The sequence below is a fragment of the Nycticebus coucang genome, chromosome 6 (assembly GCF_027406575.1).
Source record: "Nycticebus coucang isolate mNycCou1 chromosome 6, mNycCou1.pri, whole genome shotgun sequence".
Classification (NCBI taxonomy): Eukaryota; Metazoa; Chordata; class Mammalia; order Primates; family Lorisidae; genus Nycticebus; species Nycticebus coucang.
Window position 1 is genome coordinate 89,398,771 of NC_069785.1, and position 56,469 is coordinate 89,455,239.

The 56,469-nt window shown below is 49.5% G+C and overlaps 2 protein-coding genes across 2 annotated transcripts; one reads left to right on the forward strand and one right to left on the reverse strand.

Annotated features, from left to right (window-relative positions):
* The first annotated feature begins 5,665 nt into the window (after window positions 1-5,665).
* LOC128588367 (A disintegrin and metalloproteinase with thrombospondin motifs 7-like) lies at window positions 5,666-39,261 on the forward strand. The gene is given in 15 exon segments (XM_053595111.1): window positions 5,666-5,965; window positions 15,780-15,962; window positions 15,965-16,134; window positions 17,870-18,035; window positions 19,028-19,224; window positions 23,955-24,038; window positions 24,388-24,512; window positions 25,350-25,499; window positions 26,882-26,949; window positions 35,395-35,521; window positions 35,978-36,191; window positions 36,499-37,872; window positions 38,549-38,681; window positions 38,684-38,700; window positions 39,063-39,261. Coding segments are annotated over 15 exon segments (3,276 nt in total). The 5' UTR covers window positions 5,666-5,865; the 3' UTR covers window positions 39,231-39,261.
* A 10,379-nt stretch (window positions 39,262-49,640) lies between these two features.
* Window positions 49,641-55,176, reverse strand: LOC128588371 (E3 ubiquitin-protein ligase TRIM48-like). Its single transcript, XM_053595112.1, has 3 exons — window positions 54,983-55,176; window positions 54,249-54,344; window positions 49,641-50,503 (listed from the first exon to the last, which is right to left on the reverse strand). Exons 1-3 carry the CDS (start codon window positions 55,118-55,120, stop codon window positions 50,477-50,479), a joined length of 261 nt encoding a protein of 86 aa, XP_053451087.1. The 5' UTR covers window positions 55,121-55,176; the 3' UTR covers window positions 49,641-50,476.
* Window positions 55,177-56,469: the final 1,293 nt, after the last annotated feature.

Below are 56,469 nucleotides of genomic sequence, written 5' to 3' on the forward strand. Positions count from 1 at the left end.
GAAACAAATGCATGGAAAAGAATAAAAACACAATTTTAAAAAGAAGAAGAAACTAGCCAAGGCAATAACTGAGCTGTAAGGCCAGGGGTAGTAAAGAGACCCAAAGAGAGTTGGGTTTGTGCCAGGATAAGGCTGGGTTAGGTGGGGCACATTGGCTTATACTTCCAGTCCTAATCAGACCCAAACAATAGTCTTCTGAGGTCCTATTAGGTGCCAGCCCTACCTCCTGGGAGTTCATGGGCTAGAGGTGAAGACAAGATTTGACTGCAGAAAATCACATGACAGCCATTACTGAGATTGCCTTTGGGAGTCATCCTGGCTTTCGGCAACTGGCACTTAGTAGGTGTTCGTCAATCAGTCCCTGGTGAAGAGGAAGTGCCCACCTCCCCAGTGGCTAGCTGTCTGGAAGACTTAGAAACAACTCTGAGAGGCAGAACCAGAACAGAGAGACCCTTTGATAACAGAGCTGAAGTTGGTAAATTGCAGAGGCAGTGGTGTGGAGTGGTTAGGCATCCAGGCACTGGAGTTAGGCCAGTCCTGCCTGCCCTTAACATCTTCAAACTCGGGAACTTGGGCAAGTTACTTGACATCTCCACTTCTAAAATGAGAATATGTTGAGAAGAGGTTTACATAGACCCTGCATGTAAGACATAGTGTTGGCACACATGATATAGCACATACTCGCTCTCATCATTCTCATGCCCCAGGTGGCAACTGGAAAGGCAGCAGAGGCCAGTCTTGGCCAGCTGAAAGCTCTGACTCTTTCTGTGGCATTTTCCCTCATGGTGTGGGGGCAGACCGCCCTCTCAAGGTGTGCAGAGGCAGCTGTGGCCATGGCATTGGCAAGTGAAGGCCTTAGTGTTCCAGAGAACGGGGATAGATTGAAGACACTCATGTCTCTAGGGCTTCCAGAACAGTGGCTGAGCAATCATCTTGTACTTTTTCAAGGCCAGCTCTTACTCAGCTCAATCTCCTGGAGTGAAAGGGACCTATGAAAAATAATGCCTTTAATTTGGCAATAACCTGTCTATTGAAGTTATAAATGAACATGCCCTTGATAGCAATCCCAGTTCAAGGACTTTATTCTTCAGATATACTCACATGTATGCATGGTGGACAGTCACAACAAGGGAATGGAAACAACTTACTCATCAGTAGGAGAGGAGATAATAGCACATATTATACAGGAATATCAACTATGCAAAATCTATTTGAATACTGAAAATAGCTATTGAACATGCATTCCACTTTTCTAAGTACTTAGGATACATTAGTGAGCAAAACAAAGACTCCCTACTCTCATGGAGCTCATATTCTGGTATGTCCAGTAGCTGTTGAAGGCCTACAGCAGATTTGAAACCAAGGATATGGAGCCATCGCCAAGCTATGTCATAAATGGGTAAAAACCCATGTAGAGCATATATGTGCTAGCATATATAGTGTATAAAGCGTGTCTTGGTGTTTGCATAAAATTTTTCTGGAAGTTCTCAAGAGAAACTGAAATAGTAATATCCTGGGGAAGGTGAATTAAGGGACTGAGTGTCAGGTTTCAGGGGGAAGAATTTTGGATGTTTGCAAAGTTTGGTTTCGTTTTGTTTTTGAGATGAGGTCTTGCTATATCACCCAGGCTCATCACAAACTCCTAGCCTCAAGCCACCCTTACATCTCAGTCTCCTTAGGAACTAGGACTACAGGAGCAAGCCACCTCCGCTGGCTGAAGTTTGAATTGTTATCCTGTGCTGTCTTACTACAAAACACAAAATGAAATGTAAAGGCTTTTACTCTGCCAAGCGCCTTCAACACCTTTATTACTGTAGACCAGGGTTTGTTAACCTTGCCACCAATGACTTTGGGGCTGGGTAATTCTTTGTTGCATGTGGCCATCATTTAACAGCATCCCTGGCCTCTATCCACTAGATGCCACTAGCACCCTCTTCCTTGTTGTGACAATCAAAAGTGTTTCCAGATAATTGCAAAATTTCAGAGAGGCAAAATCCCCTCTGGTTGAGGGGATGCTCTAGACAACTTATGAGATAGGGGAGTGGGAATCACCATCTCCATTAGACAAATAACAAAATTGAGGCCCAGAGTGGTTTTATTTATTTTTTAAAATTGTGTGCCTCGTTTTTCATTGTTATCTATTAATTTATAATTTTAAATACAGAGCATTCAGCTGTAAGCAATCTATCAATATAAAAATGATATTTAGAAACAATATAGTTTCCTTTTAAATTTTGATCTGCTTTCGATAATATTTTAGCTACATTAACTTTTACTGGAGATGTTGGGTCATATAACATAACAATTATTTAAGAAGCAAATGAAAAAGGCTCACACCTGTAATCCTAGCACTCTGGGAGGCCGAGGTGGATGGATTGCTTGAGCTCACAAGTTTGAGACCAGCTTGAGCAAAAGTGATACTCTATCTCTACTAAAAATAGAAAAACTGAGGCAAGAGGATTGCTTGGGCCTGAGTTGGAAGTTGCTGTGAGCTATGACACCACAGCACTCTACCCAGCTTGAGACTCTGTCTCAAAAACAAAAGAAAGAAATGAAAGAATTTCTATCAATATATGAGGGAAAAACTCAACTAATTGGATATTTGACATTCTGAACAATGACATCAAACACAGTAAAATATCAAATCTCTTGCTTTGCTCAAAAAGTAAACTTTGCCCCCCAGTGTTTGGAGTTGGCTGGTCTCATTTTTCCAGTTCGAGTATTATTTGCCTCACGAGGGCAGGACTGAGCCTTATCATTCTTTTGTACCCCATGGTGTCTAGTGTGGCTTTGGAGGAGCTTATGAAGGCACCCAGCAAAGTGTGGACAAAGCAAAGACCAGGACACTGGAGGAAGCAAGTAGGAATTGTTGTCAGCTGTGATGTTTGAAAACACAAATTCCAAGGCTGCATTTCAGAAAAGCCTAGATATTGCTTGTTTGGGTTTGGCAGTTTTCCAAAGAAACAAGGGATCACAAAGAGCAGTAAGACATGACTTCAGCATCTCACAGTATATTAGAGTTGAGAGACCCATAAACAGACATAGCAGTTTGGTGGCGGTGGCAAAGTGCACTCAGGGTACCCTGAGAAAGAGGTCAGGGAAGGCTTTCTGGAAGGAATAACATATAAGCTAGCCCTGAAAGGACAAGTCTCGGGGACACCAAGTTTGTGCTCATCTTCCCTTTCACCTTCACATGGCTCCTTCTTGTCACTCTGGTCCCACAGCTCAAATGTCACCTCTTCAGTAAGACATTCCCTAACCACCCCATGGAAAGTAGACTCTTTGTCATTCCTAACTTAATTTCCTTCAAAGCCCCTCTCAGTAGCTGGCCTTGTTTATACACCTATCTATTTGCTTGTTGCCTGTGACCTCCTCCACAGTGGGAGCTTGAGAGAACAGAGTCCTTGTCCATCTGTTCACAGCTGCGTCCCCAGACCCCTGGGTCTATGTGGATACTCAGTATTTGTGAAGTGAAAAAATTGGCCAGTGATGAGGGCAGAGCTGAGGTGTGTAGATGGGGAGGGAATCTCTAGAACACACTGGGCCATCTAGGTGGAGAAGGACTATGACTCTTGACACCAAGACGGGGATGGAGGAGAGTCCAGCCTGAGGTACAAATGGGAAAAAGAGGAATCTAGACATCCCTCTGGGCCAGTTTGACTGAGAAAGGGAGAAGATATGAGGGGTTAGAAGTAGAGTCGATTCCAGTCTGTGAAGGGTATTATCAAGTATCTTTTTGAAATTTTTTTTCCTTTTTAAAGAGGCAGGCTCTATGTTGCTCAGGCTAGTTTTGAATTCCTGGCCTCAATTAATCCTCCCACCTTGGCCTCCCAAAGTGCTAGGATTAGAGAATTTTTTTTTTTTTTTTTTTTTTTGTAGAGACAGAGTCTCACTTTATGGCCCTCGGTAGAGTGCTGTGGCATCACACACCTCACAGCAACCTTCAACTTCTGGGCTTCAGCTGTTCTGTCGCCTCAGCCTCCCGAGTAGCTGTGACTACAGGCACCCACCACAACGCCCGGCTATTTTTGGTTGCAGTTCAGCCAGGGCCGGGTTTGAACCCGCCACCCTCAGTATATGGGGCTGGTGCCTCACCAACTTAGATACAGGAGGATTAAACCTTCCTGTGGAAACTAAGGAAAGTGGAGGACACTCGGAGCAAGTCAGGAGGGGAGAGAACCACAGAACTTCGGGTGGGAGCATTTGTTTCCAACTGGGGCAGTGCCTGTTCCATTGTGTCCAGAGTGAGGGAAAAGTGAGTGGATGCTAGTTTACAGACACCTGCTCATGGTGGGGTGGGGGTAGGATGTAGCACTTTGAATTGTCCCTGTCACTGGGCAACAAGACCAGCTGCTGTGAGGGGCACAGGAAAAATGGCAGGTGGTTGGGTGGGGCAGGGATCAAGCAGTGCAAGTAGCTAGGGAGGGAAGTAGGTGAAGCTGGGGGGAGCTGGCGGGTGGGGAGAAGAGGAAGGTGATGAGGGACTGGGGAAGAGCAATGAAGTGTGGTTGTGAGGCTAGGGCCTCTGATCTTCAGATTGTCCAGGTGTGTCAGCTCTGATGAGGGATGACACAGTCTAGGCTGTGGCCAAGAGACCTGGCGGCTGAGGTGAAGTAGAAGATCACTGGAGATGAGATGAAGGCAGTGGGCGGCCACGTGCAGCGCAGGTCCCCAGGAGGATAGCAGGGTTTGGGGTGGAGAGGGAGCCTGAAAAAGTGAGCTTCCTGAGGTGAGGGAGAGTGCACAGAAGTCTGGACCATGAGGAAGTGTGGCCTGGGCCTCAGAGGAAGCTAACCAAAGTGGTCCTGAAGGACAAGGTGGACGTCCTCAGGAACAGGTTTACTGAAGGCAGGAGGTAGGGAGTGGGAGTACTCCTCAGAGGGGGAGCATAAGGGGAAGGGGAGCAGGAAGCCAGAGCCAGGGCTGGGAACAGAGGATCCGTGTGTGAGGCAGAGGCTGGCCTAGAGTGTGAGACTGGGCTTGGCCAGCCTCCAGGCTCTCCGGGCCCCTGCTGAAAGCCTGTGGGCTCTGGCCTGGGTGAGGCTGCAATCCCCAGCTGTGAGCTGAACTCTGCTCCGCTCCAAGCAGACAGCCACTAGGAAAGGAGTCCAGAGACTCTGCCTTGCGTGGGAAATGACTGTCCACTCGAGGAAGACTCTAGCCTCTCTCTGGAGCTTCGAGGCAGAATCTACCTCTGGATCCAGGGGAGGCTGGCCCAGCTGCCCTGTTATGTGACCCTAGGCCCTCAGGAGGCTCCGTATCTCTTTCTTTGAGGGGCAGACCTGCCTAGCCAAGGAGCAAACCGAAGGGCGCCTCTTGGAGATTGGCTTAGGGACAAGGCAGAAATTATGGAAATCCCAGTTTCTTTGAGGAGTTTTGAGGTACCCGGGTCAGGAGGGCTGGGGCAGCCTCGGCCGCCAGGGGGCGCTCTCGGCCCGATGGGCGTCGGACGTCCGTCGTGGGGGGGCGCTGCGGGCGCCAGGCCTGGGCCCTGCCCTTCCAACTGCGGACCGCGGCAGTGCAGGGGAGGCCGCCCGCGAGGGAGGGCCGGCCCGGGGGCGGGACCACGAGCCCGAGGGGCGGGGCGGCCGCGCTCCTCCCTCCCTCTGTTGCCCCTTTCTTTCTTTCTGTCTTGGCTGTCTCCACTTTTCTTTGCCTAGCCGCCCCGCCGAGGGGGCGGGCCCTGCAGCCTTTGTTGCCCGCGGACAGAGCGCAGCCGTCCACCAGGCCGGAGTCGGAGCTGGGACGCCGGGAGCCGCACGCGGCCCTGGCATGTCCTGAGCCGGACCCGGGACCGGGCAGCGACTGGACCGGACAGATAAGAGTGTGGGCGCGGGGTCGCCCAGCGGCCCCCCAGCCCCGGCCATGCCCCGCGGCCCGCGTCCCGGCAGCCCGGCGCCGCTGCGGCACCCCCTCCTCGTGCTCCTCTGCACTCTGGCGCTTGGCGCCTCGGGACCCGCATCAGGTGGGTGGCTGCCCCTGCCCGGCCGGCCCTGCCCTGCCTCCCCACCCTTCGCCCAGCCGAGGTTTAGCCGCGTCTCACTTTTGAGGACTCCGCTCTGGCTTCTGAAGCTGGTTGCGTTCCCCACTCCCCTAATGTTAGGGACTCGGGTGGGCTCGGTCCGACTGGGGGGCGAAACTGCGCCTGTAGGAGTTTTTCCCATCTCGAGACTCAGCTATGGATCCCCTGCCTGTCGCTTGGAATAAGCCTCTTCCTCTCATTGGGCCCCAGTTTCCCCACATCGGGTGCAGTAGTGCGCGCATTGCTTTCTGAACTCTGGTCCGAGGGGCTGCACGGAGCGCGGTGTGCCAGCCGAAGACCTGGCTCCTGAGTGTGTGTGGCTTGCCTGGGAAGCAGGCTGGCTGGGAAGATGCGGGCTCCCGCGCCAGGTCGCAGGACTACTTGGTTCCCTCGCCGCGCCCCCGGCCCCCAGTCCCGGGCCAGCGCATTTGTGCTCCCGGTGCGGCCCTCGGTGGTTTAGGGGCCGGGTCTTGCGAGGCCATTGCACTTCCTGCCTTTCCCTCCCCCAAGTGTGAAGGCGCCGGGAGCGGAGCGGGGAACAGAAGCTTCTTTCCCCCGCCCGGGATAACTCGCCGCCCGGCTCGGGCGGCCTTCGACGAGCCTCTGGCCCGCGTCCAGACTCTTGTTCCGTCGCGAACTGCTGGGCATCCGCACGCTCCTGGCGCGTTCGGAGCAGCGGAAGGTGTAGGAGACCCCTGGCCGGGTGTTCAGGAAGCTTAGGGTCTGCCGAGGCTGGTGGGACAGAGAGGAGAGCCCCTGCAGGCCGGGCCAAAGGAAGGCTTGGAGCGGGGAGGGGCCTGCGGCTGGACTGAAGGATAATGAATTCTGGATGGGCTAGAAGAGCCTGCAGGGTGTGAGGGCGCCCCAGGGGAAGCTCAGTCCAAGACCGGGTTAGACCCTGCTTACTGTGATGGGGTCGACCCGCGTCCCCAGTGGAGGGATTGTGGAGGAAAAGCCTCCGGGCCGGAATGTCGGGGGCATTTAAACGTTGAGAGGAGCAGCTCATGAAGGAGGTTTGGTCTAGCAGCCATGGGCAGGGAGTAGAAAGTGAACATTTAGGAGCACCTACCATGCGCCAGCCTCGCCTGTTCTAATTTCTCATCATTTCAACATCAGCCCCTGCAAGGCAGATGATAGGAAGTCCTTTCACAGATGAGGAAACAGTCTCAAGAGAGTAGAGTGACTCACTAGGACCAGATTCCTGGGTTGCCTGCATGAAACCAGTGTTTTCCCACTGCTCAGTGCTGGGGTTCAAAGAGGATGAGCCAGGTGATAGGATTCAGGCAGCAGGAAAATTGTTCCCCCAGGAACTGCTGGGAGCCTCAACTTTGGTCCAGTCCTCCTGGCAATTCTGGCAAGAGGATTCTTTTTAAGATTAAGTGAGATACTGAATGCCATTTGCTTAGTACAGGGCAGAGTGACTACCATGTAGTGGCCATTATTTTAATTAGTCTGTCAGGTAGACCCAGTGGGTTTAGCGAGTCCCTGGTGAATCCTACAACTTAGACCTGCTGTTTAGTAATAGAGGCAGGCCAGGCATCATTTCCCATCTAATATGGGCATGACCTGCCAGGGTGGAGTGTCTGTCTCTAGTGTAGGGCCCTCTCCATTCTGCACTCACTGAGGATTCCTGACCTGGAGGCCTCTGACCTTTTGGTCATTTTCATGGGAGCCCCAGGATTCCAATCTGGGGCTCTTCCCACTGAATGTCCCCTTCTTTGAGACCATGGCACAATGTGAGCTAACTTTTAGGAAATACATCCTGACTTTTTCTCCACCTGTGACAAACCCAAGGACTTGCTGGGAGTGGGGCCTAGTTGTGTCTCCCTGCAGCCCCCATGGTCTACTGGGCACCCCAGCCCTATGTCCATGCACTGCTGTGCACACCAGGACACATGGAGGACCCGCAGAGGAGTATGTGTGCAAATCCCACACCACCATCCCTTGGCATGAGCTGCAGGTCGTCTGAAGGGCTGGATTGTAACTCATGTTCTTAATAAGGAGGTGAGGGTAAACACAATGTTGGCATTTCTTTGGCAGAAGCTCCAAAGTGATAGTTCTGTCTTGCGGGGGTGATGTGCAAAGTATTTAGCACCCAGGGTTGCAAGAGCTCAGTCCAATCAAAACAGACCTCCTGACTTAGCAGAACAGACTCAGCCAAGAACTGCTGGCACTCCTGCAGACAGGCACCTGCTGCCATCCCACTGTGGGTTTAGCTTGGCAGCTTCCACTCTGATGCAAGTACCTACCTATCAAGACACTAGAACCTGCAATTATGCCTTGCTGGCACTGAGAGGCGCTAGGTTCAGCCACTAACATCTCTTACCAGTGTCAACTATAGGTGACAGTGAAAGAAAGTTTTTAATTCACCCCTTCTGCCCTTAAACATTTTCATTTTTATTTTTTTAGAGGCAGGATCTTGCTCTGTCACCCAGATTGGAATGCAGTGGTGAGATCATAGCTCACTGTAGCCTCGAACTCCTGAGATCAAGCAATTCTTCCCCCTCAGGATGCCAAGTTGCTGGGGCTATAGGCATGCATGCCTGGCTAATTTTTTTATTTTTTATTTTTTTTTGAGACAGAGTCTCACTCTAGTACCCTGAGTAGAGTGCTGTGGCTCACAGCAACCTCAAACTCTTGGGCTTAAGCAATCCTCTTGCCTCAGTTTTTCTATTTTTAGTAGAGATGGGGTCTTGCTCTTGTTCAGGCTGGTCTCAAACTCCTGAGCTCAAGCATCCGCCTGCCTCGGCCTCCCAGATGCTAGGATTACAGGTGTGAGCCACTGTGCCCAGCCATGCCTGGCTAATTTTTTAATTTTTTTTGAGAAATGGGGTTCTCACTGTGTTGCCCAGGCTGGTCTCAAACTCCTGGCCTCCTCTCATTTCTCAAAGTGCTGGACTTATAGGTGTGAGCCACCACACCTGGATAAAAATACTTTAGTGGCAGAACAATACAAGTTCATTATAAAAAAATTAATGCTAAACAGAGCAAGAAAATAAAAATTATTGCAATAAAAGTGGCAACATCCTATAAATCTTTATTTTTATTATTATTATTACTTTTTTTTTTGTAGACAGTCTCACTGTGTTGCCCTTAGTAGAGTGTCGTGGCATCACAGCTCACAGCAACAGCAACCTCAAACTCTTAATCTCAAATGCTTAAGTGATTCTCTTACCCCACAGCCTCCCAAGTAGCTGGGACTACAGGTACCTAGCACAATACTGGGCTATTTTTTGGTTGTAGTTGTCATTATTGTTTGGCAGGCCTGTGCTAGGTTTGAACCCAACTCCAGTGTATGTGGCTGGCGCCCTAGCTGCTGAGCTACAGGCACCAAGCCTATTTTTTCTTTTTGATTAAAAATATTTTGTTAAGCCATTAGGCAAAGCGATAAAATGAGTTTTTAAAGAAATAACTAAGAATACTTTAGAACTTTTCTTGCTAATTTTCTATTAACTCACATTTGCCATGTGACAACTATTGTTGTTTTAAGCACTTATGTACTAACTCATTTACTTCTCACAGTGAAAGAGAAGTTATAATTACTGTCATTGCTGTTTTACAGATGGAGGAGCTGAGATTCTGAGTGGTTGCATAATTCACCCATGGTCTCACAGCTTTGGGTAGCAGAGTTGGGATTTAAATTCAGGCAGTCAGCTCTAGAGAACACTAATCTGAATACTTTTTACGTGCAGGAGAGCTCTGCTTAACCCTGTTCACATTTTTGAACTTCATAGGATGCTTTTTTGTAAGTCACCTTGAATTTCTGTCTTGCAGTATTTGCCCAAGGTCTAGAGCAGGGATTCTTAATCAGAATGCACATCCCTAGACATATGGGTCCCTCCCCAGGGACACTTTTTCAAGCTCTTAGTCACATAGGTGATCTCTTCCCCAACGACATGCATTTGAGGACGACATCGTTGCCTAGAAACATGCTGCATAGCTCCTGCAGTTAGGAACTTCAGGGCTGGTTGGCATCAGTTCCCCCTGTGCTTCAGCTTATCGTTAGGTGATGGGCTATGATTCTCCATGACCGGGAACCAGTGTCAATACTCAATTAAACAAAGCCTTGGAGTTGTAGCTGTTGTCTTTCTATCTCTTTGTCATTTTCACCACCTCAAACTGGGCTTCATTACTCGCGTTTTCTGGCCTGGATTCTCTGAGCAGAAGAGGAAATTGGAACTCAGACGTATGACCCAGGTCATACAAATATTAAGTGGCCCAGTTGGGACCCTGGTCTTTCAAATGCCTCTTGACAGTACTTTTTTTTTCTTTTTGAGACAGAGTCTCACTTTGTTACCCAGGGTGGAGTGGCGTTGGATCATAGCTCACAGCAACCTCAATTCTTGGGCTCAAGCCATCCTCTTGCCTCAGCCTCCCAAGTAACTGCGACTATAGGAGTCCACAACAAAACCTGGTTAGTTTTTAGAGTTGGGGGTCTTCCTGTTGCTCAGGCTGGTCTCCAACTCCTGAGCTCAGGCTATTTACTTGCCATGGCCTCCAAAATGCTAGGATTATAGGGGTTAGCCACCGTACCTGGCTGACAGTGCATTGTTTTGTCACTCCCTTGTGTGTCACTTCACAAAACATATGCCTGGCTGAGATTCACTTCAAGATGCTGGTTCTCACTTCTAGCTTTTCCCCACATCTCTGAGGGGCTACCACATGGTGCCTGCTACCCCGATATCCTCCTTATCTCCACAGTTGAGTTCGTACCCACACATCAAGTGACATCTCAAGTGCATCCTGCTTGATGAAGCTTTTCTTCATCCTAGTCTTTCCATGGGAAGTCCCCTCCCCTTGCTTCACTTCCTCAGGACTGTGCCGGGGCTGGGTGCCCTGTCACCCATGCTGCTGTTTCAAATGCAAGGATGATGTCTCGTACATTTTCCTGGACTTTGGAGCAATTAATGCTCCCTCACGATTAGTAACCCAGAGTGACATACTAAATGCCAAGCACCAGGCAGGTAACATAAATGAGCAAAAAAGGCTGGTAGGGAGACAAATTTTTCTTAAAATCTCTTGTTTTTCCATTTTTGTTAGTCAATTCTTTACTGAGTGAGAAAAAACACAGGATGCCAGTGGGCTGTCCATCCACACTCATCCTCAGTGTTGGGAAATGATAGGGAGGATTGGTGATGTCTCAGGGAGCATAGCCCTCTGCGGGGGGGTTTACTGCTTGATTCTAGCTCCTTCTGCCAGGTAGGAATTTAGGCCTGATGTGTATCGATGATAGATTTTTCAAGGAAAGCTGAAAATTGAGATTTTTTTACAAGATCATGTGATTCTAAAACACTGGTGATTGATTAAAATGTTTCTTCAGTATTTGTGCCAGCTGAAACAACCCCACCCAATCAATAAACTGACAAACAAAAGCAAGTCTGCAGGCTGTAGTAATGGCATTGTAGTCCCAAATTCCCTTATTAGGTTGTCAGAGCAAGAAATCGCCTTAAATCTTCCAGCCCAGTGGCTTCCAAAGGCAAGCCCCTGAAATGGCTACATCAGAATCCCTGGGAAAGTCTAGAAAAATAAAGAAAATTCAGATTCTGGGAACCCTGTTCTGGAAACAGAATCTTGGCTGGGTCCTGGGCACCTGCGTTTTTCAGAGCTCCCCAGCACTGTTCATGAGCAGCCAGGTTCACTTCTAGAGGAGGCTTCCTAAAACTTCCAATGATCACAGCTCCCTGCAGCTTCTGGTAGAAACACAGCTTCCTAGTCTCTAGTCCTGGCTTCCTGGAGATGCTGATGTAGTTAGTCTGAGATGAGACCTGGGTATTTGTTTTTAAGAAATTCTTTTTTTTTTTTTTTAACAACTTTACAAAAATATAATTGTCATGCAATAAAAAATACAGAATATGGTGATTTTAGACTCATGTTACACACTGTGAAACCATCCCCACAAGCATGATCATGGACATAACCATCCACTGCAGAAGTTTCCTCGTGCCTCTTTGAAGGCATAAGAAGACTTTCTTCCTGCCCTTTTTGCCCCTCTTTGCTAGACAACCACTGTTGTATTTTCTGTCAATGTAGATTAGTTTCAAGTTCGTAGAATTGTATAGAAATGGAATTAGGCACTATGTACTATTTCTGGTCTGGCTTCTTCCACTCAGCGTGATTATTTTGAGACTTATCCAGGTATCGATAGTTCATTTTTTTTTCTTACCACTGAGTAGTATTCCATTGTGTAGGTGAGACACAGTTTGTTTATTCATTCATCTATTGAAGGACATTTGAGTTATTTCCAGTTTTGGGCTATTGCAATTAAGGGGCTATGAGTATTTATGTACAGGTCTTCACGTAGGCATACACTTTCATGTTCTCGTGAGTAAAATTTCCAGAGTGGAATGGCCTGGTCAACTGTGTATATGTTTATTTTTCTAAGACATTGCCAAGTTGACTTCCGGACTGGCTATGGCACTTTACCTTTCCATCAGCAGTGTATGAGAATTCCAATCTTTGAGCATTCTAATAGCTATGTAGAGGAATCTCTTTGGGATTTTCAGTTGCATTTCTTTAATGACTAACAGTGTCGATCTGTGTTTATTTGCCATGTATATATCATCTTTGCTGAGAAGTATCTTGTTAAAAGATATTTTGTTAAAAGACGTTTTTCTCATTTTAAAAGTTAAGTTGTTTTTGATTTCTGAGCTTTGCCGAGTTCTTTCTCTATTCTTTATAAGTCCTTCGTCAAATACCTGATCTATAAATATTTCCACCCAGACTATTACTAGTCTTTTCATTCTCCCAACAGTGTCTCTTGAAGAGTAGAAAAATTTAATTTTGATGAAGTTGAAATATTTTGTAGAGGACACGGAGGAGAGCAAGATGGTGGCCGAGCAACAGCCTCCTTGCGTCTGGGCACCGTGAGTCTGGGGAGATAGGACTCCAGGCATCTCTGGCTGGTGGGATCTGCCTATCATCACCCCTGTGAACTGTTTTGGTGTCATTGGACTGGGCACTCAGTTGAGCTGCCTTGGGGAGAGCCTGGGCGGGAATGCGGAGAACTTTGGCCATTGTCTGGGGCCCCAGTCTGAGCCGCTGAGCCAGACTGAGCTAATAGTGCTTGGCTGTGGGCCACAGGGAGCCATTGTGAGCGATCTGTTTTTAAGAAATTCTTATCCATGAAGTCTGGAAACTCCTTGCACTTGGGCTCCCTGATAACCAATGATGGGGAAGACTTGCTCAGTGCCAGACAGTTACCCAGCCAACACAGCCTCATAACCCTTGGAAAAGGATCTTTGAGTCCTGAACCTCAAGTTGTGGTAAGAGGAAGATGTCCTCAGCAGGGGGCACACCACTGGTGTGTGCAGGGCACTCATCATGTGGCTTGGCAGAAGACAGCCTGGAGGAATGGTCTGGTTTCTTAGCCTGGCTAGGATGGATCTTTGGGGTAGGGCTCAGCTGCCTTCTAACTGACAGGCAGCAGCAGAAAGAGCCCTGGTAGTATGTCTGCAGGTTAGCCAGGCATTCGTTTGGGCCAAAGGGATCACTGTCATGAACAGCCAGAATTTCAGGAATTGGGTATAAATCCAGTCACCCTGGGTAAGACCTGGAGTTGCTAGAAACTCCAGATCAGTGAGTTTCCTAACTGTGCTCCCCAGAGGCTAGGAACTGCAGAAAGGGAAAAGGGGCACAAAGGCGTGGGCCTTAGGTTTCCTACACCATCCCCCTCTTCAGTAGCACTTCTCTGATCTGTGTGTGTGTCCACTTGAGATTTCTTTTGAAGACTGATGGCCAAAGAAATTTGAAAAACTTGATCTAATCTAACTTCTTCACATTAACAATGAGGAAACAGGCTTAGCAAGGAATGGACTGCTAAGAATATACAGTCATATGACTGAAGAGCTTGGGAGACTTGGGTCCTTGTCTCAGCTCACTCTGCCACCCTTGCTGTGTGGCTTTAGGTCATTCTGTCACCCTTTCTGAGCCTCCCTTTGCTTTCTTACCTACAAAGCAGTCTGGAGAGCTTACTGCTGGTGCAGGCATCCTAACCTGGGGTCCACAACCTAAGGGACAATGAATCCAGGGGATTCATTAACTTAGATGGGAAAATATTACATATTTAATTTTTCTAACCTCTAAGTGAAATTTACATTTCCATGTATTGTGACTATTATCAACAATTCTCAGTAGTATTAATAGCACCTGTGATTTGCTACCAATAGAAAAGAAAAAAGATTTTTCTATTTCATTACAGTTGTTGCAGTGTCTTGAAATAAGGTTTATACCCAGTCATCAGTACTTCAAAATTACCATAGTTAAATTTGCTACTAGACCTTGTTTAAAGCAGTAATAAAGGACCATATAATTCCACACACCACTTTTTTTTTTTTTTTTTTTGAGACAGAGTTTCATCATGGCCCCCTCGCTAGAGTGCCATAGCATCACAGCTCACAGCAACCTCAAACTCTTGGGCTTAAGCGATTCTCTTGCCTCAGCCTCCCAAGTAGCTGGAGCTACAGGTGCCTGCCACAACACCCAGCTATTTTTTGGTTGTAGTTGTCATTGTTTGGCATGCCCAGGCTGGATTTGAACTTGCCAGCTCCAGTGTATGTGGCCACTGAGCTACAGGTGCCAAGCCACTGAGCTACAGGTGCCAAGCCACACACCCCACTTTTAAAATAATTTTGATAGCTATTTCCTTGATACTCCAATATATTTTATTTCATGCATTTAGAAAATTATTTTGAGAAGGGAGTGTATAGCAAAAAAACGATTAAGAATCCAATCCTTACTGGGAAATCCAAGAGGACAGAGCAACAGGGAGAGGGTTTTTAAACTGTAAGGGCCTGAATAGAGGTCTGCAAATTCTTTCCATCCCTGGAAGCTTTCTTCAAATGAACTGTTGCATGCAAGAGATAGATCCTAGAGCTACTCCACTGAAATGATGGTGGTAAGGGCCAGGGAGCCCTGCCTGGGTGGTCTCTCTCCATCTCTCCATCCCAGGAAGCCTGGAAACACGGAACTGCAGGCACCTGAGGACACACGTTTAAGCTCACCAGGCTAATGATAACACTGACAGTCGCAATCATGTTCAATCAGCAGGAGGCCCTGCTGTATATGGAGCAGCTAGTGCTAGTTCCTTTTGTCCTCCCCACAATCTCGATTATGCCCATTCTACAGGTTCACTCAGCAAAGGCTGAGAAATGCCTACATTCCAGACACCACTTCTGGCACTTAAATCTTCAACAGATTTAAGATTAAAGATTCTTGCCCTCCTAGAATTTACATTGGGAGGAGGTGAAGAAAACAGACAAATAGAAAAGGTAGGCTGGCCACTGTGATTTACACCTTTAATCCTAGCATTGTGGGAGGCCAAGGCAGGAGGATCATTTGAACTCAGCTGTTGGGAACCAGCCTGAACAGGATGGAGACCCATCCCTACTAAAAATAGAAAAATTAGCCAGGGTCCTGGCAGGTGCCTGTAGTCCCAGCTACTTGAGAGACTGAGGCAGGAGGGTGGCTTGAGCCCAGCAGTTTGAGGTTGCTGTGAGCTAGGCTGTTACCATGTCACTGTAGCCTGGGCAATAGAGTGCAACTCTTATGTCCCCCCAAAAAAGTTACTGCAATAATCCAAATGGAGAAACTGAGGCTCCGAAAGATTAAACTAGCAGAGCTAGCAGGTAGCACAGTTAAAATCTGAATCCAGGTGCTCTGACTGACTCAAGCTGCGCACTTGGCAGTGACCCCTCTGGTGTCTGGGGACCTGCAAGGCCCTGCCCTGGACCTAGGTGCTATTGTGCTTGTCTCCTCGCAGGGCACCCAACCCAGGGCCGGGCGACTTTGGATATCGTGCACCCAGTGCGGGTGGACGCTGGGGGCTCCTTCCTGTCCTACCAGCTGTGGCCCCGCGCGCTGCGAAAGCGGGACGTGTCCACGCACCACGACGTTCCCGCCTTGTATGAGCTGCAGTACCGCGGATGCGAGCTGCACTTCAACCTGCCGCCAACCCTCACCTGCTGGCGCCTGGCTTTGTGAGTGAGAATTGGCAGTGAGGTGGCCTGGGACAAGCGCACATCCGGGCCCGCACCCCCGCCTGTCACCTGCTTGGCGAGGTGCAGGATCCCGAGCTTGAGGGCAGCCTGGCGGCCATCAGCGCCTGTGATGGCATGGTGAGTGCGCCCGGAGGGTGCGCAGGCAGGTGGGGGTGGCAGGATGGGGGGCGGCCACCAGCCTTGCCTGTGTGCGTGTCCTCTGCCTATCTGGGTATTATCTACTATAAGATGGGAGTGATCCCGTAGGCCTTGGCGGATCGCAGTTTTTGACTGTATTCCTGGGATGGTGCCCAAACACTTGGATTTCTGAAAAATTTCCAGGTAACACTAAAGCTGCAGATCCAGAGATCCCACTTTGAGAACTGCTGTTTGGATTATGTAATTGGAGAGTAGTTGAGCTCCTTCCTTTAGGGTGTCAGGACCATTCCTTCACAGACCCCTCTCCAGGACAGTCACCCCTTTCCCTTTAACCATTCTGCAGGGGGTGGTGAGAAGCCCCTCCCAGTGCCTCTGCCCACATTAGAGCTTCCTTTGGCTTCTGCACGAAGCCCTAATTGCCACCCCTGATCATGTGCAGGTTAGAGCAGCTCCTACCCCAGCAGGGTGGGGCCTTTTCTGTGCCTATTGAGGTGACCATTGCTGCCCTCCCACCTCTGAAGGGTGTGGGAGGAGTGGGGGACATGTGCACACTCAGCCAGTCATTGTTCCTGTTCCTGGAGGGCCCTCGGCTTAAAGCCTTTAGACCAGGCATCCTCAAACTTTTTAAACAGGGGGCCAATTCACTGTCCCTCAGACCACTGGAGGGCTGGACTATAGTTAAAAAAAGAAAAGTATGAACAAATTCCTATGAACACTGCACATATCTTATTTTGAAGTAAAAAAACAAAACAAGAACAAATACAATCACACTGCCTCATGTGGCCCGTGGGTCGCAGTTTGAGGACCCCTGCTTTAGACAAAAGCCATGGGCTGTGGCGGTGCATGGCCTGATGGCAGGACAGCCCAAACTGCAGGCTGTGGAACGTCTGGGCCTTTAAAGGCCTGTCTGCTCAGCAAAGTATTCTCATTTATGGACGGTCATTCCCATGTTAAGAGAATGTGCCCAAGGTCATCTAGTTAGTTACCCAGTGGGGGAGTCTGCATTCAGATCCTGGAGCAATCCAGGCTCCTTGGCCCTGTACGATCCAAGGGGCAGAATTCTGCCAATGAGGGGAGGTCTGAGGAAGGTAAAACCTTCTTCCCTGTTGGTGTCCTGAGTTTCCTCAGGAGGTGGCCGGCTGCCCAAAGATACTTCCCAAGCCCCTCTCTTCCTTAGACTCTCTGAATGCCAGTGGATATGCCCAAGACATCCTTGCCAGTTTCCCTTTTCTAGCTGGCCTTAGACCCAGGGAACAGGATGTCCTGATGGCCATGGGCATCTCTATGGCCTGGGTGTGGACTGAGCAGCCTTTGGAGTGATTCATCACACAGGGAGACTGAGGGCAGGTCAGAAGCTGGTCACCTGGGAAGGGGCACAGTGGCTAGAGATGGCTGGCATGCAAAGGAGATGCAAAATAGCCTGGACTTAGGATGGCTGCCTGGAACTCTACAGATAAGGCCATTTTGTCAGATCTTACCCCTGATGGGGTGGGTGTGTGGAACAGCATCTGGGGGCAGTGGCTTCTGAGCTCCACTTTGAAGCCTTTGGGTGAAATGGCACGGTAGGATGCTCCAGACAGAGGGTGCAGTGTAAGCAAAGGCTTGAGATCAGGGGTGGTGGGCACAGTGTGAGCTCAGAGGCAGGTGGGCCTTGTGAAGGGTGGGCAGAGCACCTGAGAGCCAGCCCTCTCTGGCCCTGGTGCTTTTTCTCCAGAAAGGTGTATTCCAGCTCTCCAGCGAGGACTACTTCATTGAGCCCCTGGAAGGTGTTCCGGCCCAGCCTGGCCACGCCCAGCCCCACGTGGTGTATAAGCACCAAGCACCAGAGAGGCCGGCACAGAGCGGGAATTTCAGCACTCCAGGCACCTGTGGGGTGCAAAGTATGCTCCTCTGCTGCCAGTTCCAGTGCAGGGAACGGGCTTAGGATATCCAGAGCCCTTTCTAGAAGCCCCTTTCAACATGTTCAGTTTTCTTTGTACCAGAGGAAAACAGATGGATAAACAGACAGACACATCATCGTAGCCTGTGCCCTTAAATGTGCCACGAGCTATGTCCTCTGCCAGTCAGGTGTGCCCCAGCCAATGCCTGGGCTTCCCTCCCTCACTCCCACCTCACCGGCCTCCCCACTTCAGGGTTTCATCCCCCACTGCTCCTCCCCACCTTTGCCTGTAGCACCTCTGACTCTAGTAACCATTCTTCCTGCAGTGTGCATTAGCGAGGATCCCACTTCCTCCCACCCTGCTCCCATGCAGAATAATTGACCTCTGTGGTTGAGAGCTGTAGCGTGGTACCCAGCACATCCTCTGGAGATGGCAGTAGTGGTGGCGGTTACCATGAGGAGCTGTGCACTAAGGGTTGCTGGTGTTTGGGGACTGCTCAGCTGGTACTCCACCCTCAGGCTGCCCACAGCTCTGTTTGCTGAGCAGATGCCCACGGAGGCATGCTTTTTGGCCTCAGTTTCCTCAGCTTCACAGATGTACTTCCTCTTCTGGGGGCAGGCCTGGATCAGAGGGCAGCCTAGCAGTTGGACTATGGGGTCTGCATTTGCTGGGATTCACTAACTCCCAGTGGGGGAGGGAATGATGCAGGGCCTGCTACAGGAGCTATCAGGCCCAGAAGCTCTCCTCACACAGACTCGGTCCTTTACTGTGTTTATACCCAGCATCTCATTTGCCCCTGGAGGTCACTCTGTGAGGAAGATCAGCAAAGAAAAGTGACCAGGCCAAGGCCACACACCTAGGTCTGGAGCATCCATGCTCCTCACCTCTGGTTCCAGGGAGGTTCCTATTGCTCCAGAGGGGGCTCAGTGAGGAGATGACATATGCCCAGGGCCAGTCCACTGGTGGCTAACCCTCTTGTCTGGGGCCCACAGCATCCCTGGACCTGGAGTCTCGACGGGAGCGTTGGGAGCAGCGGCAGCAATGGCAGCAGCAGCGGTCAAGGCGTCTACACCAGCGCTCGGTCAGCAAGGAGAAGTGGGTAGAGACCCTGGTGGTTGCCGATGCCAAAATGGTAGAGTACCACGGGCAGCCACAAATCGAGAGCTATGTGCTGACCATCATGAACATGGCGAGGCTGCTGTAGGCAGGAGGCAACAGGTGTGGTAGGGACCTCGGGGGCTGGTGTTGGGGGGTGGGTTACCAGGGCTGGGTACAGAGCAGGAAGGCTGTTAGGCTGAACCTCACACCCAGGTCTGGACGTCAGATAGGAAGGAGAGTCTTGAAGCTCCTGAGTCTAGGAGGGATTGCTGGTTGGGTGTCTCTAGGAGAGAACCTGGGCAGAGTGTGTCATGTCACCATACTAGCTCAGCTGGCATTTGGGAGAGGGAGAGGGAGACAGAGGGGGAGGCTGAGGCAGCCGTGGCCCTGTGCCTGCCCGGGGAGTTCACAGGTTAGTTGGTTCATTCATTCATTTGTGGCAGAACCTGGACTAGATGCTGAAGACACAGAAATGCCAATCTGACCAGCCCCTGCCCGAGACAGCCGTACATGTTAGAGTCAGAAGGATCTGTATAGCTCTATTGCCCATTGGCCCGTGGCCTTAGGCAAGTCACTTTCCTTGTCTGAGCCTCACCTTGCTCATTTGTGAACTAGGCATGATGATGGTACCTTGTGGGGTTGGCAAACTGTTCTTGACCCCATGTGACTGTTGAGACGACAGAGGCTTGAGAGGGTAAGTGACCTGCTTAGGTCATACAAGGTAGAGCAGAGCCGGATGAGAGGCCAGGTCTCCTCAACCCACTCAGAGTTCTGTGCCTGATTGGATCTGACAACAGAGCCCTGGGTGTGCAGGTGGGAGGTCTCAAGCTGCCAAGCTGCTGCCCACAGCCCCCTGGGAGAAATGTGTTTGTTGTTGGCATTCTTGGCAGGCTTCCTGGTCAGCAGGCCACTGCCCAACCCTGTCTCTCTTCTGGGTTGGGTCGCTGGGGCAAGGTAAGGGCATGTGTTCTATGGCAGGATGACATCTAAGGGAGTCCTATGTGCTGCTTGTCCCCAAGCCAGCAGCTCATCTCCTGCAACCCTGGAGGAAAGACCCTGTGAGTTCATCTAGTATCTTGCTCCCTAGTTGACGCCCTAAAGCCCAGGGTCAGAGAGAAGAGAAGGCCCTGTCCATCTCTTCTGGTATCACACCCCCACTATTAAGTCCTCCTTAACAAGCACAGCTCTGGGCCAGGTCTCCATGACTTCATTCCCCTCTTGGTTCCCTGCTCCATGTGGAATAAAAATTGTAGCCTTCTGCCAGGCCTTGAAGTTCCAGCTCAAGCCTCTCTGTTTAGCCCTATCTGCCCAGGGAGGGCAACCACTTAAGGCCAGGCTTTAGGAGGGATGATTGCAGGATAGCAGGGTCTGGCCCTGGGCTAGGGGGTGGGGTAAGCCAGGTGTCTAGGCCCTGAGGGCCTCTCATTCCCATTCTCAGCCTGAAAGACTCAAGAACATGGCTGGAGCCATGTTGAGTAAGTTTGTTGAGTAAATTTGGCCTCCCAGGGTTAAAAAAAGTAAAAGAGACTTTTTTTGCTGCAGAACTTCTCAGAGCCTTCAAAGCTGATATGCACTGAGAATCCCTGAGCGAATAGGCAGCATTTTCCAAATTTAAGAAGAGCAAGGACTATAAAGCCGTGAAATCTGGATTCTGATCCCAGCATTACCCTTCCTTTGAGTCTCAGTTGCTTCATTTGTAATGAAGATAATTTTGCCCACCTTTAAGGAGATAATGCATATCACATTCCCAGCCCAGGGACTGTACATATTAGCTTGGATCAATGTTCGCAGCTGTAGTATCTGACCTTCAGCCCCACAGCCACCTACAGGACAGCCTCACTTCTCTCACCAGTGCTTCCCAGGCCCCAGATAACAGTGTTTTCTCCTTGGCAGACCCAGATCAGAGTCGTGGAGCTCAAGTGGGTTTATCTCAAGCATAGCAAGACAGGTCCCACTCTACCCCAATTTTTACTCCCCGTTCTGTTCTTTCTCTCTGAGGTCACAGGCCATTTTTGAGGAGCACTTGTCACTGTGTCACCTGTAACCTCCAGATCTTGCCTTCACATAACACTGCCTAGCCCTGGCTTGCTCTCCAAGCCTGCAAGAGGGCTCAACTTCCCTGGGTGTCATCTATCTAGTTAAAATACTCTGTATTTGGCTTGGCACCTGTAGCATAGTGGTTATGGCACCAGCCACATACACCGAGGTTGGCAGGTTTGAAACTGGCCTCGGGCCAGCTAAACAACAATGACAACTGCAACAAAAAATAGCTGGGCCTTGTGGCGGGTGCCTGTAGTCCCAGCTACTTGGGAGGCTGAGGCAAGAGAATCACTTAAGCCCAAGAGTTGGAGGTTGCTGTGAGCTGTGACACCATGGCACTTTACTGAGGGTGACATAGTGAGACTCTGTCTCCAAAAAAAAAAAAAAAATAGTTGGTACTGACCTGATGCCATTAACAAGCATCTCTTCATTGAGTCAAGACTCTACCTACCTCCAGTGTCTCCTGGTGCCAATTTTGCCCCATCTTTCTTGGGAGACAGCAAGAAAGTTATTTATGCACGCTGATGGAGGGGCTTCATGATGGCACTAAGCTCTGACTCAGGATATAGCATGGCCCAGTTGTTGGGCAGGTCTTAGCAGACCCTCAAGGGCCTGGAGTCCTCAGAAGCCTTTGCTGGGGACTGATGCCAAGTTTATGTGTCTGTAGTCCAGCAAAGACTTGTTCTTTTGATCTGACTTTCTCTAAGATACTTTTCTTATTTTCCACTGGTTTTTTTTAAAATTAGATAATACTAAGCTAGTGCCCAAGATTCGTTCATTCAAAAAATATCTCTTGAATGCCCATCCTGTGCCAGATTGTAAGAGGGAGTCCACACAGACACAGTCCTCACTGAGCTTGTGGTCCAGCCAGGGAGACAGACATTTATAAAACTGTCACCTTGATGACTATGAATATACAATAGAGGAAAGTGCAAGGAAGGACAAGTTCATGGTGCGTTAGGAATGTGGGGTAGAACAAAGGTTCCCAGAGGACACAGTGAAGGACTGAGAGCTGGAGAGAGGGGAGAAGACAACTTGGGGAAGATGCCTGAAAAGCTGATCTGGCCTAGGAGCACAGCTCCTGCACAGGCCCTGCATTAAGAAGAATCACAGGATGCAAAAAGACTGAAAGGTTGGAGCCAGGGAGCCAGGAGGTCTGGAGGGATAGGGGTGGCCAGAGAAGTGGGCAGGAGCCAGACCATAGAGGCCTGCTGGCTGGGCAGGGGACTTTTGTCCCTTCCCTGTGGACAGTGAATAACCACCTATGGCTTTAAGCAAAGGCATGGTGTCCTTGGGTGTGCATTTCAAAGACAGATGACTGAACTAACAGGCTGCAGGTGGCCATGCAAAATTATGGGATTTTTCAGAGAAGACCATAACTGCTAACTAGACAAGAGGCAATACAGATTTGGACTGGGCAGTGGTGTTGGGGATGAAGGGGAGAGAGAGATTCAAGTGAAACTCGGAGGCAAAATTGATTGGCTGTGGGGGGGGAAGTCATGAAGGAGCTCTGAGGCTTCTAGCACTGAGCTCTGATACATCACTGTTTAGCTTCACCATTTCTGAACTCCTGTCTGAAAGTGCAGGTCATCCCCATTACCAGGGACATTCATGCCTCTTAACAGTGTTTATTTTATCGATTCCTATTTAACTATTATTTTTCTAGGCCAGGTGCAGTGGTTCACACCTGTAATCCTAGCACTCTAGAAGGCTGAGGCGGGTCGATTGCCTGAGCTCAGGATTTCAAGACCAGCCTGAGCAAGAGCGAGACCCTGTCTCTACTAAAAATAGAAAAGCTGAGGCAAGGGGATCATTTGAGACCAAAACTTTGAGGGTGCTGTGAGCTATGACTCTACTCAGGGCGACAGAATGAGATTGTCTCCCAAAAAAAAATCCCCCAAAAACCCAAACATATATATATATATATATACATATATATATTTTTATATATGTACATATAAACAAATATATATGTATACATATATGTATATAAAAATATATATACATATATATAAAATTGTGCTTTATGCACTTCTAGAAGTCAACTCATAACTGATCTGTCCTGCTATCTCTGCCCACTGATAACTGTCCCTCATTTTTGTTCTGAGGGAGTTTTAAAAGGGAAGCTATCTCTCCCCACCCATTTCCCTGTGTCTTGGTATACCTTCCATCCCTCGGGGTGGCCCTCTTTCCTGGAGCTCTGTAGAGAGCCCCCATGTAGCCAGATGTGCACACCTGCCCCGTTGGCCACATGGCTGTCAGCCCCAGGGAGGATGGGACAGCAAATCAGTGGGCAGCCTCAAGTGGCATGTGCCTGCCCCACCTTACCTCCTTTTAGGCTCTACCCTGGTCTTATGCCTCAGGGAGGGATCACCTCGAGGTTGCTGGTCCTGACATTTCCAGGGTAAGAAGGACTGCCAGGCTGACTGCCTGGGCAGTTAGCAGGACTCGCACCCTGAGATGGGCCAAGAAGCCAGCACTGGGTAGTCGGAGCTGAGAGGAGGTGACACTTGCAAATAGACTCCACACTAGTGCTCAGGAAGGCCTCACTTGGTCCTAAGAGGGGCCTGAGAGGCTTTGTTCCCCCCCAGGTTTTGCCCTTGCTGGATTGAAGCACCACATGTGCAGATGTGGGGACATGCTTCGCTGCATGGGCACCGTGTTGGTGTGTAGCCTGTGTGCACCTTGTGAGCACCCTGTGTGAGCATGGGTGTGCATTCCCCGGGTGGGCTGCCCATATCCTATATCCTCTTTACAGTCTGACCCCCATCTCTTGGACAGGTGGCCGGCCTGTTTCATGACCCAAGCATTGGGAACCCCATCCACATCACCATTGTGCGCCTGGTCCTGCTGGAGGATGAGGAGGTGAGAGGCCTGTGGCCCCATCCGTCCCTGCAGTGGGCATCAGCTGCCAGAGCTCTCCTGCCATTGCCTGAGCTGCTCTGTATGGAAAGGCATAGGGATAGCCTCCTTGGCCTGAGCAGTGTCTTCTGTCACCCCCCGCTCTCCAGCTGGGTGTCTCTCAGGTCTCAGGTCCTTCCTAGGAGGTGCCTGCGGGAGGGGTGGTGAGACGGGAGGATGGACTGCAGCCACTGGCCTGCTGCTTGTCCAGCACTGCCGCTGTAGGCCTTGGTTTCCTGCCTTCCTGTGGAGAAGAATTGGGTCTGACTCTCTTGAGCCCAGGGGAGGCATGAGCAGCTCTATCTGCCTGCAGGAGGACCTAAAGATCACACACCATGCTGACAACACCCTGCGGAGCTTCTGCAAGTGGCAGAAAAGCATCAACATGAAGGGAGACGCCCACCCCCTGCACCACGACACTGCCATCCTGCTCACCAGGTGCCCAGTCGGGAGAGGCAGGCTCAGGGACAGGAGAGCCGTGCCTAGGGCAGTGCTCCCTGACCCTGAGGGAGAAGTGCTGGTTGGGGGACACAACCCGTTCTAGGGGAGCCCCATGTGAAGAGAGTTTGCACAGCTTCGTTACAAGGCTGGATTCCACCACCCTTTGGGGGAGGGGGACCTGTTTATTTTGAAATAATGAAATAGTTGTGCATTCTCATGTGGAACTAGCACAGAGGCCCCATGTGCCCTTGCTCTGTTTGTCCTGGTGATGACATCTCACAGTATCCCAACCAGGAACTTGGTTTTGATTTGGTCCGCGGACTTGCTTAGCCCTCACTAGTTCTCTGCGTGCATGCATGTATGTGTCCTGGATGCACGTGTGCACACATTAAGTTCTGCGCAGTTTTATCCCTTGTGTAGTCAAACATTTACCCTCGCAGTCTGGATACGGAGCAGGTCTGTAAGAAGGACACCTGCCTGAGAGTCACAGCCACCTCACCACCACCCTCTCTCCTCATCCCCTGTTCACAGGCAGAGTTTGTGAACTCCAGGCAGAGTTACTGGCCCTCTGCTGGGCACCCTCGTCAGAACAGTGACCAGCATTGTTCTGTGCACAAGGCTGCTTCCCAGGCCCAAATGGAACCCAGTGTGCTGTGTGTCAATGAGGGCACCCACTTCCCCAGATGGCCACTGTGCCAGCCTGACATCACAGAGTGTAGGAGGTGATGTCCTTCTTTCTCTGGGTCAGTGGAGGCCCTTCCCTGGTCTCCTCAGTTCCAGTAGGCCTGGCACTAGTCTGGGTAGCCTGAAGGCCACTTCTCTCTACCTGTGCAGGAAGGACCTGTGTGCAGCTATGAACCAGCCTTGCGAGACCCTGGGCCTGTCCCACGGGGCGGGCATGTGCCAGCCACACCACAGCTGCAACATCAACGAGGACACAGGCCTGCCGCTGGCCTTCACTGTGGCCCACGAGCTTGGGCACAGGTACTATGCCTGCCCTCATTGCCATGCCAAGAGCCTGGCTTCACCCTCCCCACCTGGGGGCACTGGGCAGCTAGCCCATGGGTCAGAAAATCGCAAAAAAGAAAATTGTTTGGGGAAGGAATTCCATCTTGATCTGGACACACACTGCCCCTGCACTGTCCCCACCCACAGCCAGGCTGCTTCACTGTCAATCAGGCCTGCAGGGTACCTCTGGGACTGGTGTGGAGTGAGCCCTGTGTGAAGGGGGTTGAGATGGGACAGGAAGTCCCAAGTCATTGTAGGTCCTTGGCTGTCTCACCCCAGCGCCCTTAGTGCTTATCTGTTTCACTCCTGATTCCTATTCCATCCTGGTCCCTATTCCATCCCTCTCCTGTTTGCTCTGTGACCCTAGGCCAGTGCACTGCCCTCTCTGGGCCTCTGAGCGCCTCCTATAGATTGAGGGGGTTGGATTCAGTCATGCCCAAAGCTCTCTGACTGATACTGCTGCCTGGGGCCCTCACATCTGAGTGTGGCCCCAGCCGCAGCCACCTGTGCCCACCCTGTTTATCTGGTGAATATGGCAGCATCTTAGGTTGTCCAGCAAGCTGATGAAGGCAGGTTCTCAGAGAGCTCTGCTGGTCAGAGGTGTTGGGGTAATCCATTCAGATGTGTGGGTTCCCCGGGTGATGGCCGTTCCTGCGGGTCCCTGAAGTTGCTCATGGCAATAGAAGGATTCACTTTGCCATGTTCTGCCATATCCTGGCTGTGTTCTCGGGGTTAGTTCCTTGGCCTCTCTGGGGATAATCATGAAGAGTGAGTTAGACAGCGTTTCCGAATGTGTTCAGCATGGTGCCTGGCACCACTGTTCTCTTCTGTCCTTCCTGGGGATGATCTCTTGGGCCTTTTCTGTGATGCAGCAGCTTATCTCCCTTCACTCCAGCACACAGGCTTGGGATAGGAGCTGGGTGTCGGGGAGGTGGGGGCTGGGGGGTCCTGTTGGACTGCTTTTAAGTCAGCGAGGTTGCAGGGGTCGTGTCAGGCCAACCCCTGGGCAAGAGAGGGCTGCTCTGGGTCCTGGCCCTCACTTTTGGCTCAGGCAGGTACACCTAAAAGTGGAACCCCTCGGGACACTAGCTGTCATACCTTCATTTTGCATTGAGGAAACTGAGGCTCGGAGAGGGCATGTGACCTTCTCAAGACCGTAGCCATTGGGTAGCAGAGTTGGCCCTGGGAATTAACACTGTATACCTCGTAGGTCTCTGGGGGAGGGGCAGGCTGATAGCCTCCCTCCGGCTCACCTGCCCCTGGGGCCTGTGCTCTCACACAGTTTTGGCATTCAGCATGACGGAAGCGGCAATGACTGTGAGCCTGTTGGGAAACGGCCTTTCATCATGTCTCCACAGCTCCTGTACGACGCTGCTTCCCTCACCTGGTCCCGCTGCAGCCGAGAGTACGTCACCAGGTTCCTCGAGTAAGTCCCTCACCCAGCCTGGGGCACCCACACTTTATGTAAGGTCACAGTCCAAGAGGGAGATGCAGTGTCACTGCAGTGTTGGGTATGGGAGGGGAGCTTAGAGGGGTACCTGATAAAGATGTGGGGCTGGGGTCCCAGTCATCCTCCTGGAAGGGACAGTTGAGCTAAAGCTTGATGTCTGATCAAGTTCACAATTGTCCAGAAGGGAGATAAATTCCTTCTGCTAGAGGAAGCCTGTGCAGAGACCTGCAGGCATGTAGAAACAGAGTAGTTTTCAGGGAAAGGCGAGGTAGGCCAAGGAGATGAAGCCAGAGGAGGCGCAGCCCAGCCCGTGGGCCAGTGAAATGCAGGGAGAAAGTGCTTCTCAAGGGCTGAACTCTAAAGCTTTGACCTTTCTTTTGCGTTCTCTTAATTTGTTGTGGTGTATTTTATTTGCCATTTAATGTTCTATGTAAGAAACTTATATTTTACCTCTCATTTCTATTTGTGCAGTTCCAGTTTTAGGTGCAAATATGAGAGCGTTTAACTTATATATAGAACCACCGAAATTGTACCGTTTATCTCCCATAGCTCATATATACTACCACAGTGGAAATGCTACACAAAACTAATACAGCTGGCTGGGCATGGTGACTCATGCTGGTAATCCCAACACTTTGGGAGGCTAAGGTGGGATGATCACCTGAGCCCAGGAGATGGAGCCTGCAGTGAGCTGTGATGATGCCACTGCACTCAGCCTTGGCAAGAGAGTGAAACTATCTAAAAAAAATAACCCCCCAAACAAGAAAGCCAATTAACTGGATGGGCTTCATCTCACTCCTTGACACATGCACACTCTACCAACACTGTCTACCTTCAGCTTACTGATGAGGAAGGAAAGACTGAAAGGGAATAACGGGGTACCCTCTCTTTCCCTCTCCTCCTGTAGTCATCATTTTCAGTGTAGTCATTGGCTAATATAGAGAAGAACATGATAAAAAGGATGACAGAACTCCTTGGTCATCACCTTCTTTCTGCATTTCTGATTCAAATGGCAAGTGTGGCCTCTCAGCATCCCTCTCCCCCTTTTGTGGCTTAGACACAACATGCTTGTCTTCTTGCTGTGATTCTCCCTGAACCCTGCACACTGTAGATTCTGCGCTTTTGGGGCAAATTGGATGCTAGATACAAGTGAGGTGGCAAGGAATGGTGGATACGGACCTGGCGGTGTCTGCTCACACACATGCCCCTTTGTCCCATCAGAGGAAAGACTTTACCTGCAAAGCACAAAGTCAAAGATACTAAGCGAGGTGCCAGTGGCAGAGCATTAAATTACCTACCTGCCTTGCCCCTCCCTACTCTCCATTGCTTTTCTCTAGGCACTCGCTTTTAAGCTTAACTCTTTTAAGCTTTTTCTAAATACTTACTTTCCTTTTCCAGAAAGCGTTCCTCGCTTGCTATTTTTTGATTCTTGAGATATCACCTAGAAGGTTGGCATTTAGCACTCCACATTATTTCCTGCACAAATGTTTGTCCCCTCCCATCTCAGTATAGTGTTAACCTAAGTACTTTAGGTCCATAGTCATTGTTTTCATTATTATGATTGTGTAAGTCTTCATCCATGAACCAAATGTTGACATTTCATTTTAAGAACAAGTCTTTTTATTTACTTGATTTTCTTTGCCTCTCTAAGTCTTCCATGTCTTTTAACAGTTCTATAATGTCTCTTAATCCAATTTTCTAGAAAGCAATCTCTACCAGATAATCCAGCTCCCTTTTTTTCCTGGGGTTTAACCCCAACTTCACTGTGTCCTCCGGGTTGGACTGGTTGCTTTCTAGGCCTACCCTAAGATTGTCATGGAGGGGCTTCCTGTTTCCTAGATACCTGCCACTATTTTTTTTTTTTTTTTGAGACAGAATCTCACTATGTCACCCTCAGTAGAGTGCCATGGTGTCACAGTTCACAGCAACCTCTAACTCTTGGGCTTAAGGGATGGTCTTGCCTCAGCCTCCCAAGCAGCTGGGACTATAGGTGCCCAGCACAATGCCTGGCTCTTTTTTGTTGTAGTTGTCACTGTTGTTTAGCTGACCCGGGCTGGGTTTGAAACCACTAGCCTCAGTGTATATGGTCAGCACTCTAACCACTGTCTATAGGCGCACAGCCAGATCCCTGGAACTACTTTTGGGAGGGTACCTTTTTGATTTTTTATTTGTTTGGGTGGAGCACATCCTGAAGCAAGTTTGTGAGAAAGCGTGCAGAGGGGCAATTTGCCTCTCTGAAAGTATCTTTATTCTTTTCTTATATCTGATTGATAGTTTGATTTGAGATCAAATTCCAGGTTAGAATTTACTTCCCTCAGATGTCAAAGGTATTTTTCCAATGTCTCCTGGTTTCCATCATTGCTATGGAGCAGTCCTATGCCACTCTGATTCCCAAGCTTTTGAATATTACCTTTTAACTATGGAGAAACTTTTAGGATTCTCTCACTCTTTCACTTGTTCTCTCTTTTCCTTTCCTTCCTCCCTCACCCCCTCCCTCCCTTCCTTCCTTCTGATTTTAAATTTCACAATTATGTGCTTTGGTCTATTTTAATTTGGGGGGCTGCTCATTGGGCCCTTTGAATCTAGAAACTCATGTCTTTCAGTTCTCGGAAATGTTCTTGTATTATTTATTTGATCATTTTCTATCTTCTGTTTTCTTTTTCTGGAACTCTTTTTTTTTTTTTTTTGGCCAGGGTTGGGTTTGAACCCGCCACCTCCGGCATATGGGGCCAGCACCCTACTCCTTCGAGCTACAGGCGCTGCCCTTTTTCTGGAACTCTTAATATTCATCTGTTTTCTCACTTTCTTATTTTACTCTTTCTTATCTTTCAATTTTCTGGGAGACATCCACTTTATTTTCATCTTACAACCCTTCTATTAATTTTTTTTATGTTTTACTTTAAAAATTTTAAACTTTCTTATTCACTGAATTCAAGTTGAGTATCTTTATCCATAATGTGAAAATGCTTAGGACCAAAGGTGTTTTAGGTTTAGGATTTTTTTTGGATTTTGGAGCGTTTGCATTATAGGTTCAGGATACCAAATCTGAAAATACAAAATCTCTAATGCTTTGGTGAGCATTTCCTGTGAGCATCATGTTGGCACTGAGGACGTTTTGGTTTTGGAGCATTTCAGATCTTACATTGTCAGATTTGAGATGGCAGACCTATATTCCTTTTTTTAAATCCTGTTCCTCTTTCACTGGTACAATCTTTTATCTTTCTGAAGTGATTACTTAAATGGATTTTATTTTTTTCTTCTCTCTGAAATATTTTTGTTTCCTTTGGATTATTATTATTTTAAGAGACAGAGTTTCACTTTGTTGCCCTGAGTAGAGTGCTGTGGCATCACAGTTCACAGCAACCTCCAGCTCTTGGGCTTAGGCAATTTTCCTGCCTCAGCCTCCTGAGTAGCTGGCAGTGCAGGCACCCGCCATAATACCTGGTTATTTTTTGTTGCAGTTTGGCTGGGGCCGGGTTCGAACCCACCACCCTCAGTATATGGGGCTGGTGCCCTACTCACTGAGCCACAGGTGCCGCCCCATGGATTGTTTTTTACAAAAGCATTCAGGGCCAGGCATGGTGGCTCATGCCTATAATCCTAGCACTCTGGGAGGCCAAGGCAGGAGGATCCTTTGAGCTCAGTAGTTCCAGACCAGTCTGAGCAAGAGTGAGACCCCATCTATACTAAAATTAAAAAATCAAAACTAGCAGGGCATTGTGGCAGTTGCCCGTAGTCCCAACTTCTCAGGAGGCTGAGGCAGGAGGATCACTTGACCCCAAAATTTGGGGTTGCTATGAGCAAGGCTGATGCCATGGTACTCTGCCCAGGGTAATAGAGTGAGGCTCTGTCCCCCAAAATAATAAAATGAGTTGAAATTAAATTTCTTTCATGTTAAAGTTTTTCTTAAAGCGTCTTGGCCATTTTTTTCCTGTGAGAAGGAGACACAGATATGCCGGTGGGAGGCCTATGGACTCGGGCAGGACACATAGGGCTGTTTTTTAGGAGATCCTAAAATGTCTCTGGGGTCATTGTTCTCAGTGAGTTAGTTTTCCTGGGGTGGGGGTGGGAGGCAACTCCTCTAGTCTTTTTGTTTTTATTAAATCCTAGCTGTGTACATTAGTATGATCATGGGGCACCATACACTTGGTTCATAGACCGTTTGACACATTTTCATCACACTAGTTAACATAGCTTTTGTGGCACTTTCTTAGTTATTTTGCTAAGACCTTTACATTCCACTTTTACTAAGATTCACATATACCCTTGTAAGATGCCCCACAGGTGTAATCCCATCAATCCCCGTCCCTCCCCCCTCCCTCCCCTCCCTTTCCCTCTTCTCCCTATTCTTAGGTTGTAACTGGGTTATAGCTTGAAACTCCTCTAGTCTTTTCCTGGGAGAGTGTAGGTGTGGCCTCAGCATTTAGGCATCCAAATAGGGAAGAGGCAGGTGTCCTGACGTTTCACTTTTCTCTGTAAAATCCCTCTGCCTTGGGCTGTCATCTGTGTCTGGTGTTCCTAGGCCAGATCCTTTTGGTTCAGCTTTCCAGAGAGTGACCCTTGGCCTTCACTGGGCAGGGAGGTGGCAGTTTCCTGGCCACTCAGGGTTATGGAGGGCACCCTGAGTCTGGCTGGTTCTCACAGACTTTCAACCAGCCTTCTGTTTCTTGTCCTACTGGCCCCCAGGCCCCTGGGTTTCCTGGGACTCTAATTTCTGAATCTTTCCTGCTTTGCTGTGGGTGGCTTCTCCCTGCAGGTACTCCACCAAGTTTGCTACTGCTCCCCCCACCCCTCCTGCTTTCTAGCCTCCAGAACTTTGTTGAAATCTCTCACTTGCCATAATCACTTCTCCCTTACCCTTTGCCCTTGTGGGTTTGCGCCTAGTTTATTCCTCCATGTTCACTGTAGTGGGGTTTTGGAAGGGAGCAGAGATAAATCTGCTCATTGTGCTACATTTTTCTTAAAGTTCACTCACTGTGGGGTTTAAGCAGGGATGGACCAGATCCATTAGAGGCAGAAGAGCGAGCAAGGATGCTGGCCCCCTGGTAGGAGGGGGATTCCTGGAGTGGGGAGTGGGTTTGGGAGCAGAGAAAGAAGTTTAGTTTGATGGTTAAGAGCTAGACTCTGGCTCACTCATGTTGGCGAGCAAGTTGCTTTATCCTTTAAGCCTCCAAAGACAGGGGTGTCATGTACCCTACACAAGCATTAAATGAGCAAGCTTGTGAAATGTTTAGCACAGTGCCAACCATGTGCTAAGTATTCAATACATAGTATCTATTATGTATTGAACTAATATGCTGGACTTGAACCAGGGAAGCGGTCCTGCAAAGATGGGGAGAAGAGTGTGTTTCCTCCCCCAGAGAGGGGTGGAGAATGAGAGAAAGTTTGGAAAATCAGAATCAGAGCCACCCCCTCACAGCCCCAGAGGTTGTTCCCAGCTGTCCCCTCTCAGGGTGCCACCCAGCACCCTGGCTCCAGAACAGACAGACAGATGAGTCTCTGTCTTCATTCAGCTGCTGGAATGTGTGAGGGACTTGGCACAGGGCCCGGAGTGAGGGTGGGGGACAGGGTGAGAGCCAGGGCACTGGGGCCTCCCAGAGCCTTGGCACTAGGAAGAAAGATGTGTGCCCCACAAGTGGAGCTGTGCTTGGGAGGGAGAATCTCTGCCCCAGGTCATTTTATGTCTTCCCCTCTGCATCCTGGGAATCAAGGAGCAGCATGTTCCCTGGGCCCAGAAGAAGGTGGAAGGCAAGGGGGTGCCCAAGTGGGCAGAGTGGTACCAGTCTCTCTCATAGCAGAGGGTGGGACAAGAAAGAGGACAGGCCCCATCTCAGCGGGCTGGGGGACAGAATGAGTGGGATTTATACAAAGTGCCAAATGTGGGGGTTGGGCATTGGTTCTGGGGCTCAGGGGAATCTCAGAGGCAGCCATAGACCCTACCCCACTGGACCGTACACCCCCCGGCTTCCTGCAAATAGACGTTTATCGGACTGCGTAGACCCAGACAAGGCTGAATGCAAACTCTTGGTCTTGCTGTGTCCACAGACACCCATGCACGGCAGGCCCTGTGTAGGTACAGTGGTAAGGGTGACAGATGTGGTGCCTCAAGGCCCTCACCAGCTGGGGGGGAAAGACAGATGACAGTTCGGGATAACTAGCAGATAACTAACTATGGCAGATAGCTCTTGTGGGTGGGATGTGGGATCAGGGGAACGCCTCTTGGCGAAGGAGCCCTAGAGCTGCCCTCCACAGGCCTGTGGGAACACCTGCGGAAGAAGGGTGCTGCGGTGGAGGCAGGGCCTGCCAGGGACCAGGAATGTGGGTAGAGTAAAGCATCTTCAGCAGGCAGTAGAGGCCTGGACAAAGTGCACAGTCACTTGTGGCACAGGTGAGAAGAGGGGCAGGCATAGCTGCTGCCAGCAAGGGCTTTGTCTTCGGGCAGGGACGCTGCTTATCTGTCAGGCCATCATGGGTTTGGAACTTTGCTTCCCTGAGCCTCAGTTTCCCATCTGTAAAATGGGGCTAGCGATGGTCCCAGCTCATAGGTCCACAGGGAGGGTAGATAGGAAGAGGTACAGTGTGGGCATGTGGTGAGGGCTCAGCTGCTGGTATCCTCCCCCTCTGCGCTCCCCACTCACTGGTGACTGGTCTCATGCCTGTACTTCTGCTCCACATCGGACACTTGACCCATCCCCCCAAGCCATAGTTGAGGCTGTCCCTGCCCTCCGGAGGCCTAGAACCTGAGGCACCTCCCGTTGCCCCGGGGAGGCTTGCAGGGAGCAAGAGGAAGTACAGTGGCAAGGCTGTCCCCACCCAACTACAGATTCACCCCCGTGACCCTCCCACACTGACTTAGTCCTTGACCATTTGAGAAAAGTATACCAACGGTCCTACTCCCTCCCCATAGTGCCCTCAGTCTCCCCAGACCCTTGGTCTTCCCCCATCTGACAATATTCCCTCATGACCCCAGTCTCCCACTGCCCCTGATCTCTTCCCCTGACACACACAGGTCGCTGTGTACCTGTGTCTCCTGCTCTGTCCTTGGGTCTCCGCTCATTCCTGGTCTCTCCCCCTCTTTGTGGTCTTCCTCTCTGTCTTTAAATTTACAAAGGTCAAAACCAACAACTACCTTTGATGAACCAGAAGTTAGAGGGCTTCTCTTTCAGCAAATTGGTAGCTTTGAATGTAGACCAATTAGGAATGTGTTTAGAGGTAAGTTCTAAAACCTGCCCAGTGCTGGAGCAGATGAGGGCTGTTTGTCTCAGGAAGTGCATGCCAGCGTGTTCAGTCCACACTGGCGGGACTGGTGGTGCCTTTAGGGACCTATCCCTCACACTCAGCTCATCACCACATCATCCTTCCCTGCTGCTGGGCTGTCCTCCCCCTGCCTCTTGTGATGCTCCAGACAGGAGCAAGAAGAAGAGAAGGGGTCCCCGGAAAGGGACTCAGGCCTTTCTCTCCCGCGCTGGGACTGTGTCCCAGACCCTGTAGTTGCAAAGGAGCTGCAGTGGGGCATGGCATCAGTAGGTCCCCTTACTGCCCAGGGCAAAGTCAGAGTCCTCCTGCTGGTGAGGAAGGAGGGGCGTGGATATGGGGCTGGGAGCTCAGGGAGGGCTCCCTGAGCAGGAGGAAGGAGGGACGTGGATGTGGGGCTGGGAGCTCAGGGAGCCCTCCCTGAGCAGGAGGAAGGAGGGACGTGGATGTGGGGCTGGGAGCTCAGGGAGGGCTCCCTGAGCAGGGGGCAGAGTGAAGACAGATCCTGCTAGTGGTGGTCCTGCCACTGGGCTTCAATGGGCAATATGGAAGTGATTATCCCAGGTGAAGGGTCTGCAAAGACCTAGGGCGGGCCCTGGAAAAGGCTGTGAAGGCCAGGAACAGTCACAAAACTGGGGGGCTGCAGGGCTTCAGGGCTGCAGAGGAATGGCCAGCTGGGTGTTGAGGTTTTTCTCCAGACTTTTTCTGAGTGCATCGGGAGGGGTGTAGACAATAGAGCGGCCTTGATGCCATGGGTGGGTTTGCATGCTCCTGTAACCTGAGCTTGTAGGATGTGCCAGGCATAGGCTGAGCCTGCATGGGCATGATCACACCACAGTTTTGAGGCAGGTGTTATTGTTGCTCCCATTTCACAGATGAGTATACTAAGGTTCAGAGAGGCCATGCTTACTGCCCAAGGCCTCTCAGCTAGGAAGAGGTGGGGCTGGGCACCCACCCCATTAAACCTTCACACCCTGTCACCTGCCAGGGGTGGGTTAGGGGTGAGCCCTGGGAGGGAAGTAAGGAGGAGGAAGGGCCCTGCTTTCATCCTGGCATATGCAGTGAGGCCCTGTTCTGGGAGGGTTCTGGGCAGAGGGTGTCTTTGGATACAGTGCAGCTTGGACAGTGGGTGCCCGGGTCCCAGCTCTGCACGCCTATGTCTCCCAGGTGTGCAGAGGCAGAGTGTGTATTGCACAGAGCGGCAGGTGGGGCCCGTGGATGAGGAGTACTGTGACCCCCTGGGCCGGCCAGATGACCACCAGCGGAAGTGCAGTGAGGAACCCTGCCCTGCCAGGTGACACCCCCAAGCACAGGCCCCACCAGGCCCCTGACTCCCAGGCATCCTGAGCTTGCCATGGGCACCTGTGGCAGCCAGGCTTCTGGCCTCTTCTCCAGGCTAAACCCCCAGGGCTGGCTGCCCCCTGCCCCATCTAGGACCTGGAATGCCCCTGTATAGCCAGCACCAGACTGGATACCTCTGGTCACTACTCTTTGGGTACCTGGATGTGGACATTGGTCTCAGGTCTTGACCACCTCCCCTGGGGTAAGGGTAGTAGAATGGAGGAGGCTGTGTGCCATTTCACCAGGCTTCGGGGGCAGGCCATTGACCTGGGCCTGGGGCTCTGAAGAGCCATACGCCAGACCGAGTCCAGGCTCTGCCTACACCCTGAGTACCTGTGGTCCTGGCCTGGCCCTTGCTGTGGGCCTATCAGTGTCACCTGTCTGATGTCACCCGTGTGCCCCTTGCCAGGTGGTGGGCAGGTGAGTGGCAGCTATGCTCCAGCTCCTGTGGGCCTAAGGGCCTCTCCCACCGGACTGTGCTCTGCATCCGCAGCGTGGGGCTGGATGAACAGAGCGCCCTGGAGCCACTGGCCTGTGAACACCTTTCCCGGCCCCCCGCTGAAACCCCTTGCAACCGCCATGTGCCCTGTCCAGCCACCTGGGCCATAGGGAACTGGTGTCAGGTTAGTGCTAGGGTGGGAGGGTCCAGCACCTGGCTCTGACCTGGTCTTGGGCTACAGGCAGGCAGACAGCTTTTGTGCCGTCATTACTGCCTGGTTCCTTAGGACCCAGCCCCTGACCCTGAAGCCTCCAGGATCAGGAAGCTCTAGGCAAGTCATGGCCACAAGCCATGGTCTTGAGCTGGGAAGGGCCAGAGAGAGCTGGCTGAAGCCTCTGCCACGGGGCAGTGGACAGACTACCCTGCCTTGCCCTAGTGTCCCCTAGCAGGCCCCTGCTGGCCTAAGCCCCTCACCCTGGCCTCCTTTGTAGTGCTCAGTGACATGCGGGGTGGGCACTCAGCACCAAAGTGTCCTCTGCACCAATGACACCGGCGTCCCCTGTGATGAGGCTCAGCCAGCAAGCGAAGCCACCTGCCCTCTGCCACCCTGCCCTCAGCCTCCGGACATGCTGGGCTCTGAAGGCTCAGGCAGCGGCTCTTCCAGCCATGAGCTCTTCAGTGAGGTCGACTTCATCCCACGCCACCCGGCCCCACGCCCTGTGCCTCGCTCATCCTCTGAGCCAGCCAGCATGGGCAATGCCATCAAGGAAGACGACCTGGACCTGCCAGGGCCTGTGTTTGTCGATTACTTCTACTATGATTACAATTTCATTAACTTCCATGAGGATCTGTCCTATGATCCCTCCGAGGAGCCCCATATAGTCCCAGTGGGAACAGGGCATAGGACATCAGGGCCCCTTGTGGGCACCCCCATGCCTGCTACAGAGCCTCCTGTGGCTGGGGAGGAAGGAGTGCTGGGATCTCAGTCCCCTAGCCCTTGGCCCAGGCAAGCCAGCCCCACTCTGCCCCCACCCTTGGAGCAGACCCCTGAGATCCCCTTGGCCAATTTCTTGCCTGAGGAAGGCACCCCTATGGGGGCCCCGGGCCTTGGGCTCCCCAGCTTGCCCTGGCCTCCTGCTTCAGTCCTTGGCATGCCTACACCTGCTGCCCCTGGGGGCCAAGATGAGCTCCTACTAGAGAAGGACAGCCAGAGCCAGCTGCCCCCTCCATGGCAGGACAGGACCAATGAGGTTTCCAAGGATGATGAGGAACCTGTGGGCCATAGAGTACCCCTCCTGCCCCCGAGACCCAGCCCCATGCTGCCCCCTTTGCCTACCATTGGACCCACGCCCTCCTCTCCTAGACCTGATGTGCCAGAGCTGTGGACAGGGGGCACTGTGGCCTGGAAGCCAGCTCTGGAGGGTGTTCCGGAGCCTGTGGACAATGAGCTGTGGACCACTGTGGCTCTTCACCTCCTTCCTTCCACAGCTGGTCTACCAGATATTAAGAGTGGGGACAGCCCCCTGGGGCTGGGGACTCCCACTTCTTCACCCTCAGGACTGGGCTTATGGAACCTACAGACTCTGGCAAGACCGGGGACCTTCCTTGGGACAACCCTGACTGGCACAGGGCACATGCCCTGGTTGACTGCCCTGAGCCCAGGACCTTTGTGCTAGGCTGAGTCCCCCAGCCCTGAGGCAACCCTGAGCTCTGGGCTACTGTCCACACTAGATCAGAACAGTATCACCGACAGCAGCAGAGCCCCTGAGGCCCAGCCCCTGGACCCCAGCCTGGCCGAGGAGGGGTCTCCCATGGACCTGCTAGCTGCCAGGAATGCCAGATGGCAAGTAGGAAACTGGAGCCAGGCAAGTGGCATAGGTCAGGAGGGCTGTGTGTTTGTGCTAGACTTCCAACAGTCCAACCTCCTCATCTGAAAATGAGCAGAGCAAGACACAGGCCCTGGCCATTCTGTCTCCTGGGGGGCAGGGAACTGGCCGCCCGTGGTGGGTGGAGGCCCGGTGAGGTGGGAAGAACACTGTCCAGCTCACTATTCTGCCCTCCAGAGGCCTCTGGGGCCAATCTGCCCATCAGGCCTCAGTTACCCTTCTGAGTAGTGGGGAGGGGCGATACAGGGGCTTTTGGGAAGGTAGTGGCAGGCACACATGAGGGTCAGACAGGGAGTCCCCAGATTGTCTCTGTGGGAAAACTCAGCCCCTTCTGTTTGGAGCTGGGTGGGGCAGGCTGAGGCCACTAGGGCTGGTTGTGCCTCTGGGTTACCCAGCAGTTTGGTGTCTGGGACTACAACCCAGACTTCCTTGCCTACCACATGTGGGGAGCAATCAGGATAGCTGGTGCTACAGTGTCCCTAGGGACACTTAGTTGCTGGGAGGATTTTGTTTTTTATTCTCACGGTGTCCTTGGGAGGTGGGTGGAAGAGTCTAATTCACAGATAAGGAACAAAGGCCCTAAAAAAGGGCCCTGGCTTGGCTGGTGAGGAAGGCCTGGAGGGGACATGGCCCTCACAGCCTTTGCACCCTGCAGTGCTCTACCACCTGCGTCCTGGGCGCTGCCTGGAGGCCTGTGCGCTGTAGCTCAGGCCGGGAGGAGGACTGCATTCCCGCTGGCCGGCCCCAGCCTGCCCGCCGTTGCCACCTGCGGCCCTGTGCCGCCTGGCACCAGGCAACTGGAGTAAGGTGCGTGTGTGAGGACGGAGCTAGGCGGGCAGCCCTGGGCAGGGTGGAGCCCTACGTCCCTGTGGCCTGTGTTCTCCGTGGCAGGGGACGACTTTGCACCAGATCGTATTTGATTCCTAATCTCTTGGGAACTGTTTCATCTTTGTTTGGCCTGGTGTGTTTCTCTGCATTTTTTGGCCTCCTCTAGACTTCTTTCACCAGCTGTCCTTTGCTTGTCTTTTCCTTTTGTCCTTTCCTACCTGTTGCCTGAGCCAGCCTCTCCCTGGGGCTTTTCAGGGATTCGCCTGGGTGGGGGAGGGGGATTGGCTGTGGTGTGTGTGGCATGCACACAGGGTGTGTCACATGTGTCCCTTGGTCTACAGTGCTCCCGCAGCTGTGGTGGAGGATCCTCAGTGCGGGATGTACAGTGTGTGGACACACGGGACCTCCGGCCACTGTGGCCCTTCCACTGCCAGCCAGGGCCTGCCAAGCCACCTGCCCACCGGCGCTGTCGGGCCCAGCCCTGCCTCAGCTGGTACATCTCTTCCTGAGGCAGGAATGGTGAACTGGCAAAGGGGCTTCAGGTGGGCAGGACCTTCCTGCCAGGCCTGTTTATTGCTGAGCGGATCAAGAATCACAGGTCTGGCCCTGACCTAGGCCCAAGAGTGACCCTGGGCAGGTTGCTTCGCCTTGCCAGGCCACTGTTTTCTCATCTGTAGAATGGGATGGGAGGGTTGCAAGGATTAATAAAGTAACACAGTGAAGTAAAGGCTTGGCAAAACACTGGCAGATTAAACTTACTTTTAAGGCTTTTTAAAAATATCAGACCCTAGTTGAAAAGAATAAAAACTTTCTACCACCTCCCCTGTGTCCCTTGGGCACAAGGGGTCCCACCCAAGTCTCTGCCCACTGGTGCATCCAGGTTCCATCTAGGGCCCCTGCCCAGACTCATCAGGCATGTCCCGTGTGAGGAGCTTGACCCTGAGGGCTGCCCTTGTCCCTATGTCTACCCCTCTGCAGGAGCAGACTATGCAGTAAAGGGGGTGGCAGTGACCAGTGGGCCCTGGGAGCAGGACTGGGCCTTCCATGGAGGCAGAGAGCTGGGGCTGGGAGGCCAGTCAGGAACAGGGCTCAAGGACAGCTTCTTAGAGGAGTGGCACTGCCCCTGAGGATGCCTGATTCCCCATGGTGGGGGACATGTGGGACACTCACTCCTTTGCCCACTCTGTGCAGTGCTCAGCCCTCTGTGGCGGTGGCATCCAGCAGCACCTGGTCAAGTGTGTCAACACCCAGACAGGGCTGCCTGAGGAAGACAGTGACCAGTGTGGCCAGGAGGTCTGGCCTGAGAGCTCCCAGCCATGTGGCACCGAGGACTGTGAGCTGGTTGAGCCTCCACGTGAGTGCCCCCTCCCAGGGTTATGGTGGGTTGGGAAGGACACGGGGAAGTGGGGAGACACCATCACCCCAATGGCACTTGCTGGCCCATGTTGCAATATAAGGCATAGGACACCATGCAGAAGCTGGGGCTGTGCCAGGAGTCAGCAGAGGGAAATGCAGCTACCTGGGTGTCCTGCAGGCAGCTGTTTTTAGCCTTTTTTGGAGCATAAGGACAGGTCTTGGCCCCTGGTGGTTGTGTGACCTTGTGTAAGCTTTCTTTCCCTCTGGGTCTTAGTGTCCCCATAGTGAAACTAGAGATGGCCCCAAGGCTGTGTGAGGGCTGGGCCTGGCTAAGACCCCATCCCCAGCTCTGACCTGTCCATTCCTGGCCAGAGGAGGATGGTTGGAGGTGAACAGTGGAGCTGCAGGAAGGGGCCCCTCCCAGGGTCTTGCTAGCTCCCAGCTGCCGGTGGCTTCCGGGCCAGCTGGGACCTCCTGGCAGAAAGGCCTGAGCTGGAGGTGTCTCTGGACACCCCTATACATACACACTTCGTCTGGCCCGGCCACCCCAGCAGTGCTGTTTGCAGGAAAATGCATGGCCCTGGATCACACCTGGGCTGGCCTTGGGTCACACAACTGCTGTGGCCTTGGGCTCCGTTTCCTTTTGCGCCCTCACTGCCTCCTGTAACCCCCATCACTGCAGAATCAAGGTCTGTCTATGTAGAACCCAGTATTGCATGGGTACCCCCCTCACAGTCACCACTGTCCCCCATCGCACTATTGGCATCTTCCAGTCTAGGGCACCCAGAGGCTCAGCACTGTTTGTGAAGAGCCTGTCTCTAGGGGCTATCCGTCCCCTGCCACCTGCCTGCCCATCCCCTGGCCCTTGCAAGTGTTCTCTCCTGCAGCACTGGCTCAGGCCCAGAGTGGCCACTGCTGCACCTTGTACCCCTGCCTCCCATCCCGTTACCTCAAGGCCTGGTGGAAATGCCCCCACCGTGCCCTAGTGCTGGGCCTACTGTTCTTGCCTTCAAGGCTAGGGCTTAGGTAGTTATAGATCCAAAGTGGTTGACACAGGCGGTGAGGCTCAGCACAGGAACTGAGGGCCCCAAGGCCTAGAACAAAGGACGGGCCTGGCCAAGAGGTCCTGGGCTGAGCTACAGGGAGGGCATGTAAGGAGTTTGGGCAGCACTATGAACTGTCCACGGTGACAGGATTTCTGCCACTGGTGAATGGTGGAGGGGCATCCGGAGAGGGGTCCTGGACCCTGAGACCCTAGAATTCCCAGAGTGTTTAGATGGTCTGTGGCAGGACATGCGCAAAGCCTGGAAACTCCAGGATGTATGGTCACCATGGCAGGGCAGCTGACACAGCATCTGTCTGCCCTGGGAGATGAGATTATCAACAGGAGGGAGCTGAGGCCTAAGAGGTGAAATGGCTTGTCCCAGGTGGCCCGTGCCACTGGGAGGCAGGTTTGCAGCTATGTATTTGGGAGCTGCCGCCAGGCGGGGCGGGAGGAGCCTGCTGCTCCCTCGTGCCCTCTGCAGGGCCCAGGGGATGTGTAGGCTCAGGGCTGGTTATTGCCCTCCTGTTCCCTGCCCCAGGAGGTCTGCTGGAGTGAGCACGGCCTGGGCAGCAGCTGGGGGCTGTCAGCAGCAGCAGCAGCATCATTGGGAACAAAGCCAGGAGGCTGGCAGCAAGCCTTTTCCCCAAATAGACATGGGGCAGGAGGGCCCAGCCAGGCCTCTATCCCTGCCAAGTGGCCTGCAGCCTCCCTCCATCCCAGCAGACCTGGCTCAGTCCCAGTCCCTGCTGATGGCTTAGATGGCCAGGGTTGAGACCTACTCTGCACTGTCTGGGCTGGCTTCTTCTCTTCTCATGGGCATGTGAGGTGGCTGGGGTGGTGGTGGTGGGTTATCTCAGGGCCTTTTCTCCAGAAACATGAGCCCAGAGGCCTAAGAGAGGTGGGACAGGTTTGCAATTCCTGGTTTAGAAGAGCCCCTCCAGGAACGGAGGGCCCTCTGCCCTTGAGGGGCTGTTGAGGCCTCTGTGAGGTTGTGGGGAGCCAGATTCCAGGGCCGTGCATCCCTGTCCCACCTGCTCCTGCCTCCCTCGCAGGTTGTGAGTGTGACCGTCTGTCCTTCGGGTTCTGTGAGACCCTGCGCCTCCTGGGCCGCTGCCAGCTGCCCACCGTCCGCACCCAGTGCTGTCACACGTGCCCCCTGCCCGGACACAGTGCCCCCTCCCGGGGCCAGCAGCGGGTTGCCCGCCGCTGACCTGAACCCCAGCCTGAACTAGCACCAGGACCCACAGACCAACTGTTTGACGCACAGACCTCAGTGCCCACCATGGGCCCCTGTGCCCTAATGGTGCTAATCTCCTCCTGTCCCCCTCAGAAAAGGTATTTTTTTATTCTGACAGTTGTGTAACATTTATTATTATTTTACATAAATGAGCATCTACCATTCCAAAGGACAGCTTGGCTCCATCGTGGGTTTGGGGAATCTCAAGTTAGAAGCTGCATCCCCCACCCCCCACCCCCAAAAGGCTGCTGCCCTCAGGGTAGGTTAGCAGGGGACCTGACCCGTGAGGGGACGGAGGGTGCCTAATGTGGACATGCAAGGGCTCAGAAGCCAGGGTGGGTGGCTTTCCAAGGGAAGGCCTGTCTGCAGAGGGCTGGACCATGGAGACAGGGTGTACAGCTTGGCCAGTGCTCCTACCACACCCCTGATTTGCTTGGTGCCTCTCGCCTAGGCCCCCCAGTCCTGCCCAGGGCCTCCCACTCTGAGGTCCTCGGAAGCCTGTATTTTCCAGAAACTGAACCACATGTATCCGCCAAGTACCAAGGCCCATCATGTAACCCATGGGAACTGCTCCCCAGAGTGATGGGGCCTGAGGCCTCGTGGGCACCTGCCTGCCCTGTGCTGTGTTAATGCCTCTGCACGAGGGTGGAGAGTAAGAAGCAGGCTGGCCAGTGCCCTTCTGGGGCCCCATGTATCCTTTTCCTCATCTCCATGCTCAGCTGGGGCTGGTCACAGCTGACTCAGGGTGGTCCTTACCACACTGTCAATCCCTAGTACCAGGCTCTTGCCACACTGACCTGTGGTCCAGCCATTTGGTACCTGCCCACCCAAAGCCCTATGCTGCCCATAAAAGCTAGTCCCATGAGGCCAGACTCCGAAGGCACAGAGGTGCACTGCCTTCTCCAGGCCCAGCCTGCATTGTCCCCTCCCATTGGCTGAGCCCTGGACTCAGCCCCTTCCTAACTTTTCCTGACCCGTCTGCCTGGAAGGTGTTCTGTTTATGCCCCTTCTCAAAGTGGGAGGTACTGAGGTTCTGAGAGGCCCCTGCATACTTCGCATTCTGTTCTCTAGTGTATGACATCCCCGACTGAAACGTGATGGGGTCCTGGAGGCATACATGTGGCAGTGCGTGGCCACACATGGGGCTGGGGTAATTGCTGGGGGTGAGGGAGGCACTGAAACCCACTCCCTTGAGACTGAGGCCAAAAAACAGTACAGAGGTAGGACCCATCAAAATGTGTGTCTGTCCAGGATCTAGAGGAGATAGAGGGACTATGGGCGCTGTACTAATGGGGTGCTGATGGGACCACTGCTCTCCAGTTCACACACCCCTCAGTGAAGCATCAACACACTCCACTTTCAAGTCCAGAGCCTCGACTAATTCGACTCTTACAGACCCAGTCTGATTGGTTAGAAATCTGATGAAGAAGTGGAACCAATAGGCTCCAGACCAGGTGTCAGCAGTGTCCCCGGGCCTCCGGCCCAGTGTAACTCTGTGCGGTGGTAGCTCTGTTCCGTTAAACAGACATGACCAGGTGTCAGCAGTGCCCCCGGGCCTCCGGCCCAGTGTAACTCTGTGCGGTGGTAGCTCTGTTCCGTTAAACAGACGTGACCAGGTATCAGCAGTGCCCCCGGGCCTCCGGCCCAGTGTAACTCTGTGCAGTGGTAGCTCTGTTCCGTTAAACAGACATGACCAGGTGTCAGCAGTGCCCCCGGGCCTCCGGCCCAGTGTAACTCTGTGCGGTGGTAGCTCTGTTCCGTTAAACAGACATGACCAGGTGTCAGCAGTGCCCCCGGGCCTCCAGCCCAGTGTAACTCTGTGCGGTGGTAGCTCTGATCCGTTAAACAGACATGACCAGGTGTCAGCAGTGCCCCCGGGCCTCCAGCTCAGTGTAACTCTGTGCGGTGGTAGCTCCGTTCCGTTAAACAGACATGACCAGGTGTCAGCAGTGTCCCCGGGCCTCCGGCCCAGTGTAACTCTGTGCGGTGGTAGCTCTGTTCCGTTAAACAGACATGACCAGGTGTCAGCAGTGCTGCAGGGCCTCCGGCCCAGTGTAACTCTGTGCGGTGGTAGCTCTGTTCCGTTAAACAGACATGACCAGGTGTCAGCAGTGCCCAGGGCCTCCGGCCCAGTGTAACTCTGTGCGGTGGTAGCTCTGTTCCGTTAAACAGACATGACCAGGTGTCAGCAGTGCCCCCGGGCCTCCGGCCCAGTGTAACTCTGTGCGGTGGTAGCTCTGTTCCGTTAAACAGACATGACCAGGTGTCAGCAGTGCCCCCGGGCCTCCGGCCCAGTGTAACTCTGTGCGGTGGTAGCTCTGTTCCGTTAAACAGACATGACCAGGTGTCAGCAGTGCCCCCGGGCCTCCGGCCCAGTGTAACTCTGTGTGGTGGTAGCTCTGTTCCCTTAAACAGACATGACCAGGTGTCAGCAGTGCCCCAGGGCCTCCGGCCCAGTGTAACTCTGTGCCGTGGTAGCTCTGTTCCATTAAACAGACATTATGATTATGCCAGACGCCCTGCGCTTCTTTCGCGAGTGTAACGGTCACTTATTTATCCTAGGCACTTAGTTTTCAGTGGGCCAGTCAATGCACTGAACATTGTGTGGTCTGTAAATTCTGATCCTGTTTTTAGCTATTATCTGTCGGATGTACTTAGAACATCATTCCCCCCACCTTTCTGGCAGTTTTAGGTTCCACACAGGCGAGTTCCCTGTTGTTTGTGTTTATAGAGGGGTGACCATGAAGCACAGTCAGAAGAGGCAGTTTCTCCAGATGTGTTGGTTTTCAGATGCTATTTTCTGAAACAGTATTTTTTTCCTGTTGAAATATCATTATTCTTATAATTTAGAAATTTGGTTTCATATTTATAAAGAACTCTGTGCAGTTAAGCCGATTTTCTCTTAGTGGTTTCTTATCAATGACACACTGATATTAAACAGTGTGCGAGGTGGTGGTGATGGGAGCCGACTGCCATCCTGTGAGAAGCAGGAAACGAGCAGTTTGGGTCGGCCGCGCCCACGGCACTTCACACCTGAGGCTGGTCATAAACTGGAGGTGGGTGGCAGGTAAGTGCGGCTCTGCACCCACACTGCAAGGTGTGTGCTCCCCTGGGCGGCAGAGATGGGCTCCTCCAGCTCACCTGCTGGGGGGCTGTGTGTGCTCCAGGCCAAATAAGCTCTGCTGAGACCCCCGTGTTCACTGCTTTCCCTACACTGTCTTTCTGTTTCCAGTGAGATTCTTTGCACTTCATTCAATCTTTTTGGCACTGTCTAGTGTGAATGCAGTGCACGTTTTTGCCCATGTGATTATAATAATGGCTCTAATGCTTATGGGCTGTCACACTTTTGTTTCTACTTTTTAAGAAGGTTGCAGTGGAAACAGATAGAAAAGAAATCGGCCCTTTTTTTCTTTAGTTTCTCCTTTTAAGTGACTGTATTTCTTTCTACGATTCCCTAGTTAATATGAATTGCTTCTTTCCTGTCTCCCTTGCTTCTCCAGAGTCCGAAGTGACAGTGAGAGGGAGGGTGGTGTGGGAGAGGTCACAGGTCGGCACTGAGAGCCGTCCTCTGTCATTGCTTGGGTGTCTTCAGTTAAACTGAGAAGCAAACACATAAAACATCGTGAGGATATGTTTTGTGCTGAAGGGACTGTAGGAAAATTAATGAAGATTGAAGCATATTTTTTCATGTTTGTTTATAATTTTTCACCTTTGCTCTTCTAACACAAGAAGTATATGGTCCAGTCATGACCCTCCTTGCCTGGCAATTCCCAGGAGTAGAGAGTCTTTTAATAACTCAAAAAAAAAAAATCTTGTTTGTAGCATTAGCAGAACCAGGAGCAGAGAGGGAACACCAGTGTGCCAGGACCATACTTTGGTTTATGTGGTTTATTGTGGTTATATTCATTGAATATAGGGTTGCTAATTTTGATTTCATATTTAATAAATACAAAATAATTATGAAATATGTAAATTTTATTTATAAATAACAGGTTGTCAGACACTGTGGTTCTTATCTCTCAGGTCTAGCGTGTCAGACACATGTATTCTCCACACATTCAAAAATAAAATATCCTTATCTCTCAGGTCCAGAGTGTGCCTCTTCCCTGGCCCATGGCCCTCCTGCCCAGGGCATCAGCTCTCAGGCGGCTTGTCCTGTACCACACATTTGCTTACCTTCGTCACTCACCATCTGCACTGCTAACCCTCAATGTTAGACTGTACAGTTGTGCAGTTTTGCATGTTTTAAAATTATTGAAACATCATACTCCATTTATTCTACTGTTTCTGTTTTTGTTAAATCAAGATTTTTGTTTTTCGATTTATGCAATTTGTAGCAGGTAGCTGTAGTTTGGTAACTGTCACTACACACTGTTTTCTTTAATAGGATTGTACTATGGTTTGTTCATCAATTTCAGCACTGGGGAAATTGATATGGATCTCTGGTTTTCGTTTTTAGACTTGTTATTCCTCCCATGACTGTTAATTTTGTTAGAATAAATTTGTACCTGGCACACATAATCTAGTTTAGAGGATTAATTGGGAGTCTAATTGCATACAATGAGCATTACTAGAGATTAGACCAGGCGTCCTCAAACTGCGGCCCATGGGCCACATGAAGCAGTGTGAATTGTATTTGTTCCCATTTTGTTTTTTACTTCAAAAAAAGATATGTGCAGTGTGCATAGGAATTTGTTCATAGTTGTTTTTTTTTTTTTAAACTATAGTCCGGCCCTCCAACGGTCTGAGGGACAGAGAATTGGCCCCCTGTTTAAAAAGTTTGAGGACGCTTGGATTAGGCTCTAAGAGATTTCTACAAAACGTAACTCCCATATCGTGACATATTCTGGGTTTCTCCACGTGTCACCAAACCTTTCTATTTTTTCAATATTTATCTAAAGGAAGTAATTTTTTATTTCATGGTTTTTATTTATCTGATTGCAGGTGGGTTGGAGCATCTTTTTACATGTATTTCAGACATTTTTCCTGTGAACTCATTACTGTAGACTGTTATACCTAGGAGAGGAGACTGTATATCTTTATACTGTCAGTCTGCAGGCTATATGTTCTGGATATTTATACTTTGTTACACATTTTTTGTGTTATAATATTTTCCCCAGCATTTCTCTTCAATTTTTGTGTCTTAAAGACTTTCTTATTTTTCCAAGTCATGTTAAATTAATCACCATTTGCATTATTTATTATGTAAGTTTTGTTTATTTAGAAATGTCTTTCTAACATAAGGCTAAAATGATAGACACCTATTCACGTTTTTAAAACTCTAAACTTGCCCTTCACTTTGAACTAAGTTGATTCATCTAAGGTGATTTTTGAGGCTATCAGGTCAGTATCTCAGCATATTTGCTGTGATCCACTTGCAGTACCTGACAGGTCAGTCATAAGCCAGCACTCACGCATCAGGTGAGCCTGAGCCTTTCTCTGTGGTTTCTGGGGTCTTCATTCTCCATCCCCACACCAAGGGACCATGGCTTAATTGGTACAGCACTTGGAGACTATAGCATCTGCCACTGATATTTCAGAATACATATTTGATATTTTCACTCGTAAAAGAACACTGCTCTAGTATTGCTGCTACTCACATCATGCACAACGTTTATATGCATAAAGAAAGCCATTGGAGTCTGTTCATCATTCAATGGTATTTTTCAGAGAGGTAAGAAAATGCAACTAACTGCCTAAGGATGGAGGCTCACACCTGTAATCCCTCCCTGTGGGAGGCCAAGGCAGGAGAATTGCTTGAGTCCAGAAATTCTAGACAAGCCTAGGCAAACATAGTTAGACCATCATCTCTACTAGAAGTATGAAAGAAGGAAGGAAAGAAGGAAGGAAGAATTCTAAGTATGACAGAAATGAATATTTGATTGCAATGTCTTGTCCAACTAATATTTAAGAAAATAGATGGAACTCACGAATTCATTGTTCTGCTTATACCAGGACTGTTTTGGATACTGTGTTTTTCCTGTATTTTCTAAACTAAAGAAAGGAGATTTTCCCTTTATTATATGAAGTGAATGACTCAAAATATAAAAGACCATGTGGATGTTCCATGAACATGTGTTTGTTCCATGAACATAATCTTTCACTGAAAATGATGGACTTATTTTCTGATTCCCACAAAATTCTCCCTCAGAAAACTTCATCTCGCCTATTATATATATATATATATATTTTTTTTTTTTTTGAGACAGAGTTTACTCCGTTGCCCTCTGTAGAGTGCTTGGCGTCACAGATCACAGCAAACTCTGGCTCCTGGGCTGAGGTGATTCTCTTGCCTCAGCCTCCCAGTAGCTGGGACTACTGGCGCCTGCCACAATGCCCGGCTATTTTTGTTGCAGTTTGGCTGGGCCAGGTTTGAACCCGCCACCCTCAGCTATATGGGGCTGGTGCCCTACTCACTGAGCCACAGGTGCCACCCCTCCTATTATATTCTTTTCACTGAGAAATACACGATCACTTATATAGAATCAAATCGACTCGATGGATACCTAGGTCCTCAGGTGGAAGAAACGTGCTGAGATTTGCCTCTGTACATCAGCCAAATCAGTGTTTCTCAAATCATTGTTGTTCATTACAATCCTCTGGAAGATTTGCTAAACCATGGATGGCTGTCCTCACCCATTGAGTGTCTCATTCAAGTGGTCTTGGGAGGAGCCCCGAATTTCCATTTCCAACAAGTTCCAGGTGATACCGATTCTGCTGGAGCTGGCAGCAAACCACTAGCCACAAACATTTATTCAATCCAGGTTGTCCTTAGCATTTTCTAACTGACTGGTTACACTGTATTTTAGCACTGCATGTGCTTTATAGCAATTTTTAATTTACTTTTGGTTTTGATTAATATTCTTGATCAGTATCTACAAACTTTGGGAACCACGTTTTGTCTGAAATAACCTTTTTCTTGTAATGATGTAATTCCCTGAGGAATTGTACTCTATGTGACCACTAGCAGAGATGATGGAACAGCACACTGTGAACTCACACTGTTGGAGGCAGCTTGCTTATACCTTTATTCACCTACACCTATTCACTCATCAAATATTTGTAAGTACTCACTATGTCCTGCACAGTATGTTACCTGCTGAGAATGGGGTCTGAATAGGAGATACAACCTGTATGTCTTCTAATTTACACTATTGAAAAACGACCAACTCTTCTGTGTTTATATACAGAAAGACTGTCCTCCCTCTGAGGGTCAGTTGAAGTTTCACTGTGAAATAATTTTTTCTCCTAAGGTGGTCTGATGTATAGAATTTGTTAGACTGACAGGAGTTAATATCAGGCTGATAGGACCAGTGTGGCTAACCAGGTCTGTCCAGAATTTAGAAACTGTGTTCATTAAGGTGGAATCACACACCCAAAGATTTTCAGAACCACAGGGAGCTCACAAAGCACGTGAGCAAGCTGAGTGCAGTGCACGTTTAGATAGCAGACCACAAGAGATGATTTTCTTGAAAGAAAATGGGACAACAGAATTTTGCGTTTTATACTGTTTTACCGAATAACAATAAAATGAGATTCCATGACAGTACAAAACCTTCAAGACAATAAAGTAGGGTTGATTTTCTTCAGCTGAGAAGGGCTCCCCAGCACATGGAGGTCCCAGACCTACAGTCAAGTTCCTGCCTCATCCCTGCTCATTTGTGTCCAGTGATAATGAAAGGCCTGACAGGGAAACACAAGGAGCCAGCGCGGCACTTCCATATGAGGGAACTCTTGGCAACGTTCACAAAACTCACACTCACACTCCGCAAATCAAGATACATACCAACCCGGCCCACAGGTTTCTCTACAAACTGAGGAATCGCTGGGGAGGTTGTCCAGAGAGTGTACTGATTATCCTGCCTCACACATGCAAGAAGAAACATGTCCCCAGATATAACATTGTGCCAAGTCTGCGTATCGGGTAATCTCTAGAGACCCCTAGAGCCCAGTCCCAAGAGTCGTCCACATCCAGCTCCCAGTAATACTTCCCAGCAGTGAAGACCTGGTCTCCCCAAGCAGCAAAATAGATTTCTCAGGATTCAAAGACTGATCTTGACTGTGAGATCTAAATGTGAAGTCTCTCAAATCGTCAAACAGCCTGATGTGCTGATTGCTTACTTCATTGTGGAAAGAAATCTCCACTGTGGAAAGAAGACAATAGTTCAGTCAACAGCTATTTTACAAATAAATTATCTCTGAGATATGAATGTCTACCTGGATGGTCAGTGGAATAAATAGGCCAAGACAACCAAGAAGGCAGTTCTGGCAGAACTGTATCAATTCACAAGCTACCCATAAAAATGAAGCAGAAAGAAGGATCTAATCACAGTGGGCAGATTCCTTCAACTTCAGAGACTGTAGAGAAGGAGGCCATGCCTACCGCTCCCTGGTTACATTTCATGGCACATGGAATTCTGGAGCTATAATTCCATAGCAATAAACTTCCCTACATTTCCCTTCCTGCTTCCTGCTTCCTCAGAAGGATCTGAGACCTGGAGAAATGGTGATCACCCTGCCCATGTTACTACTGTAGGCTAGCTCCTGAGCACTTAAGCTAAATATGCCTGTGAGAACGTGACTTCCTACTAGGAATTCTGTGCCTTTCACTCCTAGTTTCCTGTTACACCTAATCTGCCACTCTGCCTCAGGCTTAGCACACCTGCCTTAGCCTTAGATGTGCTGCTGGGCTCTAGGTCCTGACTCCTTAACCACTGACTTTCTTTCTGTTTATAAAATGCGGTCTGCATTTACTTAATTTATTCAGGCATTTTTATGATAATTTCAATTGAAATTCCCATTATATGAAGTCCAATGTTTCAAAATTTTACAGGAAATATATTTGAAAATGAAACATCAGCATCACTAATTGCATTTAACAAGAGCTCAGAGGTACTGAACACATTCACAGTTCTGCACGATTCCATGCATTGACAAGCTCCCTAAGAATGATTCCAATTCTAATGGAGACCTTTTGCTTGATATTTTTTTCTCATTCTATTTTTGCACCAGCTTCCTTTTACTGTAGTGCAATGAACACATAGAAATGGGTTAGCCATGTCACATTCCAGGCCACCTTAACTTGCATGCACACCTTGCCTGTTTCTCTTTGGCTCTTGCCCTTCACCCATTAGCAGTGCACAGCTTAAATTCATATTGTCCAGCTGTCACAATCCACAATTCATCTCTTTATTTCTTTTCTTCCTTCCTTTTTTTTTCTTTGTTAATCATGACCAGTTTATTAGCCCACAGCCTAAATAAATCATTTTTAAATCCACCATGTGCTCCTTGGTCACGAACACTCAGGAAGCATTATTTCTCATAGTAACCTTAGTTATTCTTTCTTTAAAGATGGAGGCTATTGGGGCGGCGCCTGTGGCTCAGTGAGTAGGGCGCCGGCCCCGTATGCCGAAGGTGCGGGTTGAAACCCAGCCCCGGCCAAACTGCAACAACAACAACAAAAAAAATAGCCGGGCGTTGTGGCGGGCGCCTGTAGTCCCAGCTACTCGGGAGGCTGAGGCAAGAGAATCGCGTAAACCCAAGAGTTAGAGGTTGCTGTGAGCCATGTGACGCCACGGCACTCTACCTGAGGGCGGTACAGTGAGACTCTGTCTCCACAAAAAAAAAAAAAAAAGATGGAGGCTATTTGGAGCACATTGATTTTCACTGTTATGTGACCTTTTGACAAGAGTCATCTTTAGTCACCTCTGATATTGGTAAAAATATGGGCATTATTTTTATTTTTCTGTCCTATCGATAAAGGTGTTTTTATTTCTGCTCCTATCACATCAATTACCATTCAAGCTTTCTATGTCCTCTATCATATCAAATATTGATATCAAATATCAATTCTTTATTCATTTTACTATAAAGATATGTCAGTATTATTTACACTGTCCTGTTTTTTGCTACCTAAGAAACAATTGGTGAAGTAATATATTTTAAAAATTTAGAATGTTTTTCTCTTCAATACACAAGATAAGTGCCCTGATTACACAACGTGTGCCTAGATGTAGCATCATCTTATGATTCAAACCACCACCCTCGACAAAGTATTTCTTTAGATTTTCTTAGTGCAGTTTACATTTAGTACTAAACATTCTTGGATAAAATTGATACTAATCATATTTACAATCATACTAAATAGCCTGTCATAGGCTTGAGGCAGATCACATATTTTTCAAGTAAACATTACGAATAAAAGTATAGCATCCAGTAATTTGAGAACTGAATTACATCAATATTCACTTTTGAATAAATTAAAATACTTTCAATAGAAAGCATCCATGAGTATATTAACAATTATACCTTTTAACATAAATGTCTAGTTAATTATTCAGTGTAAAATTCTGGGAAAAAGATACCAAAATTTTATGGGATACGCAATCTTTTTCCAATTATTTATTCCTTGGTATTTGATTAAGCAATGATAATTAGATAAAATTTTACCATACTGATCCCGGTTGTAGATTTTGGCATGTAAAGGTAATATTGGTTGGGGGAAATATAACAAAGTTTTAATGAATGATTCCTAAAATTGATGGCATTCATAGCTATGCTCTTTGATTTTATATCTCTGGTCTTTATATACCCATTGAGGCTGGGTGTGTGGCTTACACCTGTAATCCCAGCACTCTGAGTGGGTGGATTTCTGGAGGTCTCCAGTTCAAGACCTGCCTGAGGCAGAGCAAGACCTCATCTCTAAAAATATACAGGCACTGGAGTGTCACCTTCCCCAGTTACTTTCTTTAATACATATCCTCTCAAATCTGAAATCCAACATTCAAACAGTTGAAATTTAAGGTTTCTTATTAAAACTTTGTATGAGCTATTGTGATCTGTTTAACTCATTAGTCTCCCCACTCTGCAACCTGATTGTTTAAATTAGAAGAAATATTATATATTACATATAGGATTAGAAGCCATCAGACAAGAACAACATATCTAAAATTTCTGAACCTAAGCCCTTAAAAAGATGTCTATTCTCCTAATTGCCATGGTGCTCCTAAATATGACCTTGGGCCTCATATGGCCAGCCATTTTAAAAACAGGAATTCTAATTTCATTGCGTCTCCTCCCAATAATCACGTATTTGTTTTCTAAGTCCGCAGAGTATTTTTGCTTTGTTCTGTCCTTCTTTGTCAATCTCTCCACATGTTCTGTGTTCTCCTACCAGTATCACTGTCTAGCTTCTGTGCAAACCGTTTTAACCATGGCAGGCACACTTCTAAAATTGCTGTTCATGCTTTTCCATCCCCAATGAAAGGCTTACAATACGCAATTACATACTCTGTATTTTCTAGAATTCATCTCCCACATAAATCTTTGCCTGAGGCACCCAGGGAATTTTTATCACCCATTTTCCTCTCTGAAATTACATTGATTTTAAATCAATATTGGGGAATTTGGGAAAGCTCGGTGGTTACTGAATTTCCTCAAACCCTGTGTGTGTGCCTCCTCCACCTCTCTTTGGGTAATTTTTGTGGTTGTTCTTACCTTAGGGTCTAGAAATCCTCAGAAAAATGTGACCCTCCATTGAAAAGCCCAACAGCAGGGTGTCCCAAAGGTCACCATATATGCAAAATTCATATATTCATATTATATTTTATATTTTTATATTTTATATGACTTAATTTATACATATATGTATCTACACATAGAGAAATGTATTATAAAATTTTGTAACAAATGTTTTGCATATGAAGCTACATTTGGCTAAAATTTCTCATCTTCCCTATGTATGTGTCTTTAAGACAACCTGCATTTTTCCCATAAACCTATCAATTCATTGAATGTAAGAACTCATGGTTTCAGGTCACGGGTTTAATGGCTAATGTTGTAGCATGTCTGTCCCAAGCCAAATCTGATGGAAACATTTCCTGTACTTACAATCCAATGGTTAATCATAATTTGTTCTTCTCTCAGGTTTCTCTGATTTTCCCGGATCTTGTCCCATAAAGATCTCATTTGCTTTTCGAGTTTAGCCTGCCAGAAAGATACAAATGTGAGCAGTAGAAAAACAAACAGTATAGAATTCTGACCCCGACTGATGTAGAGAGTCAAGGGATGTTCAATAAAAGTATGTTGGGAAGAGCGGCAGGATTATTTTGTACTTTTACTCTGCATAACTTTCTATATTAGAAGATTTCAGACTGCAGCCCACATGTAATGTAACCACTATCAAGGCAAAACAAATAAATATTTGATATATTTGGGGAAGTTTCAGGTAAGCATCCTGCCGCATGATGTCCATCTACAACTGCTTTTCAAATGCCCATTCCAATGTACTTAAAGCTAACATGTTTGTCAAGTTTTGGTAAATGTGTTTCCAATACAAAATTTTCTTTACATAGTTTTCATAGTCAATGATCTCTGAACATGAGAGCTTTCTGTTGATGTCTACATAATCCTCTTAATGAAAACAATAATCAGTTCACATTATCATCCTTCTATTGGAATGCTAACCTCATGGAGGCGGCTATATGTATAGCTGTTAGGCATATATCAGTACGTTAGGCATGGTAAAGAATGGAAATCTCTTCCTCATGATCTTGATCTTCCTTCTACCCTCTTTAATTCTACCACCCTCCAGCTCTCAACGTGATCTCAGAAGCATCCCTTACCCGCTGGTCCGCAGCTGCCCCTTCAGTGGGACAGTGTCTGTGAGCCCCGTGCTCCTGGGAGTTAGAGCAGAGCGAACACAGCAGGCTCCTGTCCACTTCACAGAACATCTTGTTCTTCTCCTTGTGGGTTCCACACATTTGTTCCTCAGAGCTCAGGAATTGCCAGAGACTGGCTTTTCTGGCAATGGACACCAGATTCTTCAGAACAATATTGGTTTTGAACTTTCTCTGCCGTGATGGTTCTCTGCATTCTGGGCAGGGGGCAGGATTTGGGGCTCCTTCCCAGGAGAGAGAAAGGCAGGGCCTGCAAAAGCTGTGTCCACAGCCTATGGTGACTGGGTCTATAAGGTAGTGCAGGCAGATGGCACAGGTGACTTCCCTCTGGAAGGCTTGCAGTATATCTAGGTCCATGTTACTAAAGAAAGAAAATTAGAATTTATTCTTCTGCCCTAAAGAAGCAAAAGTCTAACCAAAAATACACTCACATGTTGACTGAATAATAAACTCCTATCTAGAGCAGAATAGGCTTCCCTTTGCATGACACAAATGGGAAACTGAGGCACAAACACATTTCTCAAGCTTTGTAGATAACTGGTTGGGTACTTATCTAACATGTATCAACCTTACCAAACCGTTTCTCCTCTAGAAATTTACCAGTTTTCAGCTGGGCGCCGATAACTTAGTGATTAGGGCACCAGCCACATGCACCAGGGCTGGTGAATCGAATCCAGCCTGGGTCTGTTAAAGTTGAATCTGGCCCATGCCTGGTAAAAGAAAAAAAAAATAGCTGGGCATTGTAGCAGGCACGTGTAGCCCCAGCAACTCAGGAGGCTGAGGCAAGAGAATCACTTCAGCCCAAGAGTTGGAGGTTGCTGTAAGCTATGATGCCCATAGTTTTATCACCTATTTTCCTCTCTGACATCAGATTGATTTTGAATCAATATTGAGAAATTTGGCAAAGCCCCGTGGTTACTGAATTTCCAAAGTGAGACTCTGTCTCAATTTAAAAAAAAAAAAGAAATAAAAAAGAAAAGAAATGTGCACGTTTTGTGCTGTATTACTTTCCTTTAAGTTGCTCAAACTACAGGAGCTTAACCCAATCTGTACCTCCAGGAGTTTGGTCTGCAGGGAATCAGTCAATTCTCATTGCCAGTCATTGACTTGACAATGGAAGTAGGGGCTGAGATTTGATCTCAGTTAATTGTTAGAATCCCCCTACCATGACACGTCTCCAACATCACTCTAAAGTAAGTGTTAAGGTTTCAGATCTAAAATAACATCAGCTAACCAAGCACCTGTTATTCTCTAAACAACAATTTAATGCAATCAGCAATTATTTTCTGGTACATTTCCTCTTCCAAGCCCTATGTCTCAATCAACTCAAAGATATGCTGCTGACTACAACGTCCTTATCAATAGATAGGAAATGTTTCACAAAAAGAAAAAAAATTATAAAATGCAGTAATGTAGAGAATGCCACTGTGTCT

Coding starts and splice junctions, on each gene's coding strand:
- LOC128588371 (XM_053595112.1), bottom strand. CDS start 55,120: ATGTGTGGAACCCACAAGGAGAAGAACAAGATGTTCTGTGAAGTGGAC. Junction 54,345..54,982: donor GGGCAGCTGCGGACCAGCGG/GTAAGGGATGCT, acceptor TCTTTCTGGCAG/GCTAAACTCGAAAAGCAAAT. Junction 50,504..54,248: donor TTATGATTAACCATTGGATT/GTAAGTACAGGA, acceptor TTCTTTCCACAG/TGGAGATTTCTTTCCACAAT.